Source organism: Solanum pennellii, chromosome 10 (genome assembly GCF_001406875.1).
Source record: "Solanum pennellii chromosome 10, SPENNV200".
In the NCBI taxonomy this organism is placed as follows: domain Eukaryota; kingdom Viridiplantae; phylum Streptophyta; class Magnoliopsida; order Solanales; family Solanaceae; genus Solanum; species Solanum pennellii.
Genome location: NC_028646.1, coordinates 77,935,870 through 77,998,695, shown reverse-complemented (window position 1 = coordinate 77,998,695; position 62,826 = coordinate 77,935,870). Strand labels below are relative to the sequence as shown.

The following is a 62,826-nucleotide window of genomic DNA, read 5'->3' as shown; positions in this document are numbered from 1 at the left end:
TTGATATGATATTAAAATCACACCATATTTGGTACAAATTAAACATCACCAGCTACCAGAGTCGAAATCATAATTTTTAGTTTATACGTTCTGAATTATAATTTTTTATTTTATTTTTACATATTAAATATTTTTTTCTAATATAAATATATAACTGAGTTTTATTGAATCCATAATAGAAACAATGATCTGGCTCTAGAAGCATAGACACACATAGTTCAGTGTATCTAGTCAGACCTCTTAGTTAAAAAGCTACAATATATATTAAATCTTGATGTTCTTAACGAGATTTCTGACCTCGTTTCGACTTGGCCCCTAGGAGCATGAATGGTGTTATTTATAGTCAAACTCCATGACAAAAATGGGAGATGAATATTGAGACAACGTAGGACCTTTGGTATCCTCGATTTTGAGAATGTACACTTTTTCCTCTCTACCATATTTCAGACCAAACATTTGATTCATTGAAATAAGACATATCTTTAATTTTCAGCTAATATAATCAATTGATACATTGACCCAAAATTACTCTATCAAAATACTAGTAGGAAATTAATTTGACCTATTAATAAGTACTTGTACAAACTTATAGCCCCATTAAGATACTATAGCTGATATTTTCAATTAAAATTAAATAATATACGTTGATATTTTAAGATATATCAGTTTATACAATATTTCAAGAGTTAAATATGTTTACGTTTATTACTCTTTCCGTCTTTTCTATGTGTTATTTTTCAACTTTTTAATGTTAAACGAGTTTTTATTTGGTTTTAACTTTTCATATAATTTTAGATATTTTGTATTATTAAGGGAAAATGCACAAGTACCCTTTCAACCTATGCCCGGAATCCCAGAGACATATTTATACTATACTAAGGTCCTATTTATTACCCCTGAACTTATTTTATAAGTAATTTTCTATCTTTTTTCGGCCTACGTGACACTAATTTGAAAAAAAAAGTCAACCAGCGTTGGGGCCTACAAGATAGTGCAGTGTAGGCTTGAAAAGGGGTAGAAAATTATTAATAAAATAAGTTCAGGGAGGTAATAGGACCTTAGTATAGTATGAGTGTGTCTCTGAAATTTTGGGCATAGGTTGAGGGGGTACTTTTACATTATCCATGTTATTAATTATTATAACTTATGATGTTTGCTAGTAGTTATTTCAAATATGTAAGGTCTACTTTTAAAAATCTAAAGATTTTCTGTTCGAATTCATGACTCATGAAATATATATTGTGTTATATAAATTGAGATTAAAAAAAATATAATTTTAATTAGTTTTACGCATTATATTTCGTATTGAATTTTATGAATTTAGATGAACGTGATACTTTAATCTTTTTACGTCTCTTTGGATTTTTGTTGTCATTGGCGGGTTTGACATAATGCAAAATTTTAGATCTTAATGTTAAATTTTTGACTATGAAAGATAGAAAACAAAAATGATTATGTCTTTAGAAAATGTATAATGTGGAAATATAGTTTTACTTTGTTGAAAATTATCTTTGACATATATTTATACCATTGGACAAATCAAATCGCCGTTTTAATTTTAATTATTTGGATTAAGATTTGAATGTCAAGTCTTTTTTTAAGTTTGAATTATAAATATTTAGATCTTAATAATTAAATGTATTTGTTTTCTTATATTCCATTCACATAATCTGCATGAATAATTACGTTTGTAACAAAATCTTAATATTATTAAAATAGTTATTTAAAGATTATTTTTAAAAATACAGTTCACGAATTTTTTTGATTATTTCTATCAATATTCTCCACTATTATCAACTGTCGTTTATCGTTGCCCATTATTATTAACTATTACCATTTCGCACCATTAACGACTTCACATTCGTGAGTATTAATTAATTAATATTTAGACGTATATTCAAATTGATACATTTTAATATTAATGCATATTTAATATTTTTATGTTTTTAAATTTATACATCTTAATCTTGATAAAAAAATAAGGTCCAAAGATATTAAAGGGCGAGTTGGTTGAATTTAAGAGAATCAATGAAGAAAAAAAAAAAGAGTAACGTCCACATATAGCAAACACAAAATTCATATTTGTATATTATAGCAAAGTTTGCATAATTGCGCTCCATAGCAAACATAAATATGTATATTTGCTATACATATACAAAAAAAAAAACAATTCTATAATTCGCTATACACATACAAAGAAAACAATTGTATAATTCGCTATACATATACAAAAGAAAGCAATTGTATACAAATCAATTGTATAATTTGTGTATGTATAAAACGAGAAAGAGAGAAAGACATAAGAAAATTGGGCAGGGTAGTATTTGTAATGTATAATTATAAGTGTATAGAACAAAAATATATGTATTTGTATACGTATATACAATTTTCTCTCGCTTTATACAAACAGAAACACAATTTATACATTTCGTTTCTGTTTGTATAAGCGATAGAGGAGAGTGTGGTGAGCGAGATCTGGAAGAGTGGTGAGCGAGATCTGGGAGAGCGGAACGAAAATATATGTATATATATAAAGTTTTCTCGCTTTATACAAACACAAACACAATTTTTACACTTATGTTTGTATAAAAGCGAGAAGGAGCGAGAGAGATAGAGAGTGACGAGCGAGAGTTTGAGGGAGAGAGGTAACTGACAAACAGTTTACTACTGGGTATAATTAAATAAAAGTTTGATTGAAGCATTTAATTTAATTTATTAGTTTGTCATTATATATAATTTTCTTAATAAAAAATTATTCATTAGCTCGCCCAAATATTATTTGGGCTGACATGAATTATATCAAAATGGGCTTTATAAGGGATTATAGCCCAATTGTACTTTCTATTTCACATTATATCTTTCATAAACTCGTATTATATAATTTCACATAATTTAATGTGAATAACATTAATTAAGTGTTAACAATTTATCAATTTAAATCATTTTAATACGTCTAAATTCAGTACAATCTATCCATTTAACTATATATAGAGTTAAAGGAATAGCTAACACATCTTTTTAAAATATTTCTAAAAATTCTTTTTATTTTCAAATGGCTTTACTTTAGTATTTTAAAAGCAACAACTTTAAACTATATATGAATTTTTTCTTCTTTTTTCACACATTACTAAAAGCTTCGTCTTCAAAATCTGAATGTCCATTTCTATTGGTCCTTGCATCTGCAAAATTCACAAAAGAAAATTAAATTAAAAAAATATTAAACATTATTAGTGAACTTTTAATTAGTTCACAAAAGAAATCAAATTATATTGCTTGAGTGACTTAATTTTATTACAAAAACAATAATTATTTTTTTACTTTTTATAATATTTATCAAAGTTGAATGACTTTTCCATTATAACAAAATGGGATAATGCACAAATATCCTCTCAATCTATGTCCGAAATCTCAGAGACACACTTATACTATACTAAGGTCCTATTATCCCCCTGAACTTATTTTATTAATATTTTTCTACCCCTTTTTGGCCTACGTGACACTATCTTATGGGCCCAACGTTGATTGACTTTTTTTTGAAGTTAGTGCCACGTAGGTCGAAAAGGGTAGAAAATTACTTATAAAATAAGTTTAGGGGGTAATAGGACCTTATTATAGTATAATTGTGTTTCTGAGATTTCGGGCATAGGTTGAGGGGGTAGTTGTGCATTTTCCCTAACAAAATCATCAAAGTAACTAAAAGTTCATTTTTTTCATAACTTTTTCAAATTACTCCTCCTTCCGAAATCCACATTTTTTTTTATGTTCAAACGCCTACTTATATAAGTTGTTTCACACATTATTAAACATAATATATATGTACCTGAAAATGCAAGCTGTGAAAAATCTTGTCTCCAAAAGATTTAAAGGATGATGCATTTAACAAAATTAATCCATCTTCCTCTAAACTTGCAAAGACTTGTGCAATTGGAAAATTATTTTCTTGAGTTGTTGAAATTTGTACCAAAACTTGTGTATTACTGAGTTGACTTGCACAAATTGATGTTGTTGAAGAATTACAAGAAGTTCCACCAATAATTAATTTTCTCTTATTATTATCATCAATTTTGAGTAATGAATAATTTGATTTCTTTGATAAAAGAAAATCCTTTCTTTTGCTTAGCCTCTCTATTTCTTTCTTCAACTCTGGTATGTATTCTTGTACATATGATACTGTTGCTGGAAAGCTTAATTTTTTCTGTAATTTTTTTTAAAAAAAGAGAGAGATATATAGATTAAATAAGTTATATGGACAAAAAAAAAATATTCATGCACATCTAAATTTTAATTAAATCATAGTTGAGGTAGATGTTAACCCTGGTTGAGAGGTGAATTAGGGATCTGAAGTTTAGTGGTTCGAGATTCTAGTCCTTTTAAAATGTTATTGGTTTCAAAATAAATCTTTTATACATGTTAAGAGATTTTTTAAAGACAAATCCGTGTATATATACCTTTAACATACTTTACAATAGAATTTAGAATTAAACAACTCAAAATAAGTATGATTTTATTATACACATCATTTCCGTCTGTAAACCTAAATAGAATTGAAGGCAATGAATTCAGTTAAAATCATAAAATTCCATGATAATCTTCCAACTTTTGAAAATTAGCACCCTAGGCTAGGGTTATATATCATCTAAAATATATATACTAAAACTATTTTGTTATATAGATATTTAACTATAATAAGTTGTAAAATTTCTTTGGTGAATTGAAGAAAGGCCTTTTACCATCAAGATGTGTAATGGAATAGATGATATCCCTTTTAGCTTTTAAAGTTTCTAATTTTAATTTCGAAATTTTTAAAACAAATTCTGATTAAAAACGCTTCTGAAAAATTGCACAAATAACAAAACTTACAAAATGTTTAATATCCCCCCCCCCCTACACACAATTAAAGTTTAAACCTTAGATATAAAGTTTTAAAAATCGATTCAGAATAAAAATAGAAAAATCTTAAATAGCGTCTCAAAAAGTGAATACCTAGTGCTATTTGAGCATTATTCACATAAATGGACCTTACACAAAGGGCATGTTGATTAGTCGAATCAGTAAATTCTGAATATAAGACGTTTAAAAAAAAGACTTAGTAAAGTTGTACCTTTTGATGTTTATTAGTAGGAGGAGGAAGCAAAGAACGAAGAGTTGAATAAAGAAAATTCATCTTCTTCCTTCTATTACGTTCACTTGCATTATGATTTAGCTTCTTCTCCATTAATGACCTTTCTACCCCCAGCTCATCAACATCAAACTCACTTTCTTTCAAACATTGTTGTTGATGATGATGAGATAAAGGTAACTCAATAGTATTATCGGCACGTAAACCTTCAAACAACTTGTTATTCTGATCAGTTTGGAATTGAGGCGTAGTTATTGGAGTCGTATTTTTATGATGATCATCATAGCAAAGTGGTTCTTCAAAGGACCATGCAATACTATTCATAGTTGGAAACATATTAGAAGAGGAAAAAGCTAGCATTTTTTTTTTTTTTGGATTAAGGTTTTCTCAAGGAGAAATGATTTATTCGAGAGATTGACTATCTTGAGTATTTATACAATTTGTTGTAACCATACACATACTTTTTGTTGAATTTAATATTTTGTTTTATTATTTACAATTTTCAAGAATTACAACTAATTAGATAGTTGAACTTTTGATCCATCAATTATTAGTAAACTATGATTATGGTCCTTGTAATATTGTTTTAAGCTTATCTAACCTTGAAATAACTAAAATGTGTATTTTGATCCCTTTATAAAAAATATACTTTGACATTTAGACTTCTTTTAGAACTATATATATTGACTTGAGATATGGATTTACAACAAAAATTGATAATTGAATGGTTTAATGCTTAACAAATCATTAAATCAAATGTGTACATATCAATTAATTGAAGGTTAAATGTGCTTAACAAAACATTTTAAGGATTAAAAACTGAATTTATCAACGTTTAAGGGATTAAAAGGCTAATTTCCTTAATTTATTCATTGTTGAAAAAATTTAGTTAAAATAAGCATAATGCTTGGTGCACTTTGGTGGGTTTGGTGTAAACTTAATTACTTAATTTACGATCTCATCTTGGAAGCACATAAATAAAAATGGAATCTTGCTCAAACTTGGGTGAACTACATACATATAATATATTTTCTATTTATTTATAACAACATACTCAGCGTAATTTTAAGACCTAAAAAGAATGATCGCGTGTAAATAATCTTCACTCATATCCCATTCTTGTGAAAAATAATAAAATTATTTCTGATAAATTCTTGATTTAAGTAAAATATATAAAATCATGTAGAAAAAAAATAATAAAAAATTCACCATAAAAATAATTGATAAAAAATATATATCAACCATAAATAATATTTTGATGAATAGAATAAGATATATACTAGACTGATGAATACTTCTTATTGTATTATTATAATACAAAGTTTAAGATAATATTTTAGTAAAGTTATCCAACATTTATGGATCAAAACTAAAATTTTAGTAATATAACTCGCTTATTTATTAATTTAATTCTGTTTATTTTTATCACGCCAAATTTAATCTAAATTATTTTTTTGATACTTATAATTTATCGATGAAATTTTATCATATAAATTGAGATCGAATATTGTTGTGATAAAAAATTAAGTTTGTTAGAAAAGTGTGTGGGCATGCATGGACAACACAAGCAAAGAGTAAGCTCTCATATTACAAGCTCGAGCCAAAGTTGATGGACCACGTGGCTGTACCAATTAGGTTTATTTTCTAAAAATTTTATATTTTAAAAATTCAACTATCTTACAATTATTATTTAATTACTTCCATATAATTAATTTGATTCCATCAGCCAGGAATCTTTTTCATTTTTTTTCCTTCTTTGTTAAATGTGTTATCCTATAGTTTAATTAAAGTTTGTTTATTTGGACAGACGACTAAAGAGAGAAGATGTGCTTGCATTTCAGACATTAATTTGTTAATTATAATCTATAGTATCATACTTGGCTTGTTGGTATGCCAGCGCGGTAAATATTTATATATAATCTAGATAAATATTATAAAAAATTAACTATGAATGAATAAGGCTGTGGGGTGGGTGGGGTGGATTAGCGGTTTAATTTTCACTTAATTACAAAATATTGAAGTTAATAAACAAATGTACAATTCTCTTATTTTAAATACAAGATAAAGAAAGAAAGATTGTCTTCTTTTTTTTTATTTTAATTACAGAAATATTTTAGATTTAAATTAAAGACATAATAAATGGACATGTCATTTATCTTGTCATCATTTCATATTTATGTCCTTCAATTTTTGTTGTACACGAATAGACACTTAGGGGTCGTTTGAGACAAAAATTAATAACCCAAAGACCAACTATATAGGATTTACTTTTATCAAATGTTTGGTACATTGTTTTCCACCTAATCCTTTAATTTGGTTTGAAACTCTACAAAATGCTTCTTTTCACTTATACCTTTGAATTATTATATGATTTTTTATTTCATGTAATTGGGTCAAAATCAATTTTCTTCTAGTACACTCTACCTAAACGACCTTTTAAACTTGAGTAAAGTTGAACAAAAACACACGTACTGTGTGACAATTTCGTATCCGGTGTGACATTTTACGTATATTATGTTACGTATAACATTTGTGTTTAGTTATTCGACTTTATACAAGTTTAAGTGTCTACTTGTGCACACTCATAGTTGAAGGACATAAATATCAATTAAGACCAAGTTAAAAGGTATGTTTTTGTGTTATGCCTAAATTAAATTGTAGACACTGAAATTTTGTGGGACACTACAAGACATATTCAATTTGAATTGAGACTCTATAAGGTGTGTTCAGTTTCAATAAAAATTACGCCACTAAATCTTAGAAAAGTAGAATCGGTAGGAACAAAATTGTATCCGCAATCTTTATCAATAAAGTTATATTTTTCTTGTTTTATTATGATTGCAATTTATTTTTTGTCACTTTTGCACACGTCAGTGAAATCAAATCTTCCCTTCATCTCTTCTCTCGTAAATGAAATCTGGAAATCTGAAGCTGCAAGGGTGGAAGAATGAGTGCTTAAAGCATCATCTATGAGTTTCATCGAGTCTACACTCCGACAAGCCTTAAAACAGGGGACATTTGTAGACATTGAAATTTTGTGGGATCTACAGTTCGAATTGAGACTCTAGAAGGTATGTTCAGTTTTAATTAACTCAACCCTTAATCCCATTTCATGCCAATATAAAGGGTATTAAATTCCCTTAAAAGACATCTCAAATATTTCGCAAATTGTCACGACCCAGACAGTCATAATTGACACTCACATTAATCCTCCGATGGGAGAACCATTACTATAACCCAAACAAATAAATTATATGAAAACTAAGACATTTAAAGACACGAAAGCACGTTTAAATGACAATATAATAAATACGGAGACCCTCTAAACTCCAACAGTTTAACAAACATCTAACAACTAATAACAAATACGAAAATATCCTTAGAACTTGAAAGTCAATGTACCAAAACTCTACTAACGACAAATATAAGAACAAGGGGTACAACCTCGAAACTAAGCAAACACCTTATACAAATAGTATGAGTTCAAATAGAGTGAACTTAAAAAAGAGAGATACATAGAAGCATGAAAGAACTGGCACACCCTTGAATCTGGCCATGCTCAATAATCACATAATTAGTTCTATCAATAGCCGCCGGAAGATGCCCTATACTCAACAAAAATAAGAGCAAGTGCAGTATCAGTATACAACACAACCACTGTTTACTGATAGGGTCACATGACTATCCCATTAAGTGAAACATATATAAGTTAAAACAATATTATAAACATGCATACACCAAACATATACATATCATAATAGAACCACACCACAACCACTCTTAAAGTCTACTCGTGCAATATATGAATGAAGTCCCATAACCCCACTCACACTAAGTAGAATTCTTTGAGAAATCATAAATCATATTCCATATTCATGCTCATAACAATAAGTCAATATATAAGAAGACAATGGTCCTCTTATGCAATCCAATTCAATGGTCCTCTCGTTGAATCCATACCTAAATTGTTAGTGCACCGAAACGTGGTATCTGATCCCATGTTTATGCCAGAACGTGACAACTGATATCATATTTAAGTCGAAACGTAGCAATCCGATCCTAGTTAGTTACGCCGGAACGTGGAAATCCGATCCATTCAACACACCACAATCACTATCACAATCTATATTTCACAATTATACAACAAGAGGTGATTCATGACATATAGTTAATCGTTCATACTCACTTACACTAGTGTGATCAATAATGTAACATCACATACATACATACATCATATGAAGCAAAACAAACACATATCACACATATGAAATCACAACCATAACCTATCTCATCCAAGTTTGAATCGAAGACATTTGAATCTTCCTTTTACGGATTCTTTCTGCTTGTTCTAGGCGTACAAACAATTAATATACGCAAGGATCAACAATCAAAAGACTAATTATTCGGATTATAACAAACCCAATAACCCTAGACCAAATCTTTGATACCCCATATCCAAATTAGGGTTTATTCCACCATAATTCTTAGATCAAAACCCATTCGCATTGATAATAACCCAAGAAAATAGGTTCTATGGATTGAAAAACGAATTCAAGGAGTTAATATCTTACCTTTCGCCTCAAGAATGGTGGAAAACCGTCAAGAGAACCCCTCGAATCATTCCTTAGCTCTCAAAGTCGATAAGTGCAGAAAAATGACGTTTTGAAGTTTGTTAACGATTTTAAGTCACGTCTGCCACACTACAGCGGGATCCATTCCGCTCTAGCGGCACGACACCAATCCTGCTCTGGCGACCTATACGGAGACAAAATGCTAAATAAAGAATTACAAAGCCTCATTTCACAATACACCATCATCCCATGACAATTAGAAAATATCTGTTCACGCTAAAACTGATTACAGGAGTGCTACTCACCCGAATTCAATTCCGTAAAATTGTACAGATTCCTCAACAAGTTATTTAACTACTCATATAATCAAAATCATAATTAACTCACCCTATTGTTACCATATTTTCTTACACCTAAAAGACTCTGATTTCGTCCAAATCTGAAGTAGGTTGGGAAAATCCAAGTTACTACCAAAAAGTTTTCTTACCCGAATTCTTTTCCAAGTGGTTTCCATAATGACGGAATCAGGCCGTTACACAAATTGATGAAATATTCATATATAAGTCTAATATAAATCATCCTCGTTTGAGAAATACTCCACTAATGACTCTCGAATCATGAATAAATCTTAAGAGAGTAGAATCATAGAAGGAAGAAAATTATACCTGCAATCTTTATCAATAAAGTTACGTTTCTTTTTATTTTATTGTGATTACAATTTATTTTCTGTCATTTTAAAATTTATTGCAAACATAAACTACTAAAATCTTTATTTAGTATATAAAGTTTCTTATAACAAGATCCAATGTAATGTATTACAAAGATATGTCTAATGTCTATCAACATAAACTATTATAAGTAACGATGTTACTATTAGATGTTTGTTGTGAACTTAATAGATTTAAGTCTTATAGAAGTATTGCGGTATGAATAATAAGTAAGAAAAACATGTGACATGCACTAACTTTTTGCATATATGTATATCAACTTTATTTAAAATGTTTAACATCTTTTGTTAAAAAATAAAATTTAGATCATTAATTTTGTATAGTAAGTCTACCTTAATGGTGTTACATTTGATATCATTAATTTTGTATATTAAGTCTCCCTTAATGGTGTTACATTTGATTAGTTGAACTTTGATTGCATCTGTACGTCTCTGCAGTGATCCAGACATAATACAATTTTTTATATATGTAGTTACACAATATTTTGTAAATGAATACGAGACATATGTGAAGAACACATCGTATAATAAGATTTTCCACATATATATTTACACAATATTTTGCAAAATGGATATGCGACATATGTGGAGAATACTGGGTCGACCCTTTTCACAATGCGAGAAGAAAGATTTAGTATGATAAAGGTTACTCCACATTATAGTTATGTTTATTAATATGTGATAATATTATGGATACATTATAGTTTTGTTTGTTAATATGTGATAATATGATGGATTAGGTCTCTACAAGACATGCAAACTTTTTGAAATATACTGAATAATCGTTTGAAATTCGAAAGTTTCAAACTTAACAATTGTAGATGAAATATATTGAATAATATTTTGAAATTCGAAAGTTTCAAGCTTAACAATGATAGATGTTTGGGAGTAATATTTTATTGAGGAGTATTTACAAAAGATAAGTTAGAGTTATTCAATGTTACTATATTACTAGTCGGATCCTTCTTAGATAATGAATGTTTGTGGTGTTTTGTGGGACACCACCCATTATTCAAATTACTCGTCATTGCCTTTGTTTGTACGGTCTCATCACTTAAAACAGATTGACCCTAGAAACCATTTTTCTAGGGGACTATTTAAGTTACTCTTAATCTTCCTATTTTTATCGATGCACTGAACTTTTAATAATGGTGAAAAAAACTTCTATTGTTCTTTCGTTAGAATTCAAGGGTCAATACAATGCTAATTAGGAAATTTGACTTACAATTTTGGTTAGAACTCTTAATCGAGCCTAGAGGAACTTATAAATCTTTAATGTGTACAATCGAGTACTTGAGGTGTAAGCCTCACAAAACTAAAGCCCCAAACGTGAGTCTAGTCATTTTTAAAAAAGCCTTTTAAAACGGAAATTACCTCAAACAAGTTTCTAGCTTTACTTTTACAAAAATAGAGTGATGTATTCACACTTTCCGATTCTTCTTTTGCATCTTTTTTCATCAGTAACAAATGTAAATGCCGCTTAAGAATTCGAGAGAGGTATAATATGTTGGTTCCAAAAAAAACTAGACTGTTACAGTGGATGACTATTATAAAGAGGTCTGACTGTACTTTAAAATTTAAATTAACCGTTGTTTCTGAAAAGCAATTTGAGGTAGGGAAGAACCTTAGGGAGCACTGGCAAATCTGCTAGGTTTACACTCATTAGATCAAAAGCAATACTAGTTCTTCGCATACTCACTTCAACAAGTGCAGGTACTTTCGGGTATCTTTGGCTGAAGTGAGTTAGTATTACGCGGTATGCACCAGCAGAATCTCCCACTTCTAGAGCTTCCTTGATTGTGCTGTGATTTCTAGCTATAGCCTCCTCTACAAGGCCATCCTCGAACGTAGCCTGCAGACAATCATGTACTAACATATCAATCGTAAAAAAAAGATTACCTTGTTCTACACGTTACAATTCGTGCACTTTGCATAACCAAGGATAAGTTAGAGGAATCAAAAGTCTTCTTTCGCTTTCTTAAACTCCCTGCCAAGTCAAAACTAGACAAACATTTTGACACGAGGGGAAGTTGCACTGACCTCATGTATAAGAATTGTTGCACCAAGAGACGCGTCTATAACTTCTGAGCATGGCCTCGTGTCACCAGAGTACACAACCTTCCAACCCGGTACTACTTCCCCGTAATTCATTCTGTCTGCTGATTCCAAGACAACACCAAACGCGTCATCACAGTGTACAACAGGGAAGCTGATGAGTCTCATTAGTCCTGCTTCACCGAGAACTTTCCTTAAACACTTTAGCAATGTTATGTCATCAAGTGGAGTGCTTGGCTTCAATTTTTTCGAACAGGGCTGCGAAGAGTTGTCTTCAGCCTCCGTGTTATCCCACTTAGACCGTGTAGTGCTCCAACAGTCGAGGAACAACATGTCTAGATCTTCTAATTTTATATATTCCTTAAGAAACTCCCCAACCTTCTCTGGCCCAACAACCAGTATGGGCTCATGCTCTACTCCTTTCAACAAATCACGTCTTAAAGCAAGTATACGAGCCAAACCAGCGTGGTGATCAGCATGGATATGGGAAATCCAAATGCATCTAAGATTTCTAACTACAGTGTCTGCACCACTAATGCCATATCTGTCATTCACAGAGTTGAAATAAGTCCAGGAGTGGAACACGACGTAAAAAATGATTATGAACAACATAACATTGAATCGAAAGAGTTCAATCTAATTACCTCCTCTTGAGTTGTGCCAAAGTTCCTTCTCCACAATCAAGGAGTAAACCTCCTTTAGAAAAAAGATTAACATAGATGGAACTGACATTTCGATATTTTGAAGGTATGGAAGAACCAGTGCCAAGAAAAACAATCTCTAGATCATCTCTCTGTACATTTTCGAGACATTTAGGGACAGAGAATTTCGAAGGTTCTTCAATCACGACATCATTACTGTCCTGCCTGTCGGATAATTCTACCTCATCTTCTTCAGGTTTGTGCCAAAATTTTCTTATGTTCTTCGCTGCAACAGCAATCTCAGGAATCTCTGAAAGTAACTCTTCAATAAACACTGAGGAGGTCATCGTATTTTGAACACATGATCTATCCAATCCCAGTTTTCTCGGAGGACGTAAGGCGAACTGTTCAACAGGTTAGACAAGAATCATTCCATGCAAATGAAAAATAAAAAATGAACGTTGTTGGAAGATGCTGATTCACTGTTAGGTATCACAGATTCGTTGTAAGAAGCCTAAGAATATATGCTTGCTCCTTTTCAACGATAAATATAGTTTCCATCTATGTTGCTCGGACTCATCAAAAATGTTGCTGCACCCGTGTTGGATCCTCCAAAATGCACTAGCTTTAAAGTATCGGACATGCGGCAGGGGACATTTTGAGAGAGTCTGAGCAACATAATCAGGAAAATTGGAGTCAATAATACCTTTAAGAGATTTTCAGCAGATATGCCACAAACTGAACTCTCCACCGGTACTTTGATATTTGGAGCTGCAACATCGTCATCGTCATTCTGAACAGAAGGAAAACTAGGATCTGGGAAAAACTGAGGACACAAATAATGCAGTCTTGTAGCTATTCTAGCACTAGATGCTAGAATTGGAGTTGTTTCATGCTTCCTGCGACAGAACGACTATGAACCTGTGTCGATTTTGGGAAAATCTAAAATAAGCATTAAGAGGAGTTACAGACCTTGTAGCTCTCCCCATAATATGTTGTGCGGAATCAAATTTCCTCATCCATTTCTCATAAACTGGACTATTGACAACAGTAGCAGGGCTCAAATGAATGATGCAGTTCACGACGTTCGTGAAGTTGCTTTGGGAATCTGAATAATACGCATCAAGAGCTTGTGCAGAGAGTAACTCTTGTGCATGAGGTTCTGTTGGACAGTCAACAATTAGTACAATCGGACCAGGAATAGGCGGGCCTATAACATCATCCGGATGGACCTGAACGAGGCAAAAATGAAAGTCGGCTGACTTCAAAGTATACTGCAGAAACAATGTCCTTACGATAGTCTTAACTCCTAACGATGGAGTTTATTAGAACTGACCTCTATATCCAGAAGATCTGACTTCACGCTGATCCCTTTCTGCAACTGTCCAAGCTTTCTCTTATCTTCGAGTCCACAAGCTTTAGCCTTTACGATGTCAACTTTCCCCCTGATGTCATGTAATTTACAAATATATACAATGGAGGTATCATTCGGACTAAATTGAGTCGGTGATAGGAGAAATGCTGATATATTAACTGCCTTGAACTTGTCAACATCTCGAAGCTCCTCCACATACAAAGGGGGAGCTAATGCAGATCCACTTTGTGGAATGATATTTTTTTTCGTCATGACAGCATGAGGTACATAAGTCTTCATTGCATTAACCAACAAATCTAGATTTGGAGGACCCCATATACGGACCTTAAAAGACAAATCGAGATGCTTTTTCAGCAAGTAGTAACACCACTGTCATAATAACGAGAAATAGGGGAGGTACTCACGTGATCATCACTCTCAGAACTTCCGTTTTTAATGCCAGCCAAAGTCAATAGCAAGCCTGTGACAAAGTGAATTCGGTATCATAAACGAAAATGATTTCACAAGAGACCTGATTATTGGAATCGTAATAAGTCATACCACATACAAAAAACAACTTAATCCTCTAAGACAAACTTAGTTATGGTTTCAAAGTAGTTCATTATTCCTTGAAGGCAAAGATGCAAACCTGGAAGTCCACCAGTTGTCTCCGAGCAGACACGAGTAAGACATATATGGTCTACCTGTTTATCGATTGTTTAGCAGTGATCAATAACTATTGTACTAGTTTGGAACTGAAATCGCGCATTTGAGACATACATACCTGAGATAATTTAATCTTATACTCCGTGCAAAAGCGTTGTAATCCCTGCATCATGATCAATGCTTTAAGGATTAACACATTTACAAGTGTTGTTAGAACTAAGAAACTAACTAGAAACTCTTGCAAGCAGATACATACAAGGGCGGACCTACAGTATTCCGAGGGGTTTTATGTTTATATATTGATTTTTAATCTCCTGAATATAAGATTAGATGTTAACTTAGTGATTTAAGGGTTCAAATCACTATTTTCTTTTTTTCGAACCACCTTAATGGAAATTTTTGATCCGTCACTGGATACATAGATAATATTATCACTCAGAGAGTTACCTCTCCAGCATTAAATATGAATCTTTCGTGGTCGAAGCAGAGCAGAACAGATGGGGATGTTTCTTGTGTATCCATTCCTGTCCCCAAAATCTGTAATAAACATGAAAGTAGCAAAAATAAAACTACGCCATCACACCAAATTGGTTGTTACATATGCGCGACTTTAAACACAAAAGATTTTGAGAAAAAATAAAATTAACAAAGCACTGCACAAATATTTTTTTCAAAAAAAAAAGGACACCTGAACATAGGCTTGTGTATTCTGGTCTTTGTTCCTCTCCATCAATTTCTACTTTTTGAACTTGTAAGTGAATTTTGAACTCCTCGAACAGTAACCAAACCTTTAATTATTCAAGAGGTTCATAATATAATATATATATATATATATATACACACACATTAAAAAAGTTATATTTTATATATACAGTCTAATTTTTTTGCGAAACGAATTCGATTGAACCCTTGCTAACCTCTTGATCCGCCCTGGGTTCTTGCAGGTACGGGTCGCCGATACACAAAAAAGTAACCTATTCGGACTAGGCGTCCAATTGCTTTGTTTTTTTTTCTATATATATAATTTATTTATTTGTAAATATATTATTTAAAATAAATTATTAATTATAAAAATATAGGAGTCATAATTAAGCTCCGTTAGTGATAGTGGATATGATTTATAGGAGCATATGGTGATAGTTGGTGTCGGTGGTTAGTAATGGTAATAGTGATAGTTATGATGGTGAAGGTGGTTAGTGTTGTAGTGACTGACGTAATGATGACGGCTGACAGTAGTGTTAGTTGATTATGATGATGGCTACCCCACATTTACAGTTTCAAAACAACCAAGAGTACACAACACTAGCAGATTAGAAGGCAAAAAACTACAAAAGGCATAAGTTTTTAACTACACAACACTAGAGTCTGAACTAAAAGGCAAATCATATATGTATATATCATACTTCCCCTGGCCAGTATGAGCTCAACAATCTTCTTGCTATCTCTCCGACATCACGGTCATCCCTCTGACTCTTGATCTTAGCAAGCCCTCCGTTCTCGGTGATCATCTGCGTGTAGATATTCACACCATCTACTTTATGAGCTTCTCCAACCCTCAGAATACCGCGGAGAGCCTGGAAACAAGAGGCTCTTCTAGTGTAATCTTCACATAGAAGGCCTTGACAAATTGCTGCAATTGAACCATGATCTACCAAGTGTCTGAGCATGGTTCAATTGCAGCACAAACCACATCGTAGAATTAATACTAATGATCATACAGAAGAGAAATATTCAACATGAACATTTCAATCAAGCTTCTAATTTTCACTAGAAGTCATGATCACAACATTGAACAAACTGAAAGAATCTAAAAAAGAAGATTGTACCTAATCTGCTCGTGAGATCCTCTCGTGACAACACTTGAGATGGCGTATATAGCCTCATATTTGGTATCACCAACCTCTTGGTTAATCGAAATCTGAATAATCGAAGGGAAGATACCTGCATCAACCATTCTCTGCTTCGTAGAATAAGACTTTAGTCAATAATATTCATATAGAACGTCTCGTCTACAAAAAGATAGCACATGTCTGGAAATGAACCTGGATTTGACTGCTCCAGTAATTCACTATATTGGCGATGGCACGACAAACACTTCTCAGATGTAAAGGAGGTAGGTTGTCATGATTCATTACAATTTCTAAAACATGTTGAAGAACTTGATTGTCATGTAGAACCTAGAAAAATTCAGTAGACTTCCATTCACAAAAACGACATAATACCATTAATGCGCTTCAGGATTTGAAGACGACGGGTGCATTAACAATGATAATGCGCTTAGTTAAAGTATGTGTCCAATATTGATTTACATGAAATACAAAATTACGATATTCATATATAAATAAATTTGATGATTCTAATAAATAAAGTACTTTAGGTGAAGTGGTAGTTTTAAATTTCACTTTGCACTTGTAAGGTGACAATTCAAAACTAGTAATCCTCCTACTTCTCAATGGAGTTCGGCGTCTAACCCAACTGGCTTTTGGTTTTTGGGTGCCTCTCAAAATATATATTTATCTCAAGCGTAGATATATACACATATATATACATAATTTTTCGAAGTTAACTGGTGCAAATGCACCTGTAATAATACACGTGGATCCGCCCTTGGGGCCATATATCATAAACACACGAAAAGACACAATAAATATCAATTTCTCAAGTCATATTCCAAGCTCAAATATGAAATAATATATTACCTTCGTCCCATTTTATATATCATTTTTCGGATTTCAAGAGACAAATAAGTCTATTTTTTATCGTAACTTTTCATAGATTTTTATAAATATTTTAAATTATCAATTATTGTGACTCGTAGTACTTTTCTTACGTACTTTACAAATATATAAATTTTATTTCAAAAAAATTAAAGATTTCATGCTCAAATTTATGGTCAAACTTAAACTTTTTTACTCTCAAAACGTAAGATATGTCATATAAATTGGGATAGCGAGAGTATCAAATATGGAAGGTTGTAAACTAATTTAAAACATACTTACAAAGTACCTTATAATTAAAAAAATTATGTAAAAAATAAAATTATATATATTCATTTGATTTGAATTTGATTTAACTTTTTTTTTAATATCAAATCAAGTAGAAAAATGAACGAATATTTTTTCAATTCAAATCAATTGAACAAAAATAAAAATCGACTATACAATATTACCTGAATTTGATTCTCAGTTCCATTCTTAAGGAAGTTCTCTACAACCTTCAGCACACTTGCAACAACCTCACTGTGAGGATGTCTGTATAGCCTCAAGTTTATTAGATTCTCTGTTATACTAGTTAAACATTTCATCAGAACTAGCTAAGTTATCGTCTTAAAGAGAACAACTTACGCCAAAAGCATCACCAGGATCGGGCAAATATTTTCATCAATCAATGCATTTATAGGATCAAATCCGCCGCGTGCCAGACATGCAACAATCAAGCAGGCATGCTTAATAACAGGACATGCTCTTTCTCCTATATGAGGTTCCAGTTGATTTATGAGAAACCGGAGGATTGGTAGTGATGGTCTCAACTGAAATAACAACAATGTAGCGCGTATCAGCATTAAAGAAATAAGCGAGGTGTCGGTGATATTTAGATCTCAAAGAACAGAAGACAAGCTCAACCTTATCAAATGGTGGAGGTGGACTACCAAAACACAAGTATCCTATTGTCCTGGCAGCACTGATTGCTGGTGAAGCGTCAAATGCAACGATGGAATCATCTGCTAGGGAACGAAGAACTCGAAATAATGAGATGAGATCTTCACCACTGTCAATAACAAGATCCCTCAACCTTCTTGAACGACGAGCAAAATTGCCCAAAATCTCTACTGCCTTATATTGTCCACCTAAGAGGTATAAATCGGACACCACAGGCTCGACAATTACAAGTCTGAGATGATGCAAAACTTAGTTGTCAAGAAGAACCTAAAACACATAACATAAGACGAGCATTTAGTAAGACAATAAATGATGGAATAAGACACAACATATGCTTTGGAGTTTAGACTACCTGTATTTGCTCTTCAGTTCCTATAGTAAGAAAGTTCTCCACAAATGTCAACACATTTTCAACTATGGTGTGTCTAGTATTCCTATAATCAACTCATTTTATCAGATCGCGTAGGAAAAAAAACAGAACAGAACAGGACAAGACAAGCATGTGATCGAGAAGAACTAACCTGAAAAGCAACATCAGCCTTCTACACTGATTTTGCTCAACAAATGCAGTAACCAAGTCACCCCTGACATTTACTTTAGTTGACAATAAAGCCAAAGTCTTCACAGCCTTTAGTTAAAAAAATCAAAAACTAAGTTAGGAGATATAAAAACCTCAATTTTTCCGTAAAATACATACATGATTTTATTTGTAGTTACTTCATATAGAACATGTACTGCAGATATACTCATCCGGTGGCAAAGAAGCCGAGAAGTGGTCAATCACACACATGAAAACTCCTCCTGATAGGTCTAGTTTGGACTATCAAAGGAGCATCCAACTTTTGGTTGGATAATTGGACGCGAAAGGGTGTTTCCATATAAATCTTACAAACAGAATATGGCTGAATACGTCAATCAGGAAACGCGGAACGTTACAAGCTAAAAAGAAGTTCCCACCTTCTGATGATTAATCATATCAGGAATATAAACTGTATTTACTATAACACTTAGGGGAATCTCAAAACAACTCAGTATCTTGGCCAAAAAGTTGTGAACTTATCGAGATGTTTAGACCTACAATACGCTACCAGGGGATGCCAAATTAGCATTGTACCTCAACAATTAATAAGTCATCCAACCACTCCTCATCATCAAGGTCTATAACTTCCTCATCATTAAGCATTTGCAGAAAAATTGTAACGACACCACGTCTAAGCAATTCCTGATTCTGTGCCATCGTTCCACAATTAACCAATTCACGTAATGTCTCAGCAGCTTGCCTCTAAGAAAAAAAAAAGCACAAAATCAGTAACATAACATATTACTAATTGCTATTTATCAAATTAGTATTATAAGTTACTAACTCACACGAAGACTACGCCAATTTCTTGATCTACAACATTCAATTAGATTGTCTACAATCCCATTATTGAAAAAACTATCCATATCAAGATCGTAATGATCATCATCCTCTGCATAATTTTCCAAAATAATTTAAAATGTCACCTCGAGTATGATAAACCATATAATTATAATCATTTCTTCTAGTTTGAGAACGTATCTTACTGTTAACAATTAAAAGGATGATCCTATAGGCAGCTGACTCCAACAAAAACGGCAGCTGACTCCAACAGGAGGTTTTAACCAAACTAAGCCATTATATAAAGTCATTCACCAAAATAATATGTTTTTCTAAAATTTTACAAAACTAGTATAAACGTATTCCACAGTAACGTTTTAGGATATATTTTATTTTTTAAAAGTTGATGGCGTCAGATTGATATACGTTACTCACAGTAACGTTTTACTCCTAAAACGTTACTCATAGTAACGTTTTAGGAGTAAAACGTTACTGAAAATAACGCTTTAGGAGTAAAACGTTACTTACAGTAACGTATATCAACCTAATGCTGTTAGTTTTTTTTTAAAAAAATATACCCTAAAACGTTACCGTGAAATACGTTTATACTAGTTTTGTAAAATTTTAGAAAAATATATTACTTTGGTAAATTGTTTTATATAATGACTTAGTTTGGTTAAAAATTCTAACAATTAAAAGCATGATCCTATAGGCAGCTGACTCCAACAAAAACGGCGCGATATTTGGTAACTGCTCAATCAAAGCTAAGCCCACAGTGAAATCTTTCATCATCTCTGGTAACTTCTCAAACTGTTTACATGAAAGGTAACAAGAATGTTAGTTGAATAAAGTAAATCTTCGATGATATAAAAAAAAAAAGAAGATGCAAACGTACTAATATTCGCGTATATCCATATTTGATGATCTGTTCAACTTCATAATGCTCCTTGTTGAAATATTGATCAGTTCTATTTGCGAACATTACTTGATAGCGTTTATCTTTTTGAAAGTTTTTCCAATTTTCTGTAGAATTTGATAAAGGGATATTGAGTTTCTTCATAGATGTAGAGAATGTAATTAATGGAGTCTTGCAGAAAAAGAAAACGTGAATATGATGAAACAGAGCAAAAAAGTTAGTTTCAGGTAGTGCTTAGCTATTGTACGTACAACAATTTGTTAGACTCAAAGTAATGAAAACACCCTGAAATTGGCGTAAATTATTATGTGAGTTCTATACTATTGACGGTGTTAAAAATATTTTTTTATTTGACTAACTAAACTGAGATATACTCTCGATAACACTGTTATGAACCAAGGTCACACAAGAGTCATTAGGCTGAGAACGAGCCGTAGGGCTAGGTTAATTTGGGATTCAGGTTTAGTAGTGGGCATGAGGACGGTTCCATCAAAAAGGTAGTGATCGGTGATTTACGAATTATGTAAATGTTAAGAAAAGAGTATGTTTCCTCTCATCTCCCTTCTTAGTCTAAGTTTTCCATCTCCTTCTATCTAGCTCTATATTTTCTGATCTTTTTTCCCTTCGGTTAAGTTTTCTCAATTTCGTTGTAAGGACGTTAGTCGTTTCCATTTCTCGATTGTATTTTGTGTTCTTCAAAGATTATAATATATATCCTCGTTTTGTGGTAACTTGAGTTGTTACAGACATAGGGAGCGGTTTCAAACTTTTTTGTAGGAGCATGAAACTCTTAATAAAAAGTCGAAAAAAGTGTTAAAAATACCCTTCAATTTAACGAGATTCCAGGAGTGTATTTCTCTTTTGTAACGAGATCAAAGTGTATTAAAGTTCAGTTAGTCAAATAAAAGAGAGTTTTTAAAACGGTCAATAATTCGAAAATGAAACTAATAATTCACCTCAAAGATGGATTTATTAATTCACCAATTAATGCTTATTTTAACGCTTTCACATATAAAACTAAAAAACGAATTTGTAAAGGACTGCCAAATCAATTGAGATTTTGTGGAAATGGTGATCACAATAACATGGTAAATAAAAAGACATTTACATTTTGAATTGCTCTTGAGATTTGTTCTAAAGGAATTAAAAAGATTGAAAAAAGAAAAAGAATGTGTGATTATAATGTTTTTCAATAAACATATATAAATCTAGAAATTCATTGTCATAATAAGTTCTCTTCATTCTCAAAATATGATGATAGCTTGTCTCTTAACATGTCAACCTCAACTACCATACTTTCTTCAACCTGTTGACCAAAAAACAAAAAAAAAATATAAGGAAAAACACTATATATACACAAAAACAAAAACAACATACAATGTAATATCACAAGTGGAGTCTGGAGATAATTGATCACTCTAAATCAAATATGCTTAAAGATAATTCTTCCAAAAACGTTATCCCAACTCATTTTTTTAGGATACGACACACATCTGATAACATTTTTACGGGATCCGAGCAAGGATTAAAGCAATAGAAATAAAATTAAAAGGATATTTGATATAATACCTGAAAATGCAATGTGTAGAATACTCTATCTTCAAAAGTCTCAAAAGAAGTTGCATTTAGTAGAACAAGTCCTTCATCTTCTAATTGTGAAATAGCCTCACTAATTGAACCTTTATTGATCTTCAAAGTTGATATTTGAATCACTATTTCTTTGTCACCTAATTCACTTGTTGAAATAACAAATGAAGAATTCCCAATTCCTCCTTTTATTCTTTTTTGTTTATTGAAAATATTTTTTGATGTAAATTCTTCTTTCTTTTGAACCAATCTTTCAACTTCACTTTGTAATTCTGGTATGTACTTTAGAATTCTTGATACTGTTGATGGAATGCTTAGCTTTTTCTGTAAACATTAAAAAAATGGTGAATAATTAGTGAGCATAATTATTAAAAAAAATTTACTTCAAAATTAATCAAGTTTAAATCTCCATATTGTTAGACTAAAACAACATAAAGATACTCTTTTTGTGTGTATGCTTTTTCGAGCTATCGATAAAGATAGTAAATTAGAATAAGGATATATTTAAAATATCATTAAGCTTTAAAAAATCATATACCGTATGATCAGAAGGAGGAAGTAAAGAGCGAAGAGAAGAATATAAGCCGTTGATTTTCTTTCTACGATCACGTTCACTCGCGTTATGATTAAGCTTCTTAACCGTCTGATCAGGTTGATACTGATCACCACCGTTGATAATAATTTGATCAAATTTATTTGAATCACAATGTTGAAGGCTTTTTTGAGATGAATTTGAAGTTTCTCCACTATTTGTTAATTCATGGCTTATAAGATCTTCTAAAAGCCAACCAAAATTATTAGTAGTAGTAGAAAATAAAGGAGAAGAAGAAGAAGAAATGGCTAACATTTTTGCTAATTAACACTTAAATTTTTCTGCTTTACTACTAACTTGTGATTAAGACAATGTTGTCATATGACATTTATAATGAGAATTAATCTATACTATATAGTTTTGATAAGGACATACATCATATCATAACAAGGGAAATAAATTAATGTTTATTCTTTTTTATTTGTTAAAATAATAATTGTATATAATATAGTACTTGTGTAATTTCTATGGACAACGTTTATTTGCATTAAATATGTATAAGTTTGTAATGTGTATTGCGTGTGGATACCATGTCATGCACGAGCATTAAGTATGATTTTAGTTATAAAATGGAGGAGTAAGTTGCCATGTCACGTGCATGTATAAGCATGTTTAATTAATTTAATTAAATATAGTGCCTCATGGAGCGGTCACATATAAGGACTGACAAATTTTTAGATTAACAAGTTTTTGAAGATCGAAGAAGAGGTGTACGTGAAATCTTAGACGAATCTTACATTGGATGAGAAAAGAAATTTCAAGTTTGTTTTGTTTCACCTTCCTCTTTCATGATTATTTTTTTTTCAATTAAGAAATGAGATATTTTTATCATGTTACATGAATCCCATATACTGGGCTCAACAATAATATATATAGCTAAATGGACAATTCGTAAAATCTGTTGGGCCGAATAAATAGTAGGTGACGAGGTTTAAATCGCCACATTAAATATGTCATATTTTTTAAAGATGAGGAGGGTGTTATTTTTCGATTGAGTTAGATACAACGTCAATTTGATCTATACTTGAATTAATAAGTATAGAGAAATGTGCTTATGTTCAACAACTAAAAATATTAGATGAAATTGACGACATACTTCAAATACTTACGACCTACGATATTTTAGCAGTTTTACTGATCAAATTCTTATGATCTTAAAGTTGTGAATTCTAGCAAACCCGACTAATTTAGATTCCACCATAACAACTCACTATTAGTAGGAGTGGGCCAGTTTGTCAAGTATGAGTTTATGGAAACTGAACAACTTTTACTTAAATCTGACTATGAACTCAATTATTATTATATAATAAATTAAAATTGTTATAGAAATTAATAATAAACTTCAAAATCTTGGATTCGTCTTTACCTACCGAGAAGCTTTGACATAATTAAATTTCCCATCAAAGAAATTTGTACATAAATCTACTAAATCCCAAACTTGTGGAAGTGCAAATGACTCAAGATCCAAAGAATATTACTATAGTCAACATGTCTATGATTACAAGATATTGCCTCTCTTGAAAATGAAGGCACATTCACAATGACAAAGAAAAATAAGATGGTATTACATATATACAAGCAAAAAAGGAAAATATTAAACTGAAATTACAATGTTATTTTTATATAAATTAAATCCTTCTAAAAATTAAACTAGAAATTCATTGTTGTAATTATAACTTGTCTTCCTTCTCAAAATAAGATGAGAGTTTGTCTCTTAGCATGTCAATCTCAACCACCATACTTCGTTCAACCTGTTGAACAAATACCCAAATCAAAAGAAAAACAAAATAATTAGCAAAATAGAAAACAAACAAAAATTTACTAATATATCAATATATGATCATGCTTTAAATATTGTCTAATAAAAAGACAATTTTTTTATTCTTATTAGTATAATTCAGTTTTGTTCTTGTGATAAAATGTCCTTTTTCATTACTCTTGATTAAGCGATAGGTGAAGTTTCAGATACCATACGATTAAAAAGAAGACAAAAAGACAATTAATATAACAACATCCTTTTTCATTATTCTTGATTAAGCGATAGGTGAAGTTTCAGATACCATACGATTAAAAAGAAGACGAAAAGACATTTAATACAACAACATATGTAATTCTACAAGTGAAGTCTAAATAGACGTTCAACTCAAAAGAGAAGTTTCCGAAGCAAGATTGAAACAAAAACATGATAATAAAATAACAAGATACAAAGCAAATACAACGACTGACATAAATTAAAGGATATGTGATAATACCTGAAAATGCAAGGTATAGAATACTCTATCTTCAAAAGTTTCAAAAGAAGTTGCATTTAGTAGAACAAGTCCTTCATCTTCTAATTGTGAAATAGCCTCACCAATTGAACCTTTATTGATCTTCAAAGTTGATATTTGAACAACTATTTCTTTATCACTTAATTTACTTGTTGAAATAACAAATGAAGAATTCTCAATTCCTCCTTTTATTCTTTTTTGTTTGGTAAAATCACCTAAATTTTGTCTATTGAAAACATATGTTGATGTAAATTCTTCTTTCTTTTGAACCAATCTTTCCACTTCACTTTGTAACTCTGGTATGTACTTTAGAATTTTTGATATTGTTGATGGAATACTTGGCTTTTTCTGTGAAACATGAAGAATAATGAAGTCTCATAAGCATATGACCAAAAAAAAAATTAACTCCAAAATTAATTGTCTGTTTGATCAAGTTTTTGAGAAGTTAAAAGTGTTTGTTAGGGAAAATTTTTTGACTTGAGTAGTAGAAAGATCTTTTTCCTCGTAAGCACAAATTATTGTTCTAATAATATTGACAAAAGTATTTTCCAAATTGATAAGTCAAACATACAACGTTACTTGTTAAAAGTAACTTTTTGTAAAGCACGTATGACAAAAGTACTTTTCAAAATAAATAGATTTTTTGGGATGAATATGATCGAAGAAAAGAAATCATACCATATGATCAGAAGGAGGAAGTAAAGAACGAAGAGAAGAATATAAGTCGTTGATTTTCTTTCTACGATCACGTTCACTTGCGTTGTGATTAAGCTTCTTCACCGTTTGATCGGGTTGATGATGATCACCACCGTTGATAGTAATCTCATCAAATTTATTTGAATCAGAGTGTTGAAGGTTTTTTCGTGATGATGAATGAAGAGGTTCCATGGGATTAATGTTAATTTGTTGGCTATTTGGATCTTCCAAAAGCCAACCAAAATTAATATAATTAGTAGAAATCATAGGAGAAGAAATGGCTAGCATTTTTGGTAATTACACTCTTAAGACTTTTTTGTACTTTAATTACTAATTAGTAGTACTAATTAGGGAGTAGTACCTTTTGTAAGAGTTGACATGATGTTTATAACTAATAGATTTCATCAAGGCACAGCTCATAATGATAGTTACTCTAATTAAGAAATATTTAATTATTCGAGATAATTGCATATTTGGTCCTTTAATTATTGAACAATTTTGAGTTTAATCCTACTGACATCTTATTAAACTTTGGAGTTACTCTCCGGAAATATCTTTACTTGATTATGATTATATATGAATTATAATTGTTTTTTAAATATATTATGTTTGTTTGATAAAAATTTTAACACATTTTATTATAAGTGAATTAAAATGTGTGATAAATGAATTATTTATCATTAAATTTGTACTATATATGATTTAAAAGCACATATTTTAATTGATTAGAAGTTAAATATGAATAGTCAAATAATATAAGGATCAAAACAGTAATTTACCGGTTATTAGAGGACTAAAAGTGCTATTAACCCGTTTATTAATATACAATTAAATGACTAATTATTTATTAATATATTTTGTAAGGAGTCACTGCGTGTGGGATCATATGACATGCACGAGCCTTGAATATATTTAAAATTTAAACTCGAGTAAATAGTCGATATGCCACACTTAAACACGTTTAATTAATTAAATATGCCACGTCTACATGTTTAATGTTAAAATATTATGCAAGGTTCTTTAGGATGATGGAATAACTAATAAAATCAAGAATCAAGAATATAATACTAAGTTGTTTTATTTTATTTAATTTTATTATACAGATGTAAAGGAATTGATGGTTAGTTGAATCAATTAAGTCGCTTTTTAAATGACCTAATCATTTGAGTTTCACTTCTATTTCAATTTGATTCGATTAATTTTTAATATTTCATTTTCAGAACGTCAAATATGACAGATGTGTAACTAAGATTCTCATTACTTTTCTAAAAAACAACAAAACTTCAATTTAAAATTTAAAAGTCGGTTATTATTTGAAAAACAATAATAGATAAAGTTATACTAACTTTCGGATATACCTACTTTTCTTTTTATTTTATTTAATTAAAAAGAATTGTTACATCAAAAGTAGAACTAATATTGTTACAAACTTAAAATAATAATCAGTCGTTTTCGACCAAACATTTCTTTAACTTGTGAGTTGTGACTTATATAATGTATATACTTTTATTCCTTTTATTTTTCTGTAAAAATATAGGGTTGAGACAACCATTAAGTCAGCTGCCATTATATTTTATTTGTGATACAAAAAAAAAAGAGAAAAATATTAATGAACACACTTTCATAAACAAGAAAAGAAATTATTTAGGACAAATTATAGAATATTCCCAAATTCTAGGAAAGATAAAGAATCAAATAAGTTGAACCGTCAAAATGGGCTTTGCTCATGGGGCCGATTCAATCCAATCCATTATTGGGGTAGGTTTGGTATAAGATTTTTTAAAGTTTTTTTTAAATTTGGGCTTATAAATTCAATTCATATAAACCCTTGACTCTTAACATTTGGTCGGGGTTGGGCTAGGGTAGATCCATGGGCCAAAACTATTTATTTAAGAGTAAAATTAAAATAATCTTTTTAGTATATGAGTTAATTACTTAAATGCACGTTATGTTGTAATATTATGAATCTTATCAGATTTTGGTATGTCTAGATACATGTATCTCATGATACATATGCTTCAAATTAGGTTAATTTATTCTAGATACACTCTATCCAATTGGATTTACATAAGCAAATTTCGCACCCCTTGCTTACCTTCCATCTCGCTCGCGTATCTAGAATGCATCATAATAGATACATGTATCTCACTTATTGAGTATCCTAGATATATGTTATTACATAAGATTTTTTTCTGCTAGTGTTATTGAAACAGTACCATTGTTCGTCATATTTGATTTGAAATTTTTTTCATTTTCTTGATGTTATAAAATTTTAAGTTTGAAAAAAAGAAAAATGGTAGAAAGGAACATAAGAAGGGTAAGTCCGCCGCAGCCCTTCTAGGGTTGGGTTGGGTTAAGCATTTTCAGGCCCTTTCAAATAAAAAGTCGGCCCACTAACCCCTTAAAATCCTTGGCCCACGAGACTTGGATCGGGTGGAGCTGGACCGACCCCTTTTGACAACTACACCAATAAGTATCCCAAAAATGTAAAAGGGCTATTATTTGCAAAGGCCATTTCACAAAGAATTCAAAAAATAATTGGAACATAGAAAAGGCCCAATGTTGAGAAATTGGGTTAGATTGATAAGATAAAGCCCCAATGAACAAACTTTGGTTCAGATTACTAGATCACTGTCATACAAAATTAATTTAGAATGGTCTGGTATTTTTGATGTTTTGTAGTACGATAAATTGATCATAGTAGTTTAATCAACTTCAACTTACATATAATCATATATAATAGAGATTATGATTTCGATTTTTTATGAAACGTTTTCGTAATATCATTCTAGCATTTTATACATGTAGAAATCTTCAAAGGAAGTAAATATCCTTCGTTAATCAATCATCTAAAAAGAATATCTCAATCAAATTAAATTAGTTAAAGTTCTGACGTCTAATAATTACTTTTGTAATAATATTATTTTATATGTTTGCAATTATTATATGTAATTATATACTTTGATATAATATTCAACATTATATATGCATATCAAATACCATTTCAAATATCATAATATTGAAGTTGCAATATCAAGGAAAACATCATTGATCGTTACACTACTCATTATTTTGGCTAAAATAGGTTTTATCGTAAAAAAACAAAACTTAGCAAATAATAATAAAACGTAAATCTAACACAACTAATTATTAAAAAAACTTAAAGAATATTTTGATAACGCTTTTGTTGGATCAATTTTGAGCTATCCATTTAGCTTAATGTAAGCACAAATTTGAAACTTGTGATCCCTTCTAACTTAAATTTATTAGAGGGACACAATTTTCTTAAGTTCTAATGATTTTAATTAAGCTTGACAAGAAATCACTCAACTTACGAGTTATAACACTCGAAGAAATTATTAAGCACTAATGATAGTAAGCTTAATTAATAAATAATAAAATGTTGACCTTTAAAAAGTATCACATGTCTATTTATATTTTATTATTAATAGAAGTCTTTCAAAGGCACTACTTATTTCTTGATTTGATTGTCAACATTAATTAGTAAATACTGCTTGTGGTCAACAAAGTAGATGGCCCCACTAAATTGTACACATATAGATAAGGTTCCACTTAATCATAAAATAATAATAATAAAAAGAAAACTTTATTAATCTCCTTCCTTAAAACTAACATTTTTCAAATCTAATAAATTTCTATATAAATTAAAAGTATAATAGATTAAAAAGAATGTATTGTCTATTTTTGATTTGTTAAAATTGAACAAGCAAGAAAGATAGAGAGAGTATTAATTACTAGAATAATCGTTACAAAATTACAGTATTTAAGCATACCAGTTATATTATTAGGTTTAGGAGGACGAGCGCATTTACACTAATTTATCGATAAAAAGTTATACTATATTTTTTAATAAAAAATTTAGATTCGTCATTGTATAGTAGCCATGAGACTCATTCTAGATATGCATCCATAATTTATTTTCTTTTATTGTGATAGCAAAAAAGATATTTAATAATAATTAAAAAATTAATAATAATTAAATTAATAATATTATATTCAAAATCACGAAAATTTTAACGTCATTAACATAATATTATCAGAATGAAAATTATATTATTATCTCTAAATCATTTATTTGTTACTTGTATGTTATATGTCCCATCATAGTCACAAGCCCCCAAGACATTTTGGTTCCACTTGTGTAGGTGAATCAAATTTAACCCACCAACATTTTGTTAATTTCAAAAACAATTATTATTATGAAAATGCCACTTTGCGATATTCTCTTCACAACTGTCATTTAATAAATGTATTATGGGAAAGAATCTAAGGTGTTAGAGTAATTAAACAGAAAATTGATCTAAAAATATAAAACATAAAAAAAAGGGGTAAGATATATTCAAAATATAAATATCAACTTTAAAATTGAAAGAATGTTGACTAAGAATAATTTTCAAAAAAATCATCATAATATTTGTCTATGAGCATAATATTCAAAAGTAATATTATGTACTTTTATTTCAAATAATTCTTCACTAGCATGAAAAAAAAATATAATTTAAAATTAAATATATCATCACCTGGTGAATAGAACATCACGCAAAGTTTTGCTAATGATAGAATTTTGGAAAATGGCATAAAATATCTGAGAATTTTTTTTTTTTTAAAAAAAGTAAATATATTCATTTTTATTTTATTTTTTTCACCTCAATCATTTTTTTGACCTAATAAAAAAGTGACAAGTGACCATTCTTTAGTTTATATAACTTTGATTTTAAACTTGACAACTGATTAATTGCATGGACCATCCAAATAGCTAGGTAGCTATCATGCCATGTTGGTTAATATGAGCGGTTGATTAAGACTGAATAAATTTTATTGATAACTTTTTCAATTATATTATTTGGATTATTATATAAATATTTAATTTATCAAATATAAAAAATTCATCCTATTTTTATTAACGTTATCCATCCCGTTAATTCTTACCACAAAGAAAAAATCATTTTAGTAGCAAAATTTATCTTCACCAATAATGCCCCTAATACAATTTACATTTATACTCTATGGTACTATAGAGCATGTCTATAATAACTATTTATAACCTTTTTTTTTACGCTGTTATTTTCTAATCATAGGTGCATTTTTTTGTATAATTTTTTTTTGACAGTTCACCTCCAAACTTTTAATTAAATGTATGATAAATGATCTTGGCCTAAAAATTAAATGTGTCACAGGAGAAATTGTTTGATTGAATTAAGCCCATAAATTAAGTGTCGTTTTCCCTTTTAACTTGTGCCAATTTCATTTTTACCATCCGTAATTGATAGTAACTAGTAAAACCTTGTCAAAAAATATTTATGTGCAAATCAAGGATAACATATTGTTTCTGTTTATGAATCATTTTTCGCTATTATACGACTGTTCAACATATGTGTTAAAAAGTGATTTTTTTTATTTAGTAGATTTAATACGAATTTCAAAATTTCAACCAAAGCGAAGAATGAGTATTTTAGAAGCATTTGTCTCCTCTCAACTCTATGACAATTGCAAATATAATATAAGCAATCCGGACTTACAAATCACTAATTAATCTAAATTCACATTAAATAAATTATAAAAATACAAAAAAAAAAAAAGCTTCAGACTAATTATTTTTTTTTATAACCAAGAAAACGAAAAAATTGCACACATCCTATCCTACTCTATAAATAAATAGCATCCATTTATTTCACCAGGGAAAAAAATAATTCAACACGTTATCTACTGTATAATAATTAATCACAGCAAATAGTAAATTTATTATTTGATGTGTGCAATTATTTTTAGTATACTATAATTAGTATAGTCTAGTAGTCTATATAAATCGATCAAGACTAGCTACAAGCTTGCAACAACTTAATTAATTTTTTTACGTCTTTTTATCCTTATTGTCCCGTATAAAATTAATGTCCCTCTTTGTGGTTGTCTCATTTTGAGCATATTCAATTTCTTAATCATGATATAAATATTTTTTTCGTGTAAATGGATATTATTTTACTAAGCAAATTTTATATGATGAGCTCGATAAAAAAATCATATAGGATTTTTGTTTATGAGACCTCTTATTTAAAAACTCTTTGCTAAAACAATTCAATCATCTTAGTAGGTTATATTCGTTAAAAAAAATACTTGGAAAAATAATAGTTGAAGCATAATTATTGGAAATAATTGTCAATAATTTGTTTTTTTACTAACGCAATGTTCTATTCGTGCTAATTTATGACATAAGTAGCGTGTCTTATAAATAATAATAATTTTTTATATTTAATAATAATTTAATTTTAATATGTCAATTTTATAATTTGACCACAACTATTAAAAAAAACTTTTCTTTCTTAAATTTTCATATTATATGAAATAATATCATATAAATTTAAATGAATGAAAGCGTATATTGTTCCCTATAGATATAAATTTAAGGAATTAATTAATTCACCAAAATCAAGTACGTCTGAAACTTATTTTTGAATATTGAAATTTTATATTTGACTCTGATAATTCAATTATCTGTGATTTATGGTATACCACATGTTTATAGAGTACTCATTGCGGCAAAAGAAATTTTTATTTTTTTAAAAATATTTTGTGTTTAAATTTCTACCATCCATCAGTTTATTATTTCCTTAGACTAAAAAATACTTCATTTTCATTTTAGTCCCTTAAAAAGAGCACGACTTATTCTCTTTTCTAGCAATACTTTTAATTTAATTTTTCATTTGACATATTTAAAATTAGAAAATTAAATAATATTTTAATATATTTAATCTATTTTTAATTTAAAATTATAAAATTAACTTTTTTTCATAAACTCTATTTTTAATCAAATTAAATCATTTTTTTTAGACTGACGAAATACTTACTAGTCACCACAACAGTTGACCCACCAAAATTGAATTGGAAAATGACAAAACGGGTCGGGTCCCACTTATCTTTTCAATTGTTGTCAGACTTTACGTTAGTTTTCCATAAATTAACGCAAATGAATTTCACAACGTGACATAAATCACTATAAATTCCTCTTTACTTTTTTATTCGTACTATTATACCCTTTCTCTTTTCTTTATCACCACGTGTTGTTACTATTCTCCTTGTGGCTCTCTCCGTCCTTTCCCAACCCCACTCGAAGAAGAAAATTCAAAACATTTCCATCGCTTTCTTAAATTTTGAAGTCGAAACTTAAAGACGTAAATACTTTTTAGTTTAAGGGGTTATTTAGTGTGAGAGATAAAATAAATATCGATGAAATAAAATTTTTATATCTTGTTTGGTTGTCATTTTGGAATAATTTATCCCACCATTTATATCATAGTGATGCGATAAGTTAAAAACCAAAACTAATATATATAGTGTGATAAGTTATTCCAAGATAGTTAACCCAGGATTACTTGTTCCCAATCAAACGACCCCTTATAGTTTTCTAAGTGAGAATTTCAAGAATCTAACTTAAAATTTGACTAAATTTCATAATCAAACGAATATTTATACTCTTAAAATCTATATTTCAATGTTTTAATTACTTACCTTGGTTATATTTACGAGGTATCTAAATAAGCGAAAAACAACTTGTAAATTTGTAAAGAAAAGAGCACTTACTAAGGCAGATAGTAATCTCATATTGGTGGTTCAAATGATAAATGTATCTTTTTTCAGTTTTGAACCGTTCTTAATGATTAAACTAGTTTTTTGTATAGATTAAATCATAAAGATTCATATCAAGATTGTGTACGCAAAGTTCTTGTTAATCTTATCCACAACATAGATGGCCGGCGTAATCAGCGGGTGTCCAAAGCCTCACGTTGGTAAATAGGATGACAATTTATATCCTTAAATGATCTTGAACAATCAAAACCTTTTAGATTATCCTTTACGATCACGTCAAATCAAAATTTAAATCTAGCATATTCAACCAATAACATCTTATATAAAATATAGTGAATTTAGATAAATTTAGTATCGAAACACTGAATCCGACCTTACTCACACACTTCCCTTCTCTCTCTAACACACACTCTCACTCTTCATATAAAAGAAACTCATACTTTCATCTCTCTTAAATCTTCATATCTTCATCTCTCTCCCTTCAATAACAACAAAAAAAAATGAAGTTTTTTCAAATTTCTAATAAAAAAGCAATCTTTTTTACCATTTTCATCTTTTGCATGCTAATAACTCCATTAAAAGGGGCAAAAACCTCTGTTTCTTCTTCTTCTTCTTCGTCTGATCAACAACCTGAATTGATCACGTACTTCAAATCCACAACTTTACTGAAAAACCCCACTATTAAAGACCTTCAAAATCAATCAAGAACATCAAAAATCAATCTTTTTACATCATCTGATTGTTCAATTTGGACAAAAGAATGTTCAAATGAAATTTTGAAAATTGCCCAGAAAACAGAGCATGTTAAATGGATAAAATCAGTGAGGAGAAAAATCCATGAACACCCTGAACTTGCTTTTCAAGAATTTGAAACTAGCAAACTTGTTCGTCAAGAACTTGAAAAAATGGAAATTTCTTATCGGTTTCCGTTGGCTACCACCGGAATCCGAGCCATCATCGGCTCCGGCCAGCCGCCGTTTGTTGCTCTTCGAGCTGACATGGATGCCCTTCCAATTCAGGTTTTTAATCTTTTTTTTAATTATCAAATTTAACCTTCTAATGTTTTTTTTTCTATCGAATTATATTTCTCAGATAATCAATAAATTATTTCTTTCGTCATAATTTTGTTGAATTTATATCTAAAACATTTATGTTGTTATTATAAACATATATTTGAAAATTATGTATAAATTATTATAGATTTCAAATTATAATAATTAACAAATTAACTTTTTTTAAAAAAGTTTGATCAAGAAAAAACATAACGACTAACTCTTAGAATTTTAGTAGTGCATAAAATTAAGATAAAAAGAATAGTAATTATTGCGTATGAAAATCACTCTCTTTATTGAAAAGAATAAAAAACATGTAAAAACAAATTTTTGAAATATTAATTATTAATTAAGTGACGTATGAGAAATTAACTCCTTTTTAGTGTTTTTTAAAATTTATTTTACTTCTCAAACTTAAATTGAAACTTGAAACTCATTTTTTATTAGGTATTTATCTTATACAGTATAAAATTTACTTTGAAACAGAGGAATTAACAGTTTAATTGAGGATAAACAAGTAAATATATTTACAATTTGTATGTTGAAATTATTAACTTGGGATCTATTACTCTAAATTTAGTTTTATTTTTGTTTTTTTTATGTAGGGTATAGTCATTAGTCTCACATGAAATATTTATTTTTATTTTTTTAGGAAAACATCACACATTATCTATTACAATTTCTACTTTTAAAATACTGTATTTTGCTTACATTTAATGACACCATCTAATTTTCCAAAAGTGTTTATGTACTTTCATAATACGTGTCTCAGATATATCTGACATCAATTATACGTTTGATTTTAGTCTCACATGCATAATCATTTTTCGGAAAGCGTCAAACCTTATCTTCATATCTACATAGATTTTTACTTCAAAATACTTATCTAACTTATGTTGAACGACAATATCAGATCTTCTTTTCGTTTGTTTTTATGTACTTTCATAACATGTGTTTCACTTATATCTGACATCAACTATCTGTCGATTTGACTTAGACTCAGGTTCCATTATTAAACACGTGAAAATATATAAATTTTAATAAAATGAAAGTATTTATCTTGATATTATGACCATCCACATTTTTTTTAATTTTTTTGAAATTATTAGGAAGCTGTTGAATGGGAGCACAAGAGCAAAATTGCTGGTAAAATGCATGCTTGTGGCCATGATGCTCATGTGGCTATGCTTATTGGTGCGGCTAGAATTTTAAAGGCTCGTGAGAAGAACTTAAAGGTTTGTTTTACAATTAATAGCCTTTTTTTTTTTGGCAAAATATGTCACTTTTTCTAGTGATAAAATTACTATTTTTATTTTCTTTTCTTGAAAGTGAAATAAAGTTTAATCTTTTCATTTCTAGTCACATAATGTTATGGTCTTTATTCCCTCAAACTTTAGTGAAAAGAACCGTGTAGAGTACGATAGAGAATCTTAATAGCTTAGCAGGTTAATTATTTAAATTTATTGGTGAGAGTTTGATTCTCTATTTTGTAATTTCTTTCCTCAATAGACTATTAACAACAACAAAAATAATTATAACATAATCAGTATAGTTACATGCACGAGTAGGATTTGAAACAGATAGAATATATGTAGACCTTAGCTATTCTTATTTTTATAGGGTGCAATAGAAAAATTATCTTCGTTAGACTCTCGATAGTGTGTAGACTATCAATTCTAAGGTTATTCTTGTGAGTGACAGATAAAAAGAACACGTTTATTTTTGTGACTCCTTAAAATAAAACTAAAATATTCTTTTGTTCTCCATATGGTGGATTCCATAATATTTGGCATAAACATTTGAAGAATATTGGAGCAATTATCTCTTATTATATGTTATTTTTTTTAATTGGTCATGGGTGTATTGGGACTATTTTATTTTTAACAATGAGAATACCACCTAAACTTTTGGCCAAATAGCAAATCTAGTGATCTACATTTAACTTAGTTAATTATTATATATGATGATATCTTTATAGATAATGGCACTTTGTATGAACAATATTAGTTATAATATATAGTACTTAAATTAAAAATAATTAGAGTATCTACTTTCTACTGTTTCTTTTAGAGCTTTGTGCAAATGTAATTGCATTGGATTCTCCATTTAAAGTGCATTTTGGATGGTCTTTATATTTTTGAACTTCATTTAACAAAACACGGCTCTCGATCAATATCTAAGTTAGTGAGAGATAACACATATCTCTTGAATAAATTGACAAACGTATAAACTGATTCATATCTTACAATTATAAAATCGAATTTAACTCGTCGATTGATTTTCCATATCTTTTGGTAGGGTGTTTGATTTTGACTCATGCCTCACTAGTATCTAACATATTAGATCTACTTTATCTTTCCATAAATGGAGGCCAAGTAGTGACAATTGAGAAGTTGTCACTTGAACATTTTAGTCACATGAACCAATAAGTCAAGTGGTAGGCTAATATTATACGTCTGTCTTTTTATCGGACGTGATTGTTAATTACTCATATCTATATTTCTGATTGATACTTTATATTTTTATAATTTATTTCAGCAGAACCACAACCCTTCAACTCACATCTCTCATCCTCCCTATAGCTTTTCACTGAAAAAGAAACAAATACTACAACCTAAGTCTAATATTTTCAAGTATATTTATTTAATTATTAGCCCCTTAACCTTTATGCAGCAAATAGTTTAGAAGCATGAACAAGTTCGGTACTAGATTTGACTTAGGAATCTTTACTTAGGTACTATGATTATCATAACTTTATTTATTTATAAATATAAGCATATATTTAAAATAATAATAAATCAAATAAAATTAGAGAAAAATAAAAAAAATGGTCCCATGGTCATTATATTTGTGTACTATAATGTCTAGTAGAGCCCTGTCAACAGTTGGACTGGTAGTTACATGAACAAATCTAACTAAAAGAAAAGGCCATTCACAGTATGTACTATTTTGTGGTAGGTGTTTAATTTTTACTCCTAAAGAAAAATATTTATTTGCGTTTATTTCATTAAAGAACTTATGTCACGCTAAACATAAATTCAATTGTTAAGGGCATAAAATTAAAGATCAATCCATTTAAAAGGCGAGTGGTACGTGAAAATAAGAACTACTTGCATTATATACAACTTTGCCTTTTAATTATAGTTTAATTATTGTCAAAAAGAATACCTTTTTTAATTTTGGTTAAGAAGTCTAATTTTAAAAGGACTTATTGAGGGTGACATCCAACAACTTTATTGAGAGTATAATTGGGACCATAGAACTATATTGCAAGGTATTATTTCTGTTTCAAGTCATTTTCACAATTTAAGGACCTTGAAGAAAATGCCAATGTGCTATATTTTAAATGGGGGGCCAATGAGTTAATAAAATGGGGTAGATTAAAGCACCTTTTTATAGTGATTTTTTTTCCTTTTTTGGGAGTTTTCTCTTTTCTTTAATTACTTAGAATTTTTGGATAGAATTTTTATTTTTGCTATTTGCTTTTTCATCCATAAAAAATAATGTTATTATAGAAAGATTTATTTGCAAAAAATTACCCTCATTTGATCTAAATCATTTCCTTCATTTATATATGTACTAATTTCGAATTTGTGTTAGAAAGTCTCGTATTAAAAGTAAAACTCTCCTAAAACAAAGATATTTTTTATTCAAGATTCGTAACTGAAATCTTTAATTAAGAATAAAGAAAAATTCACTACTCTACCACAATTCTCGTAAGTTCGTGTCACTTTTTTATGCAAGATAGAGTGAGCGCACATGGTAAATTGTTCAAAGTTTATCTTCTATACACCGAAAATATATACGACATGAAATTTGTATGCTATTAATTTACATATAAAGTAAATAGAAAGGTAAAATATCATTAGTGAAATTGATTACTTTGAAAATAAGGCAAGCAATCTTTTATAGCAGGCTAAACTCCAATTATGGTGTAAACATTTATTTGCATTATCAGACTACCAGTTTAAGTAATTAAACATGTGGTGATCAACATGGGTTGTGGTGCACTGGTGAGAGTATTTCACCCTTAATCAGAGGTCTCGAGAGCTCGAGAAAAACGTGTTGGGAGCACCACTTTCGATCGGGCCCTGGAGAGCGCGATTTGAATGTAGTTGGAGCTCCAATGTGGACTTCAAACACCAGGGGAAAAATAAAAATAAAAAACAAAATAAAACATGTGGTGTATACATTTTGAACCGTGCGTCGAAGAGTCCCACATCGGATGAAAAAAAGATGATTAGTCTCTTTATATGATTTTGATTAATTCTTCTTTAATGAGATGGCTCTAAGGTTGAGTTTGATCCACATTCATTTCATTACACGATAGTATAGCAAAATCTATGTATGTACTACCTTGTATTGAAATGGATGTTGAATCTAATTTAACTTTAGAGCTTTCTTTTTCATTTGACATGAGACGAGTCTAATTATCCTAAGAAGCTTCTTGATCCGTCAATGTCCAAACAACACCCAATTGTTAAATTTTATCTTATTTGTTCTGTGTTACTAATAGTTTTTCATCCAATTTTCTGTATTGAGCCAGACTAAATCCGAATTCATGTTATAGAGACTAATTAGTGGGCATAGATGGTAAATCATTGTAAGTTTACCTTCTATACACTGATAAAAAAAATGACAAATAAATTTTTACTTTATTTAGGCCGCTTAAAAGGTAACTTAAAAATTAAACTATCATATTAAGTAGAATTAATTACTTAGAAAATAAGGCTAACAATCTTTTATAACAGGCTAAATTTCAATTATTGTGTAAATAATCATTTGCTTTATCAATGCAAGTAATTTAATAGGTGGTGTATATACTTTGAGTCGTTCCTTGAGAAGTCCCACATCGAAACAAAGAAGGATAATTGGTACCTATATATCATGTTGAATAATTCTTTTTTCATAACCTCTTGGTTAAATTCAGTATCCATTTCATTACACGATATTATAGCAGAATTGAATTGATATTTATATTATTGTTATAATAAAATTGATCCATCCGTGAGACTCTTAAATAACAATCTAATACAACATGAACTTTGTGGGATAAAGCAATTATATGCATATTCAAGATTAAATTATTTTTTTGTGTATATAAAGTATATGTTGAATTTAGTGATTTTTTTTCATGTGTTCAGTTTTTTATATTTGAATCTCATTTGTGAAATCTTGGTTTCATCATTGTCTGTTGCTATTGATGTTTATGAATTCCCTTTGTGAAAATTCAAGTTTCATCACTATCTAATCTTGTAGATGTTTATCAAATCCCTTTGTAAAAAATTCGGATTTCGTCACTATCTAATGTTGTTGATGATTACTTATATGAAAAATTTGGCTTTAGCACTCTTTGATGATATTAATGTTCATTTAATCCCTTTTGCGAAAATTTAGGTTTTACATTGTTGATATTTATGAATTCCTTTAAAAAATCTTGATTCCATTGCCGTCTAATGTTATTGATGTTTATGAAAATCTTGATCCCATCATTATAAGTAAACACTCCTTAACAAAGATATTTCTATACTTTAGAAATCTTTGGTTAAGAATGTAAGAGAACTCACTACTTCACTACTCCACCACAACTTCTGTAGGTTCGTGACACTTATTTTATGCAAGTTTGTGGGCACAAATGGCAAATTATTCCAAGTTTACCTTCTATACACTGACAATCTAAACGATATTAAAAATTTAAGTTGATAGGTCACTTAAAAAGTAAATAGAAAGGCTAAATTTCAATAATTGAGTAAAATTCATTTGTTTATCACTGTAAGAAATTAAATAGGTGGTTATATACTTTGAACGGTTCGTTAAAGAGTCCCACATCGAACGAAAGAAGAAAAATTAGTATCTATATATAATGTTGAATAATCTTTTCTCTATAATTTCTCCAGTTGTAATGGAATAACAGATTCTGAATCCATTTCTGCTTGAAAAGTTAATTCTTATTCCATTTCTGCTTGAGAAGTTTTTTCTTTTTCATCTGACGTGAGACTGTTGAATAACAATCTATTACAACATGGACTCTGTGGGACAAAGCAAAACAGCAAAATAATAAAATTGCTCTTAACAACCTTTGTTTTTTAGAGCTCCTTTTTAGCAGTTTTCTTGATGATCTAATGTGTTAGGGCGACGCTAGGGACGCGAGATGTTCATTCGATCTTTTTGGTTAAAAAAATTATGTTGTATATTTAAAATTAAATCATCTTTTTGTGTATACAAAGTATATATTGAATTTAATGATTTTTTTTCCATGTGTTTAGTTCTTTATATTTTGAATCCCTTTTGTAAAATTTTGATTTGGTCATTATCTATTATGAATTTTCTTTTGTAAAAAACCTGATTCCAACACAATCTAATGAACTTGATGTTTATGACTACCCTTCATGAAAATCTCTATTCTATCTCTGTTTTATATGCTTGATGTTTATGACACTCAATCGTGAAAATCCTGATTCCAACACCATCTAGTACACTTGATGTTTACAAATCTTCTTAATGAAAATCCTGATTCCAACACCATCTAGTACACTTGATGTTTACAAATCTTCTTAATGAAAATCCTGATTCTAACACTGTCTAATACACTTAATGTTTACAAATCTTCTTATTGAAAATTCTGATTCTGTCATCTGATTTTACCAGGGTACAGTTATTCTAATATTTCAACCAGCAGAAGAAGCAGGGAATGGAGCAAAAAGGATGATGAAAGATGGTGCATTGGAAAATGTGGAAGCTATATTTGCTGCACATGTTTCACATCAACATCCAACTGGTGTCATTGGATCAAGAACAGGCCCTTTACTTGCTGGCTGTGGGTTCTTTAAAGCTGTCATTAGTGGAAAAACAGGTCAAGCAAGCAATCCCCACCACTCAATTGATCCTGTTCTTGCTGCCTCTGCTGCTGTTATCAGCTTACAAAGCATTGTTTCTCGTGAATCCAATCCATTAGACTCTCAGGTGGGGTTTATTTGCACCTACTAATCATCAACTTTCCTTTTTCTTTATCGTATCGAGTGCTCGATATTCATATTAGAGCCTGGTTAATCCAAATTCATGCTGATACTCATAGGAGTCTGATTAATCCATATTCATGCTGCATAAGGCCTTAATAGAGCGAACCAACCCCCTATGAGGAATGTTTCCATAAAGATCCTATCAATCGCATCACAACCGGTTTATATCAAGATCTCACTCCTGTTTGACCACAAATTTTGAAATTAAAACTTGAGATTTTTTCAAGTTTTTGAAATTGTATTTGAATATAAAAATATTTGAAGTTTTGTGAGTGAAAATTCGAAAAACCTCATAACTGGCTTGAGTTAGTATTTGAAAAACTTGATAATATTTGAAGATGAAATTTTCAAAATCTATGATCAGATGCAAGCTTCATTCTATATGAAAACTTGTTATCTTTTTGTACTAAAATTATCATACTTATTCACTTTAAAAGTGGAATTTTCAAGTAACTTTCTGAATTTTTCTCTCAGATAATGTAAAATTTATTTTCTGAACCTTCATTAGTGGATGTCAAGAATATATAAGTTCAATCAAAGATTATATGTTTTTTCATTTTATAAGTGAGGTTTTCAAGTCATTTTGTAATTGAATCACTTAAAATACAACTAAAAAGTTATCGTTCGCTTAGTATAACTTATATTATAAAATAAGCTACTAGTTATGACATTGTTATAATACATTGATAGTTCGATATCACCTTCAATAATTGATTTTTGGATTGATTTGTGATTTGAATTTTTAGGTGGTGTCTGTGACATCTTTCAATGCTGGAGATAATCTTGACTTGATACCAGAATCAGTTACACTCAGTGGGACATTCAGGGCTTTTTCGACAATAAATTTTTATCAACTTCTTAAAAGGATAAGAGAGGTTAGTAAACACTATCATTAGTACTAATATTGAGACTTTGACATTCTTACAAATAAATAAGTCATATCATATCATAGTTTACTTCAACAACAATTATTAGTCTTAGTTATAGAGTATCATTTCATTTCATGAGTCACCACTAGGGCTAGCTAGGCATGGTACAATATTAATGATATTGAAAAGACATAAAAATATTGCACTATATTATTGTCATATCAAATTAGTTTGAGATTTTTTTAAAGTTTAGTATTCATATTTTACAGTATAATAAACTAATAATCATAATCTTTTTTATTTTAATTTACATATACTCATGAAAAAATATGACCTGATCTTTTTTAAGGAATGTCTAAATTATAGTATTCTAACACCTTATACAAATAAAAATATAATCAAAAGAAAGTACAATCATTTTCCTTTGTTAATTAGTTACTGAGCAAAAAGGGTATTTCAATCAAGAGAAACGAGTTACTCATATTGATTAGTATTATAATAATGTATATGTATTGTATATATTACTGTATATTTCAATATGATATTTAGTATATCAAAAAAAATTTAAACGGTATATCATATACTCATTTTGTCTCAATTCACATGACTTACTTTTCCTTTTAGTTAGTACCAAAATCGATAACACACTTTCATATTCAGTGAAAAAATTGACTTTAAAATATTTATTTTATCCTTGATAAAATAATTTATAACCAGACAAATATCTATGACTTATTTCAGACTAAAAATTTCTAAACTTTTTTTTTCTTAATCTTCATAATAAGTCAAACTAACTCATATACGTTAAAAGCGAGAGAATTATTATAATATCAAAATTTTTGATTTCCATATCTATCCTACCATACCATGTTAAACTTTATCCAACACTTATTAAAATTGCAGAGATAGATAGGCCTGTTTTGGCTAAATATCATAGGGTCCCAATGTTGCTCATATCCACACAAAAAAAGAAAGAATTGATTGAAGAATTACACATCACATGGTATGATCCCAATGTGATTGGGCCAAAAGTTTTTGAAATAACCAAAGACAAAATCACCACTTGGATATTCATGTTGCACCATATATAACAAGGACAAGTCCTTTCAACAATTTTCTAAAAGATCTTATCATTAAATGGAAAATAAAAATAAAAATATATCCAAAACAGTAGAACAAGACAACATAATATAACAAAAACGTGCATAATAAAATAATATAATGTTTTTGTAACTTAGCTATATGGAAAATTATGTAATAAAGTCACTCAATTATTGAAATGTTCAACAGTTCTGTACAAGTTAAAATTGAGGAGTATCAATATCATCAAAAATTATTACTCTTTCGTTTTAATACAAGAAAAAAGGATTTTCTACGCTAGTATCTTTCTTTCTATTTAGAAATAAAAAAGTTGATTGTCTTGTGGCAAAAAAAGAACTATTGATCGTCTTGTGGCAGTTTAAGTTGCGTGGACTCTTCACTTTCAATACCTCATCCATATCGAATCCTCCAAAAGTACATTACTTTTAGCGAATTTGGTACACACTTCTTGACATTTTTGAAGAGTCCGAATCTGTCAATAGTAACATAGTCACACTACTCTAACTAAAAAAACAAAATCAATATAACTAAACGTCAAATATCTTCTTCAAATTCTACATTACATACTCTTTTTCTACGAGATACCGATTAAGTGATCGAGTATACGTTTTCGGGCTACGAGTATAAAGTTTAATCATAACGAAAAGTCTCATTCTTTTTAAAACAGATTAATAAGTTAACTAAAGGATCTGAACATAACATTTTAACAACAGGTTTTCACAGAACAAGCTAGTGTATTCAGATGCAGTGCAACAGTTGATTTTTTCGAAGATAAGGACACGATCTACCCTCCGACTGTGAACGATGACACAATGTACGAGCACGTGAGGATGGTCGCGAGTGATTTGGTTGGAACGACCAATTTTAAGGTCGTTCCGCCAATGATGGGAGCAGAGGATTTTTCATTCTACTCTGAAGTAATTCCTGCTGCATTTTTCTATATTGGTATAAGGAATGAGACCTTAGGATCAATACATACAGGACATTCACCACATTTTATGATTGATGAAGATGTATTGCCTATTGGTGCAGCTACTCATGCTGCTATTGCAGAAAGATACCTTAATGAATATGGATCTTGAAATAAGATTTCGTTTTTTTCGTTCACACCAGGAGGATCAATAGTGTTCTCATTTGTCCTCTAGTGTGACTCGAACCCTTGTTGGTTGTTCAACTACTTGAGCAGGCCTCACTTATCGATCGTGAAATAGGGATTTTCTATAATGCAATTTTTGCCTCTTTTTTTTTTTCTTTTTAACTCCCATATTGTATGCCAACCTATGTGATGATTGACAATTAAGATGTCCATTCTTGTACTAATGTGTTTTTTTTCTTCATGAGGTTGGACATATGAATCATGGAGATAAGAGAAGATATATGATATAAAGGTGTTTGCTACAATTTGAATTCTTGTATTTATTGTCTTGGAATGTCACAATGTAAGTTCATGGCACGTATTGTCTGCTCTGGGTCTAAGGACAATACGGAGTTGTCTAGACTGATGAGGGCAGGTCAAGCAGGATTGACAGACTTCTAAACTGACAAGCTTCTGAAACAGAAGTGCACATAATAAATTCACTTTCCTCCATCACGGAGATATGAGATTTGTCTGATATATTATGTTCACTGCTGTTTCAAAAGTCTTGTCTGTTTAGAAGTCTGTTAATCATGCTTGACTTACCCTCGTCAGTCTGCCCTTTGTGAGGGGCGTGACATGGGAAGTGGTCAATATTCTTTGATCATGAGGAATCAACTTTGTAATTTCTAAATTTTTTTGTGGCTTTACAATATTCTTTCCTTGAACATTTTATTAATTAGCACGTTGCTAATATAATTACTTATCAAAAAGGAAAAGAATAATTTTAATCATTAATTAACTGCATTTCCATATTCTGTTCTCATCTTAATCCTCTGTTCCAAAAGAAATACAGGGAGCTATCAACAATCAATTATGTATAATCTTTGATTAATTAACTAATAACCTCATAATCCCAAATTCTTAAACAAAATCAACATGTCTACTTCTGGTGAATCAGATATTTTTACGCTATTAGGTCACGTAAAAGGTAAATGAGAAGTTAAACTATCATAACTAGTTGAATTGATTTCGTGAAAATAAGACGGATAATCTTTTATAGCAAGCTAAATTCCAATTATCACGTAAAAATTCATTTGCATTATCAGTTTAAGTAATCAAACATATGTTGTATATACGTTTGAATTGTTTGTCAAAGAGTCTCACATCGGATAAAAGAAGGATGACTGGTCTCTTTATATGGTGTTGGATAATCTTTCCTTGATCAGTTGACTTCTACGGTTGAGTTAGACTCAGTGTTGATTTCATTGTAATATTATATAGCAAGACCGATGTTTGTATTATCTTGTTATGAAATGAACCCTGTTTCAAATTCTCCTAAAGCTTTCCTTTTTGTTTGTCTGTCTAAAAGTCTATGAATCCTGCTTGACCCGCCCTCATCAGTCAACCCTCTTGAGGGGCGTCGATCATCACATGGAAAGTTTGTCAATCCTGCTTGACCCGCCATCATCAATCAGCCCTTCTTGAGGGGCGTCGATCATCACATGGAAAGTGCATCAATCCTGCTTGACCCGTCCTCATCAGTCAGCCCTTCTTGAGGGGCGTCAGGTCATCACATGCAAAGTGCTCAATATTCTTGTTCGTTACAATCTTCTTTTACTTCAACCTTTGATTAATAACATGTTCCTAATTACTTGTTAAAAAGGAAAAGCATAGTTTTAATCATTAATTAACTGCATTTCAAGATTCTGTTCCCATCTTAATCCTCTGTTCCAAGTGATTATAAAAATTAGAAACAGGGCAAACAGAGAGCTATCAACATTTTAATTATCTATAATCTTGATTAATTTCACTAATCAACATGTCTTCTTCCAGTGAATCAAATTTAGCAATTGCCAAAACTGTAATATCAGCAATTGGCTCAGCTGCTGCAATGTCCATGTTGATACATAATCTCCCACCAGAGGTTCAAGATTACCTCTTTTTCGGCCTCAGGCACGTATTTATTAAATTCTCGAATCAACTAACTATGGTGATTGACGAATTTGATGGAATGATGAGCAATGAAGTATACGAAGCAGCTCAAATTTACTTAGGCACGAAGCTGTCTCCTGAGACTCGTCGTTTCAAAATTAGCAAATCTGAGAAGGAGAAGAGTTTCAACACGAGCATGGAAAGAAATGAGGAGGTCATAGACTATTACAAAGGTCATAAGTTCAAGTGGATTTGGGTGTGTAAACAAATTCAAACATCAAGAGAGTCGTTTTACAATCCTCGCGATATCAACTCTACTATGAGGTCTGAGGTAAGATCCTACGAACTCATGTTTCATCGAAAAAGCAAGGACTTTGTCCTTGAATGTTACTTGCCTTACATTATCAACGAGGCGAAATTGCATTATCTTGAAACCAAGACACTTAAAATCCACACTATGGATTATGAGAATATGCATGATCTTAGTGAAGTGTGGACACCGGTGAGTCTTGATCATCCCGCGACCTTTGAGACATTAGCATTGGACTCAGAGCAAAAAGATGAGATTTTGAAGGATTTGGATAGATTCGTGAAGAGGAAAGAGTATTATAGGAAAGTTGGGAAGGCGTGGAAAAGAGGGTATTTGTTGTATGGTCCTCCGGGGACAGGAAAATCTAGTTTGATTGCAGCTATGGCGAATTACTTGAACTTTGATATATATGATTTGGAGTTGACAGAGGTGAAGAAGAACTCGGACTTAAGGAGGTTGCTTGTGGCAACCGCTAATAAGTCCATTTTGGTGGTGGAAGATATCGATGCTACTATTGATTTGCAAGAGAAGTTGTCTAGTCGCGTAACTGCTCCTTCAAATGACTCTCATGAGGAAGAAAGCAAGGTTAGTGTCTTCATCTTTCTCACACTTTTTATGCATTCTAATATATTGTAATTAGATAACATCTTGCATCGAACATAGGAGTTGCTAAGAGTAAAGTTGGAGAAAAGGAATCAATTGTTACTTTAACGCTCTTTAACATTTGCAATATTGCTTTTTTCCCTTTTATTACATCAATGTAAGACTTTCTTCGCGCCTTATAAGCCTCTATATATATCTCCGTTCTCTGTCTTTGATCGTTATAGGTGACACTATCCGGTTTGCTGAACTTCATCGATGGATTATGGTCAAGTTGTGGCGATGAACGAATAATAATTTTCACAACGAATCATGTGGAAAAGCTTGATCCTGCATTGTTGCGACCAGGACGAATGGACGTACACATTCACATGTCATATTGCACTCCTTGTGGCTTCAAACTTCTTGCCTCCAATTACCTTGGAATTACAGAGCATCAACTTTTTGAAGAAATTGAAAACTTAATCGGAGCCACAGCGGTGACACCGGCTGAGGTGGCTGAGAAACTGATGAAGGATGACGATGTTGACATTGCATTAAAAGGCTTGATTGATTTTCTTCATATGAAGGAGAAAGAACATGAAGATATCGAGGTTGAGGAAAAAGAAAATGAGTAAAACCTACTCGCTCTGTTCACTTTTACTTTCGTTCACTTTTACTTTCGCGTTTTGCGTTTCAAAAATCAAATTGTATGAACTTCGATAACTATTATATTTGCAGAACTTGTAAAAATTAAAGATGCATAACTTGATAGAACAACAGCTTACACCAACATATACAAAAAGAGGCTACAAAAATATGGAGAAACCAAATTTCTATAGCCTCTTTATTCAAGACAAACTAAACATTGCCACTTACAAAGGCCTTGGTGATATCTCTCATACTGATTACAAAAAAGCAGAATATATACATACATAAGATTAAGAGGAGATTTCTACACGAGCAGCGGCTTTTTACACAACGTAAGCATCTACTAATATTACCCTTTCAGACCTCGACGCCTATTCTCTGAGCAACCTGCACGAGACAAGTATCAGGTCATTGCAACAGTATCAGGCGAAAGATTAGCTTAGTCGAATCTAAGAAGGTTGTGCAACAAGTAATGAGAAGTAGTCTAGTGAATCGCGACCAATACTTTTGGTTATACCAAGATGAGTTAGAAAATGTGACCTATTGATCACATAGCAACAACTTTACCAGTTATGTCAAGACCCCCGTTCTGATTGCAATAATGCAGTAGAAAGTATAATTTACAGATGGTATTGGAAACTTCTTGCCCATGGCCTTTATATGCCGGAAATTTAAATCAAATTCATGCTAGCAGATCTTTGTTTCCCCCCTTTTGTTAAGTAACGAAGCCAAATAAATCAAGTTCGGGCAAAAAAATACCTCTTTGAAGGAGACGACGTCGCTTCCCCACAGCCAGGCATCACAACCTGCATCTCTAGCACCCCAAATGTCATTTCTACGATCATCGCCTACATGAACAGCATCATCTGGATTTACTCCTAGTAACTCACAAGCTTTTAAAAATATTGTTGGATTAGGCTTCTCTGCTTCTACCTGTTAAAAGCCAAAAAGAATATCAGCTATTGCATCCGCAAGCTCGAAAAGGAAAGTTTTAACAGACGACAAACACATTACCTCAGCTGAAACTGCTACGGCATCAAACCAATGATCACAGTTCAATGCCCTCAACACTGGTCTCAATCGGGTATCAAAATTCGACACTATAGCCAACTTTACTCCCGCTGCTCTAAGGGCCTGGAATACCCTTTCGGCTTCTGGATCACAAAGATGCCAAGCCTATTGAAGAAATGAAACTAAAATTATTGAGTGTCTTCTTCTTAGTCGCGGTGTTGTTTTGTCAACTCAAAGAATAAACCAATTTGCTGTCAACAGAAATGGTAATTCAAAGTGAGAGAACCTTTTCAGTCGTATAATAGTTATACAGCTCCTCAAAGTACTGAGAGTCAGAACAGCCAGTTGAACAACTAACTATATGTTGCCAAAATGGTCTTCCATCGTTGACATATCTGCAATATGCAGGCAAGAGAAATTTAACAAATTATCACATAGGAATGATAGCTAAACAGCAATGAATTAAAGCAGAATATGATTCGCAGTGACTGATGTTCTTCATTTCGTACAATTAAAATAATATCGACAAGGAAGCAAGTTATTACAGATATGAATACAAACAACAGGTAATATAATAAGTAGTTCAAAACAAGATACCTGAGACTAGATCTACGCCAAGGCTGTCCGTAAGCCCATCTGTATCGTTGCAATATCTCATCTTCAGAATACTCGACCCCGTACTTCTCACCAATATGCTTGTAAATCTACAACAACCAATATGGTTAAAATATTGTCAACAAGAACAAACGGAACAAGCAGAATAAACAGAGAGAAGTCCATAAAAACAACATTAAAATCAGGAACTTTGCTCTGCCCATAATGAAAGAGACAGTATAATGTAAAACACATATATGTATACACACATATACAACCAGAGAAAAACACCAAAAGATCTAAAAACTTATCAAATTATTCAGACGCAGCATCGCAGAATGGGACAATTCAAATAATGTAACTTTTCTATATTTAGAAACAAATTAAACTTTAAAATTCTCAATTTTAGCCATACAAATGTTTAAAATTTATTTTAAACTACAAGTTTCAAAAGTCTTCCCTTTTTTTTCCTTAAAACTTCAAGCACAGTCAAACAACAACACATAAATTAAGACGGAAGGAGTGCTTCGATACATCAAATATACAACCGAAAAAAGAAAAAATGTTGCTGCCTTTTCTTATTTTATCAACCTTCACCATTAGATCCAGAAAAAAAAATCACTTCTTTGACAATTTTTTCATTAGAAATAGAACAAACAATACAATATACTACAAGCAGATACAAAACTAAGTCGTGGAGGTAGAGAGACTGTTTCCGAATACTCAGCTCAAGTATAACAAATCAAAGTAGTTATGGAAACACGAACAAACATACTTAAAAGCAGAAAGAAAACCACAGAACATGAAAACAGCAAAAGAAAAAAAAAGGACTAAACATATAGCTGAAGAAAATGTAGAGCATAAACATATGATCAAAAATTTATGTTGCTTTGCATCAGCCGCGTTGGATCCTCCAAAAATGCACTACGAAAAATCCAACATGCGACCAACAATATTTTCGAAGAGTCCGAACAACAAAATAATCTAAAAACTACAAAATGGGTATCCAAAATTTGTCAATAAATCTAATAATTTGATGAAATTTTAACCTGAGCCATTGGTTGAGAAGGAATAACAAGAGTACCCACAGCATCAACAAAAAGGGCTTTATGTGTAAGCCCACCATACAAACCCCTTCTATAATCTTCATACTCTTTTACTAACCCAAATAGCCTCTCAACCGGCGCTTCCACAGTAGCGGCCGCCGTCGAAAATGAAGACCCACAATTCGACACCGGACTTCCAGTCGGGTCGACCCGAATTACATCAGAAGACCCATTTCCGAGAACCTGCAACTTTGGTTTATGGGTCAAATTGCTGAATGCTCTAGTGATTATCCTCGTCCTTAACGCCATTAGAGAACAATCTTTTTTTGAAAATGAAAATTCGTTTTCGTTTTTTCTTTTTTATGCTTTATTTATAGAAAAAGAAGAAAGAAAGGTGGTTATTTAACACTCCGGGTTCGGTTCCCGAATAATCAGTAAGGATAACTGAGTTGGTGCAACGTCATTTCTAATCAAGCTTATCTCATCAAATTACTAAATACAATTTATATTATTTATAAGTTATTGAATAAAATTGAATTTACTCGGTGTAACCGTAAAGCAAAATCAAACTCATAAACTTATTATCTTAAGTCGAAATAAATTGATAGGACCACTTTTTTTACATTTTTATGTTTCCCCAGTGTGGTGACATATGGCAAAGAAAAAAAGAATGAGGTTTTCTCAATTTTGGCATAACGAATCCTTTCCGGTAAGAGACTCGCACGACGGGCTATTAACTCAATAAAATAAGTTAAAATTTAAGTAGATGTTTTGTATAATCAATATTACTAATTGGTATATTAAATAGTTGATCATGAATCACGATGCTTGGGTTAAGTGGCCCTTTTGGTATATCCAAAAGCTTTCATTAACTAATAATGAATCTTAATTTCAAATCACAGATGTATTACTAAAAGTTAAAGCTACATGATGTGAGATACATTTTCTTTTATATTTCAATTTTTTTAAAAAATGTTTGGACAAGAAAGTAGTTTTGATTTATTTATGATTATTGTTTCTAGTCAAAAAATAAATGGATATTTTTAATTTATACATATACAAAACAAATTATCTTACAAGATACGATATAAGAGATGGGGCGGCGAGGATGGGAATGTGGGGTTGTGGAGACAGAGGTTACGAGCTGAGGCTGAAAATGAGGTCTGTCATAGTGTAGTTTCTTATTCGTCGATCATCGCATAATTCTATTGTAGTTATAGTTCCTTTTTTTTTACACTAATTTATCATATTTTTAATAGTATTTTCGTCATAATTTCTTTTTGGATCTAAAACTAAAAAATTGCTCTTTAGGGAATAGTGACGTGGCCAGATGACAAATGTCGTTACAAGTAGTTGAATCCACGTCAGCAGGTCCACATTCCATACTTTGTCAAAATCACCAATTAATTATAATTATAATTACTACTAATAATTATAAACATCATAATTAATAATTAGATTAGGTGAATGAAATTAGTCATGTGGAGTGTGACTAAAGACACTTTTTTTCAATCGAAATAGGGTGTATGCAACAATTAATTATCAAAATATATTTTAATAAAAAAAATAATTTAAATAAATAAAGAGAACAATCGAGAGTCAAAATATAAAACTTGAAAAATCGCTCCTCACGACTTATTTTTATATTGTGAATGTTAACTAATTGGATCAGTAAATTTAAAACGGTAAAAGATTATTAGCACTTAGTGCTTCATGAACTAATAAATACATGATATATTTTGTTTTTTCTTATTATATTCGTAATTAATCAGCAACATGTCTCTACTTTTTTTTTTTAATGATTGTGGCGATAGAGTTAATTTTCATGTATATTAATTGATTTTACGGAATATCTATCACGTTTCACTGATAAAATAATTTTCGAACACCATTATTTGAGAGATACGTGGAGTCGATCAAAATAGGAAAGTGGTATCTCCAACAAATACTTGTTGGCTTTCAATGTCTGTTCCATTTATCTAAAGGACAAGTATGGTCCTCGAAATTATTGTTTTCATAATTTAATATTATTATTATTAATGTGTGAAAAAAGCTCTAGATATTTTTTATTTTTTAAGAAATTATATTTAATTGAAATGAGTTTGACACCTTGAAATATAAAAATTGAAAAAAATTGGTATGAGGAAGAAGACAAAGAAAATTAGGTTCTTGACATACTTCTTTTGTAGTTCTATACATTATAATAAATTTCGTCTTTGATTTTTTATTATTTTTTTTCAAAGAGAAGTGTGTTGCTTTCAAAAGTTTCAAAGATTGTTTGATTGCAAATTGGAAAAGGGAAGTTAATATTTAAAAATTGAAATATTCTTTTTTCTTTATGTTGTATGCATTGTGAGCAAAGGCAGACCTAAATATTGATGCAAGTGTACTCGTTAACTTTAATAAAAATTTATATATATATATATACATATTTATGTTGAGAAATTAGAAAAATTTAGGATACAATTAACAGTGCACCCATTAAAGAGTGCTCTTATTTGATAGTAAAAGCTAGAGGAATCACCTCTGTGACTAGATTTTGAATCCAATTAGAGCCCTACTTTTTTGTTTTTGTTTTTTTGTTTTAAGTCTAGTGATAAACCTAAAGTTTTCAAATCATGGATCCGTCTAATCGCCTCCCATTTTGATAGGGTTTGGAATGGAGCTGGAATCTTGATATTATAACCTAGACAAATAATATAAAATAGAGATGGGTAGAAGTGTGAGGTATGTGGTGAGGATTGAGGATATGAGAAGCTACGAATTTGAGTGAATATAAAGTTTGTTGGAAGTTTAAGCTTATATTTTTACAAGTAATCGCTTAAAGGTTTATAAGTGGAAGATTAGACGTACGTAGATTAACTAACACCCTTTGAATGGATGAACCAGACCCAATAGTATTTTTAAATCGAAGATAATTTCAAGTATTTGAATCGAGGTCTATTGATAATATAGCATCTACCTTTATAAGTAAAGTTGCATTCAAGTAGATCATCTATTTCAGACTTGACTTCTAAAATTACATGATATTTTGATTTACTTTTTCCAAATGTAATTTTATATAATATTAGATATCGAGTTACCAAATGCATTATTCTATGTTTGATTTACATATTATCAAAAAATTTAAATTTGTTCACAATCGCAAATGCTTTCATTTAGAAAATCATGTTAGAGCTGTGAGAGAACTTTTTTTTAAAAAAAAAAAAACAAACAAACTAAAAAACAACATTTTGATGGAAATTTATAAGCACTTATTTTTATTTTTTAAAAAAAGTTGATAAGCATTAAGAAAAATATAAAAATAAAGCTATTATGATAATCTAATTTTTTTTATAGATATCATATGGAAAACTTAAATATATATGTTATAGAATTCAATCTTTATTTTCTAGGATGGGCGTTAAGAAAAACATAAACTTAGGTTTAAAAATCAAATATACTAATATAATTAATATAGAAATTATCCCTTTTTCTTATAATAAATAAAACATCTATAAATAATATACATATTGATCAAGAAGAAAAGTTAATTAAAAGGATTGAATTTTCATGTCTTAAAAATATTTTATCTTTTATTTTGTGTAATTAAACTCTCAACCCAACCCCCTAAAATGTGTCCATGGACTGTCTAGTCAAAGTATTCGGTGTGAATTGATAAAAATTTTATCGATATTAGTTATTTAATTGTCATTAAATTTAATGTCATTATAAGTTATAAAAAGATATATCTTTTATTAATTGTCATTAAATTTTACTTCTGATATAATATAACTTGAATAACTTTATCGATAAATGACAAAAAGGAAGAAGGCAAAGATTAAAACAAAACCACAAAATTATAACTTTGACAAAAGTCATACTCCATTCAAAGAAGTATTCAATGAAGACACACAATTATTTTATGGCTGAGATCCATTCCAAATATGTTATGGAATAGAAAATTTCAAGTCCCACCATAAATATGTAACAAAAAGACTTTAAATTCAAACCAAAATCAACAAATTTAAAGCACAAAAATTTCAAATTGGGACCCTTATGTCTTTTGAAATTATGGTTGTTGGGACATTTGATTGATTCACTTGACAAGGAAAATAGGGCCCCCAAATTCTTATTTCTTTAAAGTTTAGCCACACAAAAAAAAAGAAAGAAAAAAAATAAGAAAAGAAAAATGCAGATCACCACTCGATTCGTTAAGATCGTTAAATGACCACTCAGTAATAAAAGAGGCAAAAAAAAAAAACTATGTGTAATATAGCGTTTGTAATAATTCACTTATCGAACGACTAATCTATAATTGGTAGCCATAGAAATTAGGCTTGATTGATATTGATAATGTTTACAATTTATTTTTAGTTAAGAGTTTTTAATATTTAAAAGCAAAAGTTTGAATTTTTACTTTATGACTTTTGAACTTAGAAAACATAGCATAATGAGTTTTAATGGAGTATATTTTTATATTTAAGTAATTATTTTTAGTGTAACAATCGCTAATATATTTTCAAAATCGATCAAATCAGTCAACCAAGTTTATAGATAGGTACTCTACATAAAAGATAGTAATTGGTTAACTGTAATAGCTTAATTATCGTTAAATCTGTATTTTTAGCGGCAAATAACACTCTTTGTATGTCGCTAAAGCTTTTAGCGATATTGAATCTTGTTGAATGCCTTGAATCGGACCCGTTACAAACAGAAAGGACGGGGGTCTCGCTGCATATAGACGCTATGGCAAACCTATTCTGTAATTCTGTTCTTGCCTCTCCATAATAAAACTGCTCCCCCTCTTCCCCGTGGACGTAGCCAATTTATTGGTGAACCACGTAAATCTGTTGTCTTGTTTTTCGCGTTTATATTTTCTCGAATTATATCGAATTCCGCATAACAAATCTAATGACACTTAACTAATGTTGATAAAGAATTTAGTATTTTTTATTAGTGTGCATATTTGTTACTGTTAAAATTTGTTTTTGTTATAATATCGTTAGTACCACATCCAAGTGCATGCCTATTCTACAATGTTTTTTTTTAAAAAAATTCATCCGGTATTGAGTATACGTATTAAAGTCTGATCAATTTAAAATACGCTGCATATAACACCATTCGAGAGGTGGGGTGGAAGGAACGCACCATATTAAGATTTTTTTTATATTCAAACTCAAATTCAAAATCTAATTAAAAAAGAAGCAACCACATTCGTAATAGCGGGATAATATTGGCTTTTGTTCGCAAGTAATATCATCCCTTCTTATCCAAACTTTAGATAGACTTTCCTCCATTAAAATCATGTGAGTTTTCATATTTTTTTTATTTTGGCTTTAATAAAGAATACTAATTAAGAATTTCCAGATCACATGATATTATTATATGATTTGTTTAGTGATTAATTAAAAAAAAAGTTATCATTAAGTAAAACTTGTCTTCAATAATTGGTCATTTGACTGAATAACATTAGAGTTAACACAACTACTAAACAAAATAGAAATTGATTATGAAATTCATGACGCATATATATGATATTAAATATAACTAACATAATTTTTCAATAGTACATTGCTATCTGTTATTTAATGACAAAAATTATAACGTTTTACGATAAAAATGTACTGGTTAACGATAAAAGTTATAATATTTTACGATAAAAGTTGTCTATCACTAATTTTGTAGGTGGGGTGATTACTGTTGGATATGTAGCAAGAATTGATGGGAAATAGAGGGAAGGAGAGGAATTTGAAAAGTTGAGAACTTGAAGAGTTGGGAACTTCAAAAGTCCTCTTATGCTTTAATGAAAAAGGCAATTGTCCCTCATCGGTAATGAAAAGGAAAATAGGAGAGTTTAAATACATAAACACTCCTATTAATTGTTAAAAGGGTTGGAAAGAGGAACCCCCTCGCGCTTTGGCAAATGATCGATCCAGAGATTATTTTTTGGACAAAATTTATTTTAATTCTTTATTTAATTAATTAAATGGCCAAATAATATTTTCAATTAATTAGTTGATAACAGAAGTTAACCGCTCGGATCCGCACGCGTGACCCATTTTATTTTCTGAAAGGTTGCAAACTTTCATTAATGGTCGTGTTAATTCTGAAAGGAGGGTTGCAACCTTTCAGAACATATTCTTCTTGCCTATAAATATCACTCAGTCTTCAGAATATTTTCAAACGAATTTTCTGATCTTCCTTCTTCATCTAAACACATTTTTCTTCGTGTACTTTCCTGCTGTGGATTGATTCGCTGACAGTAGAGTTTTTGGTATCTACACTCTACTGATTAAGATCATTTTACCCTGGGAGGTTATATTCCAAATCAAACCTCGGATACTAGAGGGAATAATTTTCTTAAGGGGACACTGTGAGTTCAGTGGACTTTATCTTCCAAACTAAAAGATTGTTTCAGTTTCTGGTACGTTTGTTTTAAGTATTTTCTGAAATAAATTTTTGTTCATCTTGCTTACTGATTCGATAAATTTCAATTACTTCGTGTTTCTGAATAATTTATTACAATCAGTAATTTCTGATTTTAATAACAAAGATTAGTAAATAATTACTTAGTGATAGTTTTGTTGCACGTGTTAGGTTTGAATAAGTTTTTATTCTAAAATTGAATAGACTAACATAACAAGTATTTTTAAAGAGTAAAAACTTTTGAAATTTCCATGAAACTAATTAATTAATTTACTCCAAACTAATATAATTCTCAAAAGGTTGCTAGAGTTTATAGCATCTTATATTTGGCATGTGAGAAAAGGGAAATGAAAAGCTTATAAAGACTTCTTTTTCTTTAACTTTGTTAAATAAGTTAAAAAGGAACAAAAAAAAAAGAATCTTCCCTAGGATTTGCTTGAAATAATGTATCCAAGTTACATAAAATACGAGAATTTGAAAAAAGTAAAATATAAGTAAATTTTATTACAATTTTATAAAAATAAATAAATTCTCTGATAAAAAGAATCAAGAAAATATTGACAAAACATAACAATCAATAGTAGTGTGAGGCCTAAAAAGAAAACATAAACAACATAGTTATATATATATATATATATATATATAAACGAAAGACTATTATCAATAAACTAAAAACTAATAAAAATGAAACTCAACGCCAAATACCAAAACCTTCGAATGGAAGAAAGATCCCATTCCACAACGTACAATATTTGTGCTAAAGTTAAACTTAGGATATTTTTTCGAGGAAGCTTCTTATATTTGTGCTCCCAAGAATGTGGATATATATATATTATATATTACATGATCATAATTTAATTTTTCTTAGAAGATATGATAACGTGTTACAATTCCCCTTAATTCTAGTCAGCAGCATGTGATAAACAACTAGTATGTGAATCTAAGTCGATGAAATCGAATACTATTTATTTTATATTGCGTTTGATGAAATATTTAGACAAATGGCTTTATTTCCGGGATAATTAAGAATACAGGTACATTAAATAACTCTAATTCAAAGTTAAAAACTTAGTCAGGCCACTACAGAGGAAACTGAGGAAGTCACAAATAGTTTACTTAAGAAAGTTTTATCAGAAACAACAATAACATATTCAGTGTAATCCGATAAGTAGGGTCTCACGAGGTTGGGGTTTACATAGCGTTACCCTACCTAGTGAAAGCAGAAACATCGTTTCCGATAAACTCTTAGGCTCTAAGTTAAAAACTTATTCATCACCAAAAGTTGAGCTAGATATAATAACCTATTTAGGATACTGCAACTTTTAAGATAATTCATGAACTCCAACAAAAGGCACCAGTACAGAACCAATCCACAGCTTGCCGTTCTTCTCCTCAACCTCGCTTATGAACTTCAACGTCTTGCTCTCGAGGTCTTCTAGAACATCCAAAACTTGCCCGTCCTCGCTTAGCTTAATTGCAGTTGCATGAGGCTGTCCTCCAACTAACAAGAAATGCATTTGCTGGAAGGTGAATGGAAGTTTTAGTATTGTCTTTCCGAGCCATGAATAGGATGTGACTAATTTTGCAAGCAGCGATCTTTTTGAATGCAGACCGACCCAAAAGTCCCCTCTCGAGTTTCTTCTGATGTTGTCTGGATATCCTGGTAGATCAGCAAATGTATCGTGTTTTCCTGCATGAGGGCCTTTAAGCCAATGCCTTACTACTCTACAGGTACTAGTTTCAGCTACTAGTACAAAGGACTTGTCTTTGCTCAAGGCTACACCATTGGCAAAAGCAAGGCCTCGTAGTAAAACTGTCACTGATTTGGTTGATTTGTCGTATTTCATCAGCCGGCCTGTCTTGTCTCCACTTACAACAGATGCAATAAATTGCCTAGATATAAGATGAGAAATCGGAATCAGTTTCTTCACGAGTATCTGTATGTTACAAAGTGGCATATGAACCTAATAACGAAACTGACTTCTCTGTTTTGCTAACCCTATACGCAATCTACATTACACCAACCTATCGGCTATCAAACCCAATTTAGCTTTGCATGAACAGATTCAAATTTAAATAGTCCATTGGCTATAAATTACCTTCTCTGGAATTGTGTGCTGGTATCTGTGAAGTAAATTACATCTTCTTGCTCATCGATGTCGAGGTCATTTGTGAAGCGCAGAGGCTGGCCTTCAACTTCTGTGACGAGTGGGGTAGCTAATCCACCAGATGGACCCACAACGTGAAGTCCTAAATAGGCATCAGCAATGTAGAGGTCTCCGGTTCTTGTATCAAATCGTAAGCCCAGCGGTCTTCCGCATACGTGCTCCATTTGGGGAGCAAAAGGGTGCACACATTCCTTCCTTGATGATATCATGTCAAGTTCCATTAGATAATTTTGAAAAAGGCGTACACAGAAAAAAAAAGAGAAGCCAAAAACTAGTTCATCTCAATGGTTTCTCGGGGGAAATGAGGAAAATGTTAAGAGTCATACATTTCAAACACATAAACAAAATCATTAAATTGCAAGTGTTTCCCTGCTGAGACAAGGCTACTTGTGTTCTTCCTTCAATAATACTCGTATTAAGAGTCGTTTGTTGTTGGAATCTGAATAAACAAACACCACATGAACAACGGTGAACTAGCCATAAAATTATAAAAGGATGACATACTGTAATTACATACAGTATGAATCCTCAGGTGACAGAAGATATGAACTAGACAAATAAGAAGATGACTTACATATTCTAGTTACAAGACAAGTTACTAAAGAATCTTTTTGAACGTAAAGGTGGTGCAATAAAGGAAACATGACATCGCAACTTAACATTTTGGAACTTGCTAAAGGTTTACCAGAACCCACTAGCTTGACTAATCCAGATTAGCTAAGTATGGCCAATGATAGTGGGGAACGCTCCCTACTAAAAGTTTCTCTATTTACAGGACTAGAACCCAAGACCTTTAGGTAAGAATAGAAGGATCTTATCCATCGCACCACACCACTTTATGGTCTTTCTAAAGTAAACAGATCACTCCAAAATCTTTGTTTTTCTAAGTCTTGAGATTTAATACATAACTTCTACGGAAAAAAACATGTCACTGTAGAAAAGATAAATTGAGTAAAAGTAGGATTCTTGAATATACAGATTCCACAAGCAGAGACCCATGAACCGATATAAATATGTCTAGAAGTTTGAACTTTGGTGACAATTGACAGTTCCGTTAATACTACAACAACATAAAGTGAGGACTAGGGAGGGTAGAGAGTACGCAAACCTTACCCCTATCTTAGAGGTAGAGAGGTCGTTTCAGCTAGACCCTTGACTCAAGGAAAAACAGTCCAAAGCAGTCCAGAAAAAGAATAAACAAACACTTCCATTATTCATAAGAAAAATAAGTCCACAGCTTCAGAAGGAAAGCTACCTCACAACACCTAGTATCACACGACATACTTTTAAACTGGCCCATATACCATCTAATTCATTTGAAAAGATACTCTACGATTATGATTAGCACCGTTAGAAACAAACACAACCTTGCCTTACCAGCGTTTATCTGAACTCACTACTTTTAACGCTGTGTATAAATTTATGTTTAAAAATTCATTAAAATCACATAAAAGTTAAGCTCATAAACTTTAAATCTTGAATTCGTCCTTTTAATCGGCCCGCATTACAAGGAGGTTAATATCTCGCTCACTCAAAAGGTCAACTTTCTTTCTTAATTCCATTTTTTCCAACAAAGACAGTGACTTTCGAGATACTTTCTAATAATAACTATTACTCGAGTGACCGTCTAAGAAATCAAACTCATTACAAGCATGTTAACAAGACTAATTCAGGACTGAGAATATAAAAAAACATACTATAAAACAAAAATTACCAAAAATAGCCATAGAAATTGGGGATTTTTGCTTTCTACCTTTGAGACGAAGTGACAGCAAAATCAACCCAACCGTCAGAATCTCCATTCCACTTAAGAATCCGGCCATCAGCAACGCCGGTGTATGGACCTTCTCCGTTCGGGTCAAACGCAATACTCTCCGGCCCAACTGCTCCTTTCAGATGTATTACTTCAGATTTCGATAAGAGATCTTTGGATCCTGGTATTGAAGGTGGACTGTAAACATTTTTGGAGCTTAAAGTCAATAGAACAGCGATTATTGCAAGTGCTGCTGCACTAAAAAAGAGCTTCAAAGCATTCATGGAGTTAATTTTCCCTGTTAATAAGTTGAAAAAAAACAGGGGAAATTGTGAGAAGAAGAAGAAAAAATCAGTTTATATTATCAATGGGTGGAGTTTGGGACAGAGAGGGCTTGTTATATTCGGCTATTAGTTATTTCGAAATTGTTATTTTATTTTTAGATTATAATTTCGAAATGGCTAGGATTTTGAAAAATTATTCCTTCCAATTAATATATGGGATAGATTTATTTTAAGATTAATTTCAAACAAGCCCTAATTTATTTTTTGTTTTTCATTGACTTACGAACTCACATACTACGTGATACTTTAAAGAGGTGTTCGATATAATTTCACAAATGAAATTCAGAGAATATATATATTTTTAAAACAGAGTCATTTTAAAACTTCAAAATATTCAAAGATCAGATTTTCACATGACCGAATAAATATTTAAATGTAAATTTTTAAAATATAATCTAAAATCTACGATAACGCTAGCTTAGTAGCCCTAAGAACCACTAAACCAAAATTGACAACAAGTGATATTCAATATTCATTCTCTGAGCCAACTTATTGGATCTCCAAAAACAGCCCATTCTCAATTCAAGATATAGGCCCACACTGAAGTAAGCCCAACTACTGTCTTATTGGATCTCCAAACATCATAGGCCCAATTAGCCAAGAAGTTTAACATAGACCCAATAAAACAGTACGCCTTCCGTCACAATTTATACCGACACTTTTGGAGTTTTGAAATTCAAACAAGTTTATCTTTAATCGTAAATCTTTCATATTTCTTTTAATTATTTTGATTTATAGTACTTTTTACGTAGTTTACAAAAATATATAAATTTCGTTTCAAAAAAAAAAACTGAAGATTCCACAAACAAATTTTTGATTAAACTTAAATTGTTTGACTCACGAAAAATGACATGTGTCAAATAAATTGGGAGAGTGAAAGAATTAATTTTCAGAGTTTTTTTTAGTGTTCAAAATTGGAATTATACTTTTCGAGGCATATGTTTTTTACGCGATCTTTTTCAGAGACATAAGATGGTAAAATAGAAAATGTATGCAAATTTTTGTTTTTTTGAAATACATTATGCTCTCTCTTACTTAAATTATGAAACATTTATAGAGTTGTTTTATTTTTTAAAACTGAACTTTTGCTTCACTA

General features: G+C 30.6%; 8 protein-coding genes and 1 pseudogene across 8 annotated transcripts; 2 read left to right on the top strand and 7 right to left on the bottom strand.

The window, feature by feature from the left end:
- Nucleotides 1–2,959: 2,959 nt before the first annotated feature.
- Nucleotides 2,960–5,495, bottom strand: LOC107001855 (transcription factor bHLH100-like). The gene is made up of 3 exons (XM_015199815.1): nucleotides 5,102–5,495; nucleotides 3,821–4,195; nucleotides 2,960–3,179 (listed from the first exon to the last, which is right to left on the bottom strand). Exons 1-3 carry the CDS (start codon nucleotides 5,477–5,479, stop codon nucleotides 3,087–3,089), a joined length of 846 nt encoding a protein of 281 aa, XP_015055301.1. The 5' UTR covers nucleotides 5,480–5,495; the 3' UTR covers nucleotides 2,960–3,086.
- A 6,504-nt stretch (nucleotides 5,496–11,999) lies between these two features.
- LOC107002025 (tRNAse Z TRZ4, mitochondrial-like) lies at nucleotides 12,000–15,863 on the bottom strand. Its single transcript, XM_015199955.1, has 11 exons — nucleotides 15,822–15,863; nucleotides 15,581–15,670; nucleotides 15,252–15,296; nucleotides 15,117–15,171; nucleotides 14,893–14,948; nucleotides 14,450–14,812; nucleotides 14,086–14,345; nucleotides 13,820–14,012; nucleotides 13,117–13,517; nucleotides 12,458–13,016; nucleotides 12,000–12,269 (listed from the first exon to the last, which is right to left on the bottom strand). Exons 1-11 carry the CDS (start codon nucleotides 15,861–15,863, stop codon nucleotides 12,000–12,002), a joined length of 2,334 nt encoding a protein of 777 aa, XP_015055441.1.
- Nucleotides 15,864–18,579: 2,716 nt separating this feature from the next.
- LOC114074428 lies at nucleotides 18,580–20,039 on the bottom strand (annotated as a pseudogene).
- A 2,107-nt stretch (nucleotides 20,040–22,146) lies between these two features.
- Nucleotides 22,147–23,523, bottom strand: LOC107001940 (transcription factor ORG2-like). The gene is made up of 3 exons (XM_015199891.2): nucleotides 23,194–23,523; nucleotides 22,638–22,979; nucleotides 22,147–22,374 (listed from the first exon to the last, which is right to left on the bottom strand). The coding sequence occupies exons 1-3, from the start codon at nucleotides 23,500–23,502 to the stop codon at nucleotides 22,291–22,293; spliced, it is 735 nt and encodes a 244-aa protein (XP_015055377.1). The 5' UTR covers nucleotides 23,503–23,523; the 3' UTR covers nucleotides 22,147–22,290.
- A 1,339-nt stretch (nucleotides 23,524–24,862) lies between these two features.
- Nucleotides 24,863–26,525, bottom strand: LOC107001954 (transcription factor ORG2-like). The gene is made up of 3 exons (XM_015199903.2): nucleotides 26,196–26,525; nucleotides 25,500–25,865; nucleotides 24,863–24,998 (listed from the first exon to the last, which is right to left on the bottom strand). The coding sequence occupies exons 1-3, from the start codon at nucleotides 26,499–26,501 to the stop codon at nucleotides 24,918–24,920; spliced, it is 753 nt and encodes a 250-aa protein (XP_015055389.2). The 5' UTR covers nucleotides 26,502–26,525; the 3' UTR covers nucleotides 24,863–24,917.
- A 7,587-nt stretch (nucleotides 26,526–34,112) lies between these two features.
- On the top strand, nucleotides 34,113–45,263 carry LOC107031861 (IAA-amino acid hydrolase ILR1-like 6). The gene is made up of 5 exons (XM_015233351.2): nucleotides 34,113–34,834; nucleotides 35,977–36,102; nucleotides 41,516–41,830; nucleotides 42,633–42,761; nucleotides 44,570–45,263. The coding sequence occupies exons 1-5, from the start codon at nucleotides 34,316–34,318 to the stop codon at nucleotides 44,936–44,938; spliced, it is 1,458 nt and encodes a 485-aa protein (XP_015088837.1). The 5' UTR covers nucleotides 34,113–34,315; the 3' UTR covers nucleotides 44,939–45,263.
- Nucleotides 45,264–46,118: 855 nt separating this feature from the next.
- Nucleotides 46,119–48,515, top strand: LOC107002792 (protein HYPER-SENSITIVITY-RELATED 4-like). Its single transcript, XM_015200960.2, has 2 exons — nucleotides 46,119–47,761; nucleotides 48,004–48,515. Exons 1-2 carry the CDS (start codon nucleotides 46,754–46,756, stop codon nucleotides 48,391–48,393), a joined length of 1,398 nt encoding a protein of 465 aa, XP_015056446.1. The 5' UTR covers nucleotides 46,119–46,753; the 3' UTR covers nucleotides 48,394–48,515.
- LOC107002793 (haloacid dehalogenase-like hydrolase domain-containing protein 3) lies at nucleotides 48,500–51,513 on the bottom strand. The gene is made up of 6 exons (XM_015200961.1): nucleotides 51,061–51,513; nucleotides 50,015–50,121; nucleotides 49,704–49,812; nucleotides 49,421–49,582; nucleotides 49,166–49,339; nucleotides 48,500–48,793 (listed from the first exon to the last, which is right to left on the bottom strand). Exons 1-6 carry the CDS (start codon nucleotides 51,364–51,366, stop codon nucleotides 48,764–48,766), a joined length of 888 nt encoding a protein of 295 aa, XP_015056447.1. The 5' UTR covers nucleotides 51,367–51,513; the 3' UTR covers nucleotides 48,500–48,763.
- Nucleotides 51,514–58,504: 6,991 nt separating this feature from the next.
- LOC107002807 (protein STRICTOSIDINE SYNTHASE-LIKE 10) lies at nucleotides 58,505–61,824 on the bottom strand. Its single transcript, XM_015200977.2, has 3 exons — nucleotides 61,387–61,824; nucleotides 59,565–59,828; nucleotides 58,505–59,358 (listed from the first exon to the last, which is right to left on the bottom strand). The coding sequence occupies exons 1-3, from the start codon at nucleotides 61,668–61,670 to the stop codon at nucleotides 58,788–58,790; spliced, it is 1,119 nt and encodes a 372-aa protein (XP_015056463.1). The 5' UTR covers nucleotides 61,671–61,824; the 3' UTR covers nucleotides 58,505–58,787.
- Nucleotides 61,825–62,826: the final 1,002 nt, after the last annotated feature.

Coding starts and splice junctions, on each gene's coding strand:
- LOC107001855 (XM_015199815.1), bottom strand. CDS start 5,479: ATGCTAGCTTTTTCCTCTTCTAATATGTTTCCAACTATGAATAGTATT. Junction 4,196..5,101: donor CTACTAATAAACATCAAAAG/GTACAACTTTAC, acceptor AAAAAATTACAG/AAAAAATTAAGCTTTCCAGC. Junction 3,180..3,820: donor TTCACAGCTTGCATTTTCAG/GTACATATATAT, acceptor TGAATTTTGCAG/ATGCAAGGACCAATAGAAAT.
- LOC107002025 (XM_015199955.1), bottom strand. CDS start 15,863: ATGGAGAGGAACAAAGACCAGAATACACAAGCCTATGTTCAG. Junction 15,671..15,821: donor ATACACAAGCCTATGTTCAG/GTGTCCTTTTTT, acceptor TGTTTATTACAG/ATTTTGGGGACAGGAATGGA. Junction 14,013..14,085: donor ATTATGGGGAGAGCTACAAG/GTCTGTAACTCC, acceptor GTTCTGTCGCAG/GAAGCATGAAACAACTCCAA.
- LOC107001940 (XM_015199891.2), bottom strand. CDS start 23,502: ATGTTAGCCATTTCTTCTTCTTCTTCTCCTTTATTTTCTACTACTACT. Junction 22,980..23,193: donor TTCCTCCTTCTGATCATACG/GTATATGATTTT, acceptor TAATGTTTACAG/AAAAAGCTAAGCATTCCATC. Junction 22,375..22,637: donor TCTACACATTGCATTTTCAG/GTATTATATCAA, acceptor TTTGGTCAACAG/GTTGAAGAAAGTATGGTAGT.
- LOC107001954 (XM_015199903.2), bottom strand. CDS start 26,501: ATGCTAGCCATTTCTTCTCCTATGATTTCTACTAATTATATTAATTTT. Junction 25,866..26,195: donor TTCCTCCTTCTGATCATATG/GTATGATTTCTT, acceptor CATGTTTCACAG/AAAAAGCCAAGTATTCCATC. Junction 24,999..25,499: donor TCTATACCTTGCATTTTCAG/GTATTATCACAT, acceptor TTTGTTCAACAG/GTTGAACGAAGTATGGTGGT.
- LOC107031861 (XM_015233351.2), top strand. CDS start 34,316: ATGAAGTTTTTTCAAATTTCTAATAAAAAAGCAATCTTTTTTACCATT. Junction 34,835..35,976: donor TGGATGCCCTTCCAATTCAG/GTTTTTAATCTT, acceptor TGAAATTATTAG/GAAGCTGTTGAATGGGAGCA. Junction 36,103..41,515: donor CTCGTGAGAAGAACTTAAAG/GTTTGTTTTACA, acceptor TGATTTTACCAG/GGTACAGTTATTCTAATATT.
- LOC107002792 (XM_015200960.2), top strand. CDS start 46,754: ATGTCTTCTTCCAGTGAATCAAATTTAGCAATTGCCAAAACTGTAATA. Junction 47,762..48,003: donor CTCATGAGGAAGAAAGCAAG/GTTAGTGTCTTC, acceptor TGATCGTTATAG/GTGACACTATCCGGTTTGCT.
- LOC107002793 (XM_015200961.1), bottom strand. CDS start 51,366: ATGGCGTTAAGGACGAGGATAATCACTAGAGCATTCAGCAATTTGACC. Junction 50,122..51,060: donor CTTCTCAACCAATGGCTCAG/GTTAAAATTTCA, acceptor TGGTTGTTGTAG/ATTTACAAGCATATTGGTGA. Junction 49,813..50,014: donor TGGCGTAGATCTAGTCTCAG/GTATCTTGTTTT, acceptor TGCATATTGCAG/ATATGTCAACGATGGAAGAC.
- LOC107002807 (XM_015200977.2), bottom strand. CDS start 61,670: ATGAATGCTTTGAAGCTCTTTTTTAGTGCAGCAGCACTTGCAATAATC. Junction 59,829..61,386: donor GCTGTCACTTCGTCTCAAAG/GTAGAAAGCAAA, acceptor GATATCATCAAG/GAAGGAATGTGTGCACCCTT. Junction 59,359..59,564: donor AGCACACAATTCCAGAGAAG/GTAATTTATAGC, acceptor TCTTATATCTAG/GCAATTTATTGCATCTGTTG.